We start from the raw sequence: 72089 nt of genomic DNA on the forward strand, positions 1-72089 counted from the left end.
AAGTACGGACTAAGTCCTAGACACGATCACACTATATCACTGCCCTGTGCAGAGGTTGTCTTCACATACTGCTGCATTCCCTGCAAGTTTCTATATTATTCTAAGACTGAAATTTTGTTTAATTACATTAACCCTGCTTTTATAGCTGTTTGCTTGTCTGATAACCCAAATACAGTCATTGGGACTGTACACTTAAGTGTTTTAATATAGTACTCTGTCTCTTGTATGCCTCCTGGAGGAATAGATATAGCCCAGCTAATGCTGTCTGGATAACAGGAGTCCAGGAGCCAAGGAGAATGTGGTACTTGAGCATGTTTTACACAACCCAGAGCCCTGGATTGCGTATTAACAGTATTGTGTATTAATAGTATTGTGTATATAACAATATCAAGCAAAATAATAAATACCTCATGCAGGTACTGCTTAATGAGAAAATACATATCTTCAAGATGTATATCCGACAGAGGTCTTTATTTTTGATAAAATCAGCAAACTCTCTTCTGATAAATCCTCTTGCAGCCTCAAGAGCTTAAGTCTGCTCATTCCAGCTGCAATGTCGTAGCTGTTTGCTTCTCACGCTATAATCCCCTCTTCTAAACAATCAATCAATGGCAATTCTTACACATCGCAAACTGATCCCAACCTCCTCATTTTAACGTCAGTAGTTAGCCCAGTCAAACAGCAAAACTGGGGGGTTCCCCTTGCCTTTCAAACGACTGATTTTCGTGGCCTCTGAGTTATTTTCCAGATTTCAAGAAAGCAGCATTGCAAAGCAGAGCTGCATTTGTATCGCAGCAACTACGGCCCAGCCATCTGCAAAGGACCGGCACATACGCACGCAGCAGCGATGGTAACAAACACCGCTCTTTGCAGCAGGAGGTGAACATTTCACCACCACACATTGCGGAGAATAACCTAAAAAAAGCAATAGCCCTCAGTCACAAGCCACCATAGGTCTCCTGCACGCTTAAAGCTACACGATACAGGAGCTCCTGCACAGAAACAGGCACCCTTTAACAAAAAACCACAAGTTTCCTAGAAAAAAGGTGATGGTTTTCTATAATCCTCTCCCACGGTCAGTTCCGCATCTTACATTCCTCCCTTCTCACTCCCCTGACTCATAGAAGTGGGCAAAGATGTGATGATGATAAAACACCCACTGTCTGCTTTGTCTTTGGATTGAGGTGATGGCATGGATCTCTGCAGAAAACAAAACCTCGCTGCCAATGAAGTAATTGTAAAACCATCTGCTGTAATTTACTGACTAATGAAGTGAAGGTTTGCTCTCCCCAGCCTCACTGCAACTTTGCCATTTTTTTGGTGCCCACAGAAAATGCCACTGGCCTCTTCTAGAAGTCTCTGTGACAGTCTCAAGGTGACTGTCCAAACACTCCTCAACCCCGGCAAATGTAAAATCCCCAAATTTAGTCTGACCCTCGCTACGTTACAATAGAGCCAGTTTTGCAATATTTTAATAGTAAATTCTCTCCCAGCAGCTGGTATGCTGGCAGTAAAGGACAAGATCACACAGAATATACCGCCAACCCGAGTGAAACTGGAGTTCGTGGTACAACTGACTGACGGAGGTTCCAATGCAACTCCAAAGGTAAAATCATGGGTTACTTCACCATCCCGTCTTTTATCTTATACAGCAAACCACCATCCTTGACTTTGAATTCCTTCCCTCTTCTCCTTTTTTAATGCCTGTTCATTTCTTTTGATGTCTGAAATAAAAATCAGTGTGCTGGAAATATTGCAGTTAATAGGTGGGAATCCAAGCATCACATTACTGGTGGGATCCCATCTGATTTCAGGTGCATCCCATTGACCTCAAACCCCATACCTTGGCAGTTAGCTCTTGGTTAGAAGCTGAAGAAAAAAATAAGATGAGAAAAGTTTATTTAAATTAAAAAAAAGGAATAGCCTGATCTTGGCAGAATTTCCCACTTATACTTTCAGGAGGTTTATGCCAGTAGTTGCAGCCTTCATTCTTTGCACATTTTTCTTCCTTTATGTCTGCAACTCCTTTCAATACTGGCAGGTATAATAATGTTGGGACTGTGAGCACCGAAGTACACAAGTATGCTGACATCAGGCATGAAGCATTGCAGCGGGAGACTGGAAAGGCAGTTTATAGCGTATCGTTTCAAGAGTGGAACGCCATATATTTTCTTTGCTTTTTTTTTTTTGTAGCTTTCTTTAAGAAGACTTCGTGGAGTGAGCTGCTGATTCAGCATTGCCTCCTGGTGAGCTAGGAGAGAGTGATGATGTGAAACTGAAACACTAGACCCCAGACTGGAACAGATCCTTAGATCAGCAAAGCCAATCTTCTGCTACGGCAGAAAGCACATCAGCCAGGCCTTTAGATTGCTGAGGTTTTCTAAGGTGGCAAGCAAAATACCGTTAATTTTTGCAGCCAGCGAATCAGCAGGAATAACCCAGGGCTGGCTGGCTGAGACCACCCAGGCAAGGATGGCCTGTCTCCCAAAATGCTGCTCCACGTTATTTACGACAGCCTCGGTGGCCACAGCGGCTCTCCTTCTCCAGCATCAGTTGCCAACTTTCCTTTTCTTGGCACTTAGTATGGAGAAAATTCTCCTTTTTTGCCAGGTGAAATGTATTCACTGAACTGTGGGTACTTGGTATTAAATTCTTGCTAGGGCTTTGTTTAATGTTACTTGGGTCTAATGCAGTTTGTCCATCTGCTCCCTCACTGTTATGTCCCTTATAGGTGCTGAGATGCTCGTTTTGTAGCTCCTGTTATTTCCTTCTCTCTCCTAAGGCATTCAGCTGAGCAGGTGCCTGACTGATTCGAGTATATGAGCGTGTTTTCAGAGGCAAGGACCTGAAAGACATTTCAATGCACCAAACGCCTGGGCATTTTCCAGCAGTTTTTCTGCAGCCTTTGTCATCTTCTTTGAACAAGCTTTTTGTGGTGCTTTGCACCTCTCCTTCGAGTCCATTGTCACAGGTTTAGTGGCACCAGTTCAGGACACGACCTGGTTAAGATTAAAGCCGTAGTTTTTCTGTAGCCTCTACAACTGAAATTTCAGCCTGTATATTTTTTTCCCTCAGCGCTCTGCCTGTAATTCGCATTGTCTCCGCAGCGATGGGGTTGTGTCATCATGTGCTTTTCACGGCTGCCAATTCCCTTTCTTCTCCTGCATAGCTCGGAGGAAAGCAGGGTAACCTGGCAGGCCCCAATCTGCCCAGCTGGGTGGCTTTCCCTTTCTTCTTTGCAAGCTCCTGCCTGTTTTTGTGTCCAGTATGACTTTAGATTTCATAGACTGCATCTCTGCGAGGTTCTGCAAGTCATTCCTGTCAGGAAGGTGCAAAAATATCACCCTGCAAATCACCACTGCATGGTGCAACTTTATTTTTATTCTTTTTTCTATTCTGCAAACTGTGACATAAGGACTTCCCTAGACACCAGTACTGCTTACATCTCTATTAGCCAAAGCAAATCCCATCATTGTTTTTCTTCACAGCCTTACACACTTCTCACTTTGGTTTCTGGATAACAGCAGAAACCGCCTCCAGAACAGAATAACTTATCGTAGCAGCATTTATAAATCAGGTCTTGCCTTTAACCTTAAGCCAGAACTCATAGTGTAAGATAAAGTGGTGCCAGACCACACAGCTCATCTCTGAGGCGGAGGTATAAGCCTTGGAGTCTGGCTTCATTCCCGGACAGATGCCAGCCATAGCCATATCCTCCTCGGAAGGGTTGGCCAGCTCCAGTTTCTCTTGTTTTGGCTGTTGTTCAGCACTAGATTCATAATAAAGCTCAGTGACAGATGCAATAAACCCTTCTCTCATCTACCTCCCATTGCTACCAATGCAGCATTATGATTTTTGTCAGATATTTCTTGACCCTTTCATCTCTTTCAGTGCTTAGTACAGCTTCTAGAGAAGCATTGCCTACCCTAATCCTATCCTAATCCTATTTTTTTGCCATCAAGGCAATAAATAAAAAAACTTAAATTAGGAATTCGGTTCATCTGAGTGCTCCTTCTCCCTTCATGTCTGCTCAGGTATATATAAAATTGACAGCTGAATATTTTTTTAATTAATTTACACATAGTGACAATTATTTAGCACTCCTCCACACTACTGAAAAGTCAACGCGAGCGAGTTAATAAACTGTATGTGCCATCTTTGCACTAGCGATGTGGCCTACATATAAATGATCTGAGAGCCAATGGAAGCTTTAATGACCCGACACTCTTCCAGAACTGTCAGTAAAAGGCATATCCAGCAGCCCAGTTCCAGCTAAGCCTTAATCAGAATCTAAAGCTCTACCGTTTAAATGCAATTTAAACTCCACCTGCTGGCTGAGCTCCTTAATGGCATCAAATCTTTACATCGAGACGGCAAAGGTGCTTAAGGATGCTCCCCTTTCAGTGGTAAGGGGCTTAAGAAACATCTCATGATACATCCCATTAAGAAAAATACTAAGCAAGACTTTCTGAAGTGCTTAATTATCTCTACAGCTCTGTTTAATAGACACATGCCTAACAGATCTCATTTGCAAAATCACTAATCACATTTGAAAATGTTGGCCACAACGGCCCAGAAATATCCTGAAATGTAAACGGGTCTAAGGAGAAGCAACAAATGTCCCCTTAGTGCAAAAAAAAAGGAATATATTTCATGAAGAAAGCTTGAGATAGTGGTTTGAGTGACCAGATGTTGCTTTGTTTGCCAAATCCGGTTTCCACAGATATATTTCAAGTAATTCTGTAAGAGTGGACTTCACTAATTGTACATACATATGCAGAACACGATGCAAACGCATAATAACGAGAGTAATGGGATTGGTGCAGAAAGATGACATTTCCTGCCGGTAGGATTTCTGCATGCCTATGTTTTTACAAAACCATATATTGAAAGAAAATTCAGATTTTGTTTTCTCTTCTCTATTTTAGTACCTAAAAAGCAACTTTAGTGGAAAAACAATTTATAGAGCAGTTTAAGAATATGAGGTGCATTCAGGAGAAATGCTGTGCACTAGTAAATGCTTCCATGTGTGATAAGGGTAATTTAGCATAAAGCTACACATCTCTTATTTTCTCAAAACTAGCCTGACGTTAGAAAAATGCTACGATATTAATGAGACAGAAACCTCTGAGAATTCAGTGCATAGCATATAGGGAAATCAAAAATGAATTTAAGAGGCATATTCCCAAGCTACGGGAGTTATTCACAATAACCAGTACACTCAGCAAGTCACCAAACACTAAATATTTTCTTCTCAAAATACTACATAGAAAGAGTTTGATTTTAATTTTGTTTCATATTCATATTTTGTATTCATTTATTATGCAATAAACGGTTTATGTGACTGTATTTCTATTGTATGGATTGTTTGGAAAGTATTCACCGCAACTATCACCCAGAGAACGCTTTACTTTCCACAGCTCAATTTGTGGGACAGGTCAACTGTCACCAGAGACTAATTCTGCTTTGCCTGGTTGATCCACAAGCTCCAGAATGACCCTCTAGGCACTTCCAAACAAATATCCTGGCATATTTCTCATTGATATTCACCTCAATGCTTTCCATAAGCCATTTTTTATGGACGAAAATGTCATCAGGTGAATTAGCAAGAAGCGAATAGAAGGGAATAACATATCCCAAAATGAATTGTAGGGTTTTACGTAAATTAAGCAACAAGGAATATTTTTCTGAAAAAAAGAGAAGTGTTTTTATGTTACAGGCACCTGCTTATTCTCATTGTGTCTAGTGACAGAATACGAAGACAGAAAAAAAGTCTGTCTCACATCTTTAGACTTTTGCTTGGGTTCAGCATAGTGACTTTTTCCTCTCTCTCTTTAATGGGTAAAACCACGTGGTTCCTTCTTCTTCCAGGGACTATGCGGAAGGGTCAGACTGTCAAAGCACAGAGGGTGGACCTGTTCACCTGGTGATATACAGTCAGTTGCACGCTGTTACCCCACTGAAAGCATCACACGTAAGAACAATCATATTGCAAAGCCTATTTGGGGAGGGAAAAAAAAAAAAAAAAAAAGCAAAACCCAGCAATAACTCTTGGGTTTCTCATTAACACGTGTAAAGTCTTTTAAAAGCACAACTTCTGAGTAGTTGTCAAGAAACGAAGGTTTTAGTTAGAAATAATTAGTTATGGTTCATACCTTCAGCATCTGTTCACTATCGGCCCACACAGCCTCTCTGGAATTAGAAGGAGCAGCTGACAAGGCTTGCCCCCTCCCCGACAAGGAGTCAGCCCTGCAGGAGATCTCAGCTGCCAAGGGCCTGGGGGTGCAATACAGGTGACTCCCGTAGAGGGAGATGTTGCTCTGTTTCCTCCTTATTTTAAAGTTTTACATCTGTCCGTGCCATGGGAAAAACTTCATGTGCTCCAGTCATTGTGCAGACCCTTCCCAACGTGTAGATTTTTAAGATGAGCAAAGCACGCACTAGAACTTGTCATTCACATCTATTACTCAATTAATTTTTTTTTCCATTGTCCTCATATGCAGCTTTTCTTCAGATTTCTACTCCACAAAGAGCTAAAGATTGACTGTTACAAGGTGACAGTAGCAACTTGGCAGACCTTGTTGATCCAGCAATACTAAACTTACAATTCATGACCGTTTTCTTACCCTATCCTTATAACACTTCCCCAAGAGAGATGGAAGCTGTCCTTGCGAAGCAACACAGCTACTGCATCCCCTGCGCTACCGAGCTCTTTGGGTCCTTCAGCAAAGCCCAGGGTGACCATGTCACCTGGCGCTACTTTTGACATGAACACGCAGGCACAATTCGTATTTCTGTGTCCATCACAAACACCCAGCACCGTCGTTTCTGCACCCTTCTCCCTGCACAAAGAACATACTTCTTATGAGGCGAGGCTGAGGGACTTGGGTCTTTTTAGTCTTGAGGAGACTGAGGGGGGATCTGATCAATGCTTATAAATACTTCAAGGGTGGGTGTCAAGAGGATGGGGCTGGTCTTTTTCCAGTGGTGGCCAGTGATAGGACAAGAGGACATGGGCACAAACTTGAATATAAGAAGTTCCACCTAAACATGAGGAGGAACTTCTTTACTTTGAGAGCGGCAGAGCCCTGGAAGAGGCTGCCCAGAGAGGTGGTGGAGTCTCCGCCTCTGGAGACATTCAAAACCCACCTGGACATATTCATGTGAAACCTGCTCTGGGTGGACCTGCTTTGGCAGGGGGTTGGACTAAATGATCTCCAGAGGTGCCTTCCAATCCCATATCATTCTGTGATTCTGTGAAAATACACAGAAGAAACAACGGTCTCTCTGATTTAAATGAATTTATGAAGTTCAGTTTAAACCGAGGACATTAGCCTCCAGTAAGATTTTGTTTGCTATGACAGTTGGTGATCTTCATATCTGCAAGAGAAGTTTTGTTTAACTTATAGAGTAAGGTTTGTCTCATGAGATGGATACGAAATCCCCTGATTTCATTGCTGCCTGGTATTATGGTGGACTCCCATTCTCTCGACTCCTTCATGAACTATATTCTATATAATGTCTGTTGTCCAGCACAGGAGTTTTTTGAATTCATATTCCTCTGAGAGGTGATCTGATTTTGCTTTTGCAGGCAAAGAAATGGGTCCACTTTAAAAATAACCTCTTATTTGAAATGATGTATCATAGCGCTCTCATGCAGAACAGCAGTTAGTAAAGTATTCCATAGCAACGGCCACATCTTAATAGAAGATCATCTCCTGGACATCTCCCTCTGCATTTCTGCAATTACCAGCTATGTCTCCTACCATCTGCAATTATATAAAGTCCCTCTGGCAACTATAGCTATTGCTTACATGGAAAATTAATGTTGGGGAAGCAATGGGATTTAATAACTAAAAATATGAAATATGAGTTATTACTGCATGACTCTCCACCAAGCTTTTCACCAGCTACCAGGAACCATTGAGCACATCATCATGGGATGTAATTTTGAATCCTCTGACTTAATAATATAAATCATAGCTCTTAGATTTAATACTTTCTTTGCACAATAACACAGAACTTTCCCCAGCCACTCGACATTAAAAATGCAGTCATGCAAGAGGCCGTTTTGAATACCAGAAGAGAATGAACTGCTCTGCTCAATGCCCAGCCTGGAATCACGTTATGCTGGGAGCAGAAGGCAGCCTCCACGAGAGCAGACAAGTGTTCCTTTTCTCTGCAGGCTCCCGGTGCTTCACTCTTATTTTAGAGCACGCGTCTGCCATATTCCTGGAAACAGGCATTTATGTTTCCTGATGTCACTGTGTCATACCGCTGTTGGGCTACCAATTTTATAGCTCAAACCAGCGTTCGGCTTTTATTTGGAAGAAGCAGGTTTTGAAATGCATTATATTGGAGGTTAATATTATCCCTAATACACAGATTAATTACCATTTTACAGATATTGGCTTTTTTTGAGTCACAGCATCCATTAGCTGTATGAATGACTTCATAACTTGTGTTAAAAAGTGCAATTATCATCGTGGCTCTCATTTTCCAGATTTAAAATGGAAAAAGGTTGCCTTCCTTTAAAAAAAAAGTGGCATTTTATTTAAAACATTTTCAATGCTATTAAGCATTTTTCTAATAGGGGACACAAGCATTGCTAAAAAATTTCCACAGTTGATATTTTTCTAGGAGAAAGCAATTACTAAACCAACGTGGATATTTGAAAAAGATGGTTGGCAGAAATTTCATTTTTGGAAAAAAATAGAAGGTAGCCTGCTTACAAAAATTTGGAACAAAAGAAGTAAATTATCTGTACTAACTTATCTCTGTCTCTGGGATTCTCTGATGAATCCCAGACATCCACTTCTTGTGCCCTGAAAGTATTGATCTCGTCATAACATATTAGCACCAGTTGGCACTTCTGCTATAGAACACCACGCCTGGCAATAATATAGAATCGACAGTGCCTTGAGAATGTCGAAGCAGGAACAAATAATTGTTTTCCATGTTCAGGAGAGTGGGAATATCCTCACAATTGTCATGGCTTGGATGTCAAAGTCAAGAGTGACTATCTGAAAATGGAATTAATTCCGTTCACCTGTGGTAGATAAAGGCTGAGTGTAAAACACAGCTCACTAACAAAGTCAGCTGTCAGTTTTTGAAGAGTGCTGGAAACCAAACTGCAGCTCTCTGTTTGTCTAGATAACGAAGATAAAAAGGGATCGTTAAGATCAATGGCTCTCACCCTGCACAAAACAGGTATCAAAACACACCGTGGTTCCACCATCAGTTTGTGGTTGATCTCACTTGCAGAAGTGAGACCTTCATGGGCTAATTTTGAATAACAGGGAAGCTCCACACTTTTATGGTGGCTGGAAACCAGAGTGAAGTGAGAGAAAGTCAACACCTGTCCCCCACACATCCAAGTGAGGACTTTCTCAACATGGTAACAACCTTGGTGGATTACAACAATCTGCAGGAAGGGCAGTGTCAGCCCTCGGGAAATCACAGTTAATACTCCGTGGGGACTAGGTCTGTGGGATGCATTAAGAGCATGACAAGCACTGCCTGGCTTTGGTACGAGGTCACTGTCCCCATCTGACAGCGAATGCAAGAATGTCAATAGTGTTAGGCACTCGACAGGTACCTATATGAGATTGGAACCTGACGGTAAGGAGTTAAGTGAAGCATGGATTAGTGGTGCAGTCTGCAAAAAGAGAGGAGACTAAGCAGCTGAAGGAGGTTCAGATAGCCCCTTCCGAGAAGTAGGTCATGCCCAAGGAATCTGTACTTTCTTTTGAGCACATGAAGATGGAAGGAAAACAGCAGGGACCTGCTGGCTGGGCACACCACATCCTGAAGAGCTCTTTCAGCAAACTGAAGTAACCTCAGACACACATTCTGAATATTCAATACAATAAACACAGAATGACAAATAAACACCGATGACAAATGAGGTGACGCATTCAGAATTAAGACAGCTATCCCAAAGAGAAAACGCTTATCTAAGTTTAAGAGGATTACCATCAGCCACAACTCTTCCCACACTGCTCTGCCCCCTCCCAAGTAATATTTCCTTCTCTGCCACCAATGCTGCTTAAACAAGTTATGTGTTTATATCCTCAGTCACTCAGAACTATCTTCTGCAAATAGTCCCTTGAGGTTGCTAAAGTTGATTACAGAGTCAGGGTGTCAAAATGAAGTAAGAATACAAGAATGTAAGAATATGAACTGTTTATATTAATCATAAAGACAGCGGAGCTCTGGAAAGGTGCTTTTTATCATTCTATATATAAATAAATACATCACTAAACTGGCAAAGGGGAAAAAAAATCTAAGCAAAGGTTTGTTTTAGTGAGGTAGTTTATGTAGTGTTGTTTCACAGAGTTTTGTAAGCAATGCTCCCTTGTAGACATTGGGGACACACTGTGTGCTTTCAAAATGGGTGTTCTTTGCAGACCCAGTAGATGTTCAGCATGATCAACCTGTACTTTGGTGGTGGGTGAGCCAGGCAATGTAAACATTAAAATGACCAGCAGCGGTCTCCATGCCAGCTTCCTATTCCATGGAGAAATCGTTCAGACCCTCTGCAAATTCGGGCAGCTCTCAGTCCAGAAATTCTCACCCATTGTGTTTTGAAGGCTTTCTTCAAAAGCACAAAATCCAGAAACTCCCCATAAAAAAAAAACAGACAAAATGAATGATGATAGTAGAAGAGCACAGAAAGTGACCTACACTGGTTTCCTGGATAACTCTCTGGCCTTGTAGGTGAGCTCCCTTCACCTTGTAGCTTGTAACAACCCCATCAACATTGTGGGTTCTTTAAATTCCACATGAGCCTCTGCAACTCATCACATCAACAGAGATATTTGGGAGTTGGTTTGTTTGTTGTTTTTTTTAAATAAAACTTGTGTGGGTGACAGCAAAAGGGAGTGGGAACAGCCAAGCACTGGAAGATAGGTTCTGTTGGGCACAGCACACGGGAAGGGTTCCTGCGTGGGTAGCACTACCCACAAGGAAAATGGGAGCAGAGCTCCCTTGTGATGTGAACGAGGAGGAGGAGGAGGCGGGAAGGAGATGGTGTGTGTGGATGGGAACACAAGGAAAGCAGAGCGTGTCCTCAGCAGTGTAAGAGGAGCACGGCAGATGGCCCAGTAAGTACTGTATCCATATCCTTGCGTTAAGGGCAATCAGGGACTATAGGGTACTTTACTCACCGGGGAGTCTTTGTTAGGCAAAACCGCGTGTCTGAAGAGCATTCAGGTGACAATTAGCACTCGGGAAGCACAGTCAGGCCAAGGTTGCATTTGACCCTGTGCTGCACAGAAGTAATGAGAAACGTCTTGGGAGACACAGAGTTTAGCTGCGTTAAAAAACAGATCAAGTCTGGCCATTTATACGGATGAGAACACCACAATTATAATGCCTGAGCTTGGCTCATGGAATTGCACAGGACATTGCTTTCGTAGGCCACGTGCATTGCACGCAGCCCTGTGTGTGCTACATCTTCTCACTCCTGGTTTCAGAAATACTTTTTGAAGGGATGTTTCTCAGACCAGCCCCATGTTTTATACAGGCTGTCCCCAGTTCCCTGTTTTTCATTCGTCTCTTAAACCTTTGTATTCCTTTCTGCTTTCTGATTTGTATGACAAAGGTCCTGTGAACATGTGGCAATACTGAGCAAAATAAGGAGTGCTGGAACTTAGGGTGGTTGATGAGAAGGGCAGGATTGAAACTCCTCGCCTCTACTTGCTGTTGGTAATTGTGATGATATTATGCCACTGTGCCACTGCCACCTGTCATAGCTCAAGCCATGGGGAAGAGACTATGGGCTGGCATCCCTCTTTGGACACCGAAGAAAGGGGATGGCTCCATTCAGGCAGGAGAGGCTGAAGAGTCTAGGAGTGTGAGCAAGCCAGGAGTCTTCCATGACATTCAGGACTCCAGCTGCCTCTAGTCCCGCTGTTGTAAACACAGAGGCAATCTGTTATGACTTGTCTATTGTGCAGCCAAGACCTGCTGTGGCAGCTACCCTCTTCTACTTGCCGTCGGCAGGCAAGGAAACTGGAAGACGACTGGAGAGGAGAGAGAGGGAGACCTCTCCATTTGTCACCCAGGTGTGTGGGCGGGGAGCAGCAGCAACCCGGCTTTCCACACCCAGCAAGGTGTGCTCAAGGACATCGGTGTCTCCCATGCAGAAACTTCTCCGAAAGCTCCATCTGGGGCCTTTCTAAAATGGCAACAAGCCATTTTTGTACTGCACGAGGCGAGCAGAGCCAGCCTGCAGGCCTCACGCCAGCCATAATGTCCCAGTCGCTCCTTCTTTTCCTTCCCTGAACCAGAAACTTCATTTCGGGAGGAACATGGCGTGAACACCCCCCTTGCTTTGTCCTCCCCGCTGAAGACTGCGGAGCCAGCCCGTTCGCACACAATGGCCTGGCCAGGCGCGGGGAGCGGCGGCCCCGGCAGCAGCTGTGGCGGACGCGGTGCCAAGGCCCAGCCCCAGACGGGGACGGGGCTTTTCAACAGCCAGGCCCGGGCCGCCCGCATGGCGGCCAGCTGCCGCGGGGACCGGAGGGGGAAACCCAGGGCCTGCACCGGCGGCTGGCGGGGCGAGTGGCCACCGGGTGGCCGCTGTGGCGAGTGAACCCCCCCCAACACCCCCGCGGTGAAGCGGGACGGGAGCGCCGACGGCTCCGTGAGGGAGCGCGAGGCGGCCGCCGTGAGGGGCGGGGCTAATCGGCGGTGGGGCGGGAGGGGGGGGGGGATGTGACGTGACGCGCGGGCGCGCCAGGCATTGTGGGAGTTCGCCGCCCGCCCGTCGAGCCGTTGCCGTTGGCCCCGCGGGCGGAGCGGAGGCAGCGGCAGCGGGAGCGGGGCCGCCGCCGGCCGACATATTGCCGACGGAGGCCGCGCCGTAAGTCACTGTCGCCGTGTGGGGAATGGGAAGGCGGGGGGGGGGGGGGGCTCTCTGAGGGGCTCCGGCGCGGCGCGGTGGCAGCCGGCCCGGGGTGGGCTGTGAGGGAAGCTGGGGGGTCCCAACACTCCCCCGCCGCCCTTCCCTGAGGTAAAACCGGGCCGCCCCGGGGCGGGTTGTGGGTTCTCTCTCGTTGTGGCTGGGGTGAAGGAGGGGGATGCACCCCGCTCCTAGCGAAATGGTGGTAGCGGGGTTTTATCTCTATTGAATCCTGCTGGAAGGAGCCCAGGGCACCCCGCAGGCCCGGCGGTCCCGGGGGAGGGGGGGGGTCGAGCCGCCGTTCCTCACCCCGGTCACCCGCACGGAGTCCCGCCCGTCTTCCCCACGGCGGGTCACCGGGCAGGAGGAGATGATGTAGAGACACCGCAAAAAAATCCCCCCAAAAAAGCAGCAGAACGTGTGTTTCGGTGTGTTTTGGCTTCGGGGTGAAGAAAGCGTGGCGTAAAAGTTACCTGCCACACGTGAATGACTTAGTTAAAAAAAAAAAGAGAGCCAAATGACATTTTTTTTAAAACCTGAAGCAAAGGCTCCCGAGAGTGGCATAAATCAGTGTTCCGCTGGAAACGGGGCCCCTCGTTCTTTTGGAACTGTCACTTGTGGTACAGCCTGCAATATGTCTGCCTGCAGGATGTGAGGCACCGATCCGGACTGGCTCTGGGTGGGGGTGTTTCTCGGGGGGGGGGGGGGGGGGGGGGAGCACTGCAAGTGCCGCAAGACGCAGGTGAATGCGGGTTCCTAAGGCTCGGCACAAGGTATATCACAGGAGCGCCCGGATTTAGGCAGAAGACTGACGTGATTGTGCGTGTAGGAGACGGTGCAGAGAGCAAAGAGGACAGTAAGGATATAGCATATATCTTGCTATAATCCTTTTCTTTCCCCTGCAATCTTTAAAAGTAAGTTGCAGGAGGCCCGTTAATTTGCATCTGAAGCCGGCACTTGGAACCAGCTCGCATGCAAGTGGGGTGCTGTAAAACTGAGGTTGCTTCATTTGTGTTGATGGAAGGAGACTGCTTGTTGAAATATACTTGGATGAGGCTTGTTATTTACCTCTTAACCATACAAACAAACGACCATTTTTTTTTCCCCAGGACTGTGTGTGGCTGTCACTTAGCAACAGGTCTGTAGGGAACTTTGCAGATCCACTGCCTCCCCCATTCCTAAGGGCAGAAGAAATAAATGAGTTTAAGGAGCAAATGAGCACTTAATAAAAACAGAACCCGGGTTCTTTGGCACAACCCAGAGTTAAAAGATTTGGGTGGGAACGACACAATTACAGTTGCTTTGAAAAATGTATTTTAATGCAATTGAGTGTGAGAGACTTTGTATCAAGAGTTCTTTGGAAAACTACCCAACATGTTTTGTTTGGGTGGGTTTTTTTAAGTGTTTGGAAAGAAAGGGATTACACTGTTGCTTACTTAGTAACGGATATGGGTTATTTTGTTGTGTTATGTATCATCAACTTTCACACTGAAAACTTCTAGGCCTTCTGGGTTCTTGAAGAGTAACTTTGTCTTGCTGTGTATAAAGCATACTCTTCTGGTTGCCGGTAAAGCCAAAGGTTGACAGTGTAGATTAAGGCATAACTGATCTAAAAACTAGTAGTAGGATTAGAATTTGGCTTGATGATAGTAATATAGGAAGGGTCCTTGAGCACTGGTTGTTTTATAGATCAGCGTAAGCAAAAAGAAAAATCCACCATTGCAAACTTAGTCTTAAAACAATTAGCATGCTTAAATTTGTCCTTAGCAGTTGCCTGGTTCTGCAGGTAAAATTCTAATACATCACAATAAACTTTGATAAGAAAGGTGATAACAGTCATATTCCTGAAGAATGATCAAAATCTTGTGCTCTCAAAGAAATTCAGAAGTATTTTTGTACAGCTCTCTCAACCAGAATCAAGGACTGTTGTCCATTCTACATAAAAGGAAGTCCTGCCCCAGCAAGGTTATAAAGTAGCGATAAAGAAGGAGGATTCTAGAACTGATGCCACGAGGAAAAAAGAGCCTCCAGGGAGACCCTCCCTGGGGAAAGGGAATATTGACCCAGTGCAGTGGTCTTTGTCAGCTCGGTGCTTCCTAGAGGTAGTATCTGAAAAGAAACATGCAGTGTTTGTGGAAAGAGTGCAGTGCGTTCTCACTTGTCAGGGAAGGAGGCTACAGGCATGTAAAGAGGTTAAGGTTCCTTACCCAGACCCATCCTAAAGAGAGGATGGGCAGGATTCGGTTCGTGGTCCTTTCTCCAAAAGCAGGGATGTTAGAATCACTCCATTCATTGCCTTTCCCATGGGTCAAGTTCTTGCACTCCCTTCCCCCAGCAGTATAGCATCTATCTTAAATTTTGTTCTACATCTGGATTTTGCCTTGGAATCATCCACGTGAATTCTTTATTGGTTTTTTTGCTTTCTTCCAAAAATGTCAAGGGGCAAAGAAGTTTTCAAAATGTTCTTTAAAACAGTTTTTCTGAACATTGAATTCGTAAATGGTCCAGTGATTTAAGATCCTGTATCGAATTTTCTGCTTCCAACCTAGTACAAAAAGCTATAATGCACAAATGGGCTTGATTTCATGCTAGTACTCCCAGCAGTGGTCAGTGAAGACAATTGTATTTACGTTTTCCTGACTATTGGTGGCAGGATGCCCAGCTAAAACTCTTGTCACTCGCACGGTCCTGTTCATAGGGGAGGTTTGCGCATTACGAGGATATTTATTTTGGGGTTTCAGACCCGTTGTGGGAGGGACTTTTGCCAGTTGAATACAATTGTGCCACAATATTTTGTTTTCCACACAGATACTGTGAAAATGTTATTCCTCTTTTTCCCATCCTTTACGTTATAACTATGGGAATTTTAGTCTTATTAATGTTCAACAGAAAGTGCACCTATGAGGCATTCCTAGATAAGGAACGTTCTCTCCGTTTTCCGAGTGAAAATAAGTGTGTGTATGGTGCTACTTTTTCAGATGAGAAATTCATGTAGTGTGGGAACAGCTGTTTCCCTACAGGTTCCACTCAGTCTGTTTCAGAGCACAGAGAGTTACTGCTTTAATAAAGCATTTAAGCTAAATTTTGAAATCTCATCAGATCAAACGATAAGTGTGATTAGCTCTTCTTTAATTACTGTCCTACCTAGAAACCACGGTCACGGGCTGAGACACTGTTGTTGTAGGCGAGCGTTATTAGAGACCATTTTATACCTACTTTATAAGCAATGCATTTTATAAATATGCCAGCCTAGTTTCTGATTAGCCAAGAACAGAGCAAGTTACTTGTCAAAGTAAATTCAAATGCACCTTTTCAAAAAGTCTTCAGTGAGTGGCTATTATTATGGTACATAAATAGATTTAAGAGAGAATGGCAGCACTTACATTGTTAATCTTTTGAAACAATGGAAAGAAAATAGCGTTGCAGTTAATTTCTTGTGATACAAAAATGAACTTTCCAGCTTACTCTTTGTACTGGAAAGAGGAGGAAAAATTATTACTAAATCTTAGTATTTATCCTATTGTAGTAATGATGTCCTGGATTCCACTACACTTACTGATGTGATCATGTAGATCTAAATTTAATCATCCGTTTCCTGAGTGCAGTTAATACACCAGCATAAGCCCATGATCAGAACAGTCCCTGCCTGACAGCGGTAGTATTCGTAGTAGTTTAAGTCATTAAAAACCAGTACCTGAAAACTATTGATAGCAGGGTTTTTTTTATTACTACTGTTTGATGAAAGTGTCAAATTGACTGAGCTAATCAAGTACTGGTGTTTGGAAATTAGGCATCACTTTGCCAGGAGGTGCAGGCTGTACTTTTGGAATTAAATGATGTTAAACCTTTGAGAAAAACAGATGCCTTTGCGCATTGTAGGAAGATGGTATTTGAAAGTGTGGTTTAGTGGAGTATCAGAAAAATATGGCAGACCAGAGTTCCTACAGCCAATTTCAAGCAGAAAAAATGTTAATTACGCTAATTTCATCGCTACACCTTAATATTGTTTTGTTTCTTAGAAAATACATTTCTGGCTTGCAAAGGTGTGACAGCAGAGGAGTTTAGTAGCTTGAATCTTTGCTGTGAGCCAAATTAATATACCATCAAATTCTTATTTCTGTTAATTTTGATGTCTTAGAAAGCAGTATGAATCTTGCTACAGTCTTTAAGGGGTTTTCAAAAGGCTGTGAATCGGGTGCTAAATTCTGCAACTAGGGCAATCTGTGTCCAAGGACAGCAGAGTCACCAAAGTATATAACATTAAATTTGATTTGAAGTCAAAGGTGGTCTTAGATAAACTGACTCCTCAGTGATATCCCCCGATTATCACAGTGATAATTTTGCGAGCTGTCACATTGAAATGACATCATTTTACTGTCAAATATTTGAAGACTTTGAAATGTATTTGGTAAAGTTTCTCAGTAATTCCATTGCAAAGGCAGGAAAGGAGAAAAGGACTGGTCCATTGACAGTCATTGACTGTGATTTTTTTTTTTTTTTTTTTAATTATCCTGCTCAAATCTTGTCTGAACTATGGCACATGTGATAAGGTTCCTTTGGTTGCCTCCCTCATCCGCTGGCTTTCAGTGACTCAGCAAACAGCTCTGGTTCATTAGCGCTGGCAGCATTCCAGACTTTCTGGTGTTACAAAGATAAAACCATTTGAGAACACGTAAGGCACACAATTTTTCCTCAGTTTTGATCTGTTGCCATGCTCTTCACATTTCACGTCAATACATTTTCTTTTTTTTTTTTCTTTTGATGTGGCCATTGCAAGTGAAATCTCTTCTCTTCCCTTCTCTTTCGCCATAGAGAGCTAAAACTGGAGAAGAGACTTCAAGAACCCGTTGGGCCATCACTCTTTTCAAAGGCAGGACAAACAGGTTCTGCAAAGCAATGATCCTGAATCCATAATTAAGCCCCAAAAAAAGGTCTTCCATGCCAGGCTCTCTTTCCCCGCTTCCATATTGCATGGTTGGCAAAAGTGGTACTTGAAACTTAATTGGAATTTCCCTCCCTGCTCCCCCAACATCTAACAATACAGTGATTCCCTGAATATTGTAGGAATGGGATCCTCGAGACGGGAAGCTCTGAAAGTCATCTTTATTGTTGTATTTCACCTTTAATGCTATAAGTTCCAGAAGTTCTTGCTTTTTTCAATATGCAAGCCCCCTCCTCACCCTTCTGGTTCAGGCAAAGTTTCTCCTCTCAAGTAGACTAACATCTAGAAAGCTCTTTAATGTATAGTATGAGAAGATCAGGTTAATTGTCAAGATAGGTCCAGGGTTATCCTAAATATTAATGAGAGAAATGTGACCAGGAGTATAAAATAAAGGGGAAGTTAACAGCTAGAGTTTGCAGAAGTGATAAAATTAGCTTATTGTGAAAGAAAAAAAAAATACACCATCTTATATATGGGTAGGTGTTAAATAGCTGCAGATAACAGGAGGCTTGGAGGTATTAAGTAGAAAATAGTATGTTAAAGGGAAGAATATCTTCTGAATGCCAGCTGAAAGAGGTTGGAAACTAACAGCAGCGTTTTGCTGAAGGGTCCTATAAGGAAGGTCAGTTTAGCATGAGAAGTGACACTATGTTAATAACAAACAGTGATATACAGTACCCATGTGTTTGGACCTATGAAGGAACCGCTTCCCCCATTTCTCTATAGTCGTTTTCTTGGAACTAAAAATGAAAAGGCAGTGCTCTTTCTCTCTCTGTTGCCAGCTCTAGCACCACCACCCATGTGTGTCTGCCATTTGGATTTTTTAGGTTGGGTGAGCTGTGTTTACTCCAGCTCCTTCAAAGCCTCTTTGGCAGTAATTCTCTGTTGCTACATACTTAACTCATACTTTGGTCTGAATGTTAGAGCAGCTGATGGCTAGATGACATTCTCCCAAAGAAAAAGCACCCCAACATCAGGAAATAAGGATTTCCATATTCTCTTCCGGCTTTTCTGACTATCCCATAAACTCATAAGCCAAATGATTAATAGACGTTTAATGCTGAAGGCTTGTGGGTTTTCCCTAGAAAAATTATGTTTTGCATCATTCACCCATCAGTTACGAAACAAAGGGATTATGGGGGGATCTAGAAGCAGGGGTATTTCTCGTGCCTGCTTTCCCAGGTGCTTGGTTCAGTGAATTTCTTAACGTTTGTGAGATCCAACATCTGTAGTATTTACGAAAATGGATTATGAATGATGAAAATAATTTCTGGCAGGAAGTCCATAACCAACTCAAAACCACACCCTGCCTTCCTGCTAACAAAGGCAGAGCTAACTAGATGACAAAATGGAATTAAATGGAAGGTTTTCGAAATCAGTTGTGAGCTCCATTTAGGCAGTTCCTCAAGGCAAGAAAATTGGCTTTTGTCCTCTTCTTTGCAGAATAATAGTTGTTACAGAGCTGAGTTCACAGCAGAGAAAAGGAGAAGGAGCCCTTTTGTTGGCTTCCCCTTTCCAAAGTTTCCTGTCTGTTTTTTTGACATCAGTTTCGTAAATGTAGTGTGACTTTCATCTGAGCTAATAAAATGGGATTACTTTGTTTACCTTTAACAAGCAATAAGCCCGTTGCATTTATTTTACTTAATGTGTTATGCAAGTATAGACTCTTTGATGAATGGAGTGTGAAAGTGGAAAGGAGAAGAAATGTTTAATACTTCATGTTTCTTTAGTTATGCTGAGTGGTCTTGCTTTGATAGTTATGTAGTCTGAATCTCAGTGACTCATTGAGATTTAAAAGGCTGCAGGACGTGTCAGCACAGAAGTTGCAAAATTTAGAAGTGAGGTTGGTGAACCTGTTCTGCCTAATTCTGAGCTCTCTTTCGATTGTTGTGGATTCGGATGTGTGGAAATGCAGTTAGGTTCATAAGGACAAGGAGAGAATTCAGAATAAAGGAGAGAAAAACAAGAAGGGAAGCAGAGAAATGGTGTGATGGGAAAGAGGTTTCATTGTGGAGTCTATAAACACACCAGTGAATTTGCATTTGTATTGGGTATGATTTGTGCAGCAAGGAAAGAGCTGGGATGCACAGAGGTGTATGTGTCGCTGATGCAGAGAGTTCAGACATCAGGAGGGAGGGAGGGGGACATGGGAACAGTCTCCTTTCCTTTGAGTTCATTTCAAAACCCAGTGTATTGCCTAAACCTTCAAAGGTACCTTGAGAGCCTGCAAACCCTCCACCTCTTTGGATTTGTCAGCTTCTATTTACAGCCTGAGCAGAAATCAAAGAGAGAAAAAAATATGTTTGACAGCTGTATCAGCAGTGGGTTTCTTCACCGACATAAACTGCGGTACAGTTGTCAGGTATCGGCTGGGTGTTCAGACCACTGTGACGTTAAGGAAAGGTGGCAGATTGAAGTTCATCAGGTTCCTAGAGGGCACATTGAAGGTGGTACAGTCTTTGATGTGGAGAGCGCTGGTTTGCGGTGGGTTCAATCTCAAGGGGTTCATTTCAGATGTTTCTAAAAATCGAACATTTAGTGGACAGGAGATGTAGTTTGCCATGCATAGGCCTCTGTTCTGTAAATTCCCACATGCTTGAAAAATCTATTTCTTTAAGCAAGGTGAATACACTTAATGACACCTTTAGTGGATGCAGTTTTCCCTAGTTAGGAACATAGTTACTAGTGAATGTAATGGTGCTATTACAGTTGTTCAAATCCCGAATCAAGAGTTGTTCCCAGGGAGCAGAGGGTTATGTCAGTCTCCTTATAGAAAGCATCCCCTGCTTTAATGCTCTACTTTACATTAGGTAGTTATCACACTTCGCTCCATTAATGGTACCTGCTTTAATCTGTTAGGAATTTCAGAAAAGTAATTCCAAAGCAGATTAAATCATTTCCCTGGCTTATTGTATAAAATTATGCCAAGACTACAACGGCAAGTAAACATTTTGCAAAATTATTTTAGGTTCTTGATGTGCGTACTCTAAAAAGGCAACTTATCTATATGTTTTAGGCACCCTAATTCATTGCCCAACCCAAAATACTGATCTGTCCTGAAATTCACTATATGGTATTACAGCATCATTCCTTATTGATAACTTGTTATCTTTTTTCTTCTTCCTAATATATAGAGTGCTGTTCCAGACCCGATACAGACAAAATGTCCAGCAGGGGTGGAAAGAAGAAGTCAACCAAGACTTCCCGCTCTGCAAAGGCTGGGGTCATATTCCCTGTTGGAAGAATGCTACGTTACATTAAGAAAGGCCACCCGAAGTACAGAATTGGTGTTGGTGCTCCAGTGTACATGGCTGCTGTACTGGAATATCTGACTGGTAGGTTTTGCTGAACAACGTGAAATAGCAGCAGTGAAAGTAATAATACAGGCTGAATTTGCACAGAAAAAGATCCTATGTTGTCTTGAAGACTAAAAAAGTTATAGCTGAGGTAAACGTTATGCTGATTACACATCTAAGCCAAAATCAAGGTACCCCACACCCTGCCTCAGAGCTTTGATGGCTTTTGTGCATTCCAGCACTAGATTTGCTTTGACCTCTTGTAAACACTCTTTTCCACATAAGCAATCAGGAGGATTCCTACAAACATCAACGTGTATGGACTGGGCCTTCAGGGTTGCAGTCCTGCCTGTTCCAGTTTTGTGCCTGATGGCTTTGTTTGGGTTATAATTGTCTGTTAAGAGTATACATTTCTTTTAAATAAAGAGCTTCTCAGTGTTTACACAGGGCTGAGATTGCTTACAGCACTGTTTAAACATTTTTTGTTCAATTTACAGATTATTTTTGAGACTACATATGCTGTTTGCAATTTGCTTGGTTGAGTCTGTGTACAAAAGCTCACTCTGTCCATCTGCCCCAGATCAACATAGCTTTTTTGCTTATATTTGTAGTCCTTTCTCTGTTCCTCTCATCATATCAGAATGAGAACACCTTAAGTAATTATTTCATCCTCACAGTACCTTTTTTTGGGATGCAAGTATGATTTTTCCTTTGTTCAGAAAGAAACTTCAGAGGAAGAAAATGCTTTGCCCAAAGACATACACAACTAGGCACACAAGTAGAGATCTTTACATAGTTATTATAAAAATAGTCTTCCAATGGAAAATTAACCCCAATGTATGGGCTTTTTGCAATATTTGTTTGCTTTAAAAAAAATGAATAAAAAAAAAAGATAAGAATAAACCACCAGTTTGGTGGGGACTAAAAGGCAGATACCTGTAGGCTAGGGATGTAGCAGAAAGCACAAGTAGTAGATGAATTAGCATTTGGAGATAGATTCTATCAGCATGACTAAGGAAAAGCTTGAATTGCATCTCATTTCTCATAGCAGTGTTTCTTTTTATGGTACATTTGCTTATGTCAGTGCTCTGGCTGCAGCAGATACAAGGGTTTTGAGGGACAGTAGTCTTTAAGCTATAGGGGTGCCCTGAGTCTCTGAGGAAGAGATGAGCTTCATTCTTTCTTTGACTTAAGCACAAAGTAGCAAAGTGCGTGGTTTAGCTTTGCTGAGAGTATTTAAAACCGAAGTGATCTGACCCTTAAGAAAATCTTAGATACACCTTATAATAGATATTGATACTGAAGAACAAAAATAGGCTGATTTTTTTTTTTCTGTAAAGTTTCTTCCTTCCTTAAAGATGAAGATTGATAACATTAAGAATAGTTAATAGAGTGCTTGTCTTCTGTAAGGAATTCATATTACATTATTGAATTTTCTCAGCCATCAAATATTTTTTTTTTTCACTTGTTCATGTTCATAGTTTTCTTTGTGTCTTCTTTAAAAGAATGCTTTTAAACTGCATAGATGGCCTTAAAAAAAATTAACATTTCCTTCAGCTAGGTTCCTGCTTACAGCAATAACAACTCAAATAAAATGCTTCTTAGGGTGAGGGGTGCTTTGAATGCTGCCCTTTTAAAGAAACAGAACAATACAGGTGAGCTTGAGGCACTGCTAATGAGCAGCACATGTTATTGGTTAACTGTTTGATTTAAAGTGTTTACTGAGGCAGTGCTGGTTTAGGCAGCTAAGAATAGGCTGGAGAAATAAAGGTGTTTCTTTAACTGCTGTGCATCCTGGGAAACTGTCTGAGGAGATTAAGATCAAAAAAAAAAGCCAAAAAAAGAAAGGGGGAAAGGAGAGCTAAGGGAAAAGCACCTTCTTTTTTTCTCCCTTTAAATATTTTTAAGCTGGTGTTTTGGGGTTTTTTCCCTCCTGCTAAGGCTAGGTAGATAGTACTGGTATCCTGTATCTCAGGGTTTTCTTTCATTCTTATAGACAGATGCATTTCAAAAGCACAGATACTCTTTTCTTTCCTTACTGAGGTAGTGATAGTTTTATGACTGTTTCAGTCTGGTGGGGGTTTTTTCCCCCCTTCTCTTTCGCTTTTCACACCCTATATAGTGTAATTTTTTAGCCTTTAATGCTCAGTATGTTTTCTGAACTTCAGGTCATTCATCTTTTTCAGTATAATTCAGAAACGCTCCCTTGAAATGGGATGCTTGGAGATTTTTGGTTTGTGTTCTTTTTACCTCTTAGCAGTTACTACTTCACAAAACCAGAGAAATCCTGACTTCTCTCCAGGAGAGTTTTTAAAGATGCTCGTGTCAGCACATGATCTGAGACTAAATCAAAGCATTTCAGCCATTTCAAAATAAAAGCAGGAACGTGACATAATAGGAAGGAGAACATGTGAAGGGGCATGCTAATAAATTGGCTAAATCAAAAAAGCAATCCCGTGCATCCAGGAAGGAGCAGAGAAACGTAAAATATCAAAAGCAGTTGTAGGAAAGAACTTCAGAAAAGGCTGGGAGGGGAAATGACAGAGACGTGACCTAATAGAAAGGAACCTACTAAGGTTTGAAAACTAGTTCATGTGTGTGCAGAATATGGCACTGCCTTTAATCCTTTAGAAGATGAGGTGCTAAATTTTGCTAGCCTTTGATGAAGTTTAACTCTGATGTAAATCTGAAATTAGCCCATAATGTGCTCAGATCTGGGATTTTTGCTTGGGTTCAGTTTGAGATTTGAACTTCCGTAATTCTTCCAGCTGTTCAGACGTGGAGTTCTGTTCTGGGTCTATCTGTAGTATATGACTTTATCCACTTTATACTCTGAAGGTGACTAACTGTTGCTATGTACGTACGGCTGCTCATCAGAAGGTAAAAATACACATTCTATAATTTCTTGTAGTGTATGGGTCCATTTGTAATCTAAGCCCTTCTTCAGTCTGTATCCGATGAAGTGCTTTTTCAAGCTACTTTTCTGTTGTTCTCATACTTTTGTATTAACATGTTTGTACCGGGTACAGCTCCACTAGCAGGGACATGCACTGGTTTAGCACCCAGGAGTTAGTCTGGCTGCTTCAGAACTACAAACTCTGCGTCTTTGCTGTGCTGCGTTTCAGTCTCTTGGCTTCTGACAGCTGCTTCTACAGGGGCTGGCTGGAGTACATCTTTCCTGTGTTTTCTGCTATAGTAACTTTAAAAATAATAATAATAAAATGACTACATTATCAGATGTAAAATTTGTCTTTGCTAATAAAGTGTTTTTCCTTATCTTACATTTCAATATACTTGACATATAAGCAGGTTGCACAGCGAATATTCTCCTTCTCTTATTTATTCAGTGAAAGTTGTTCTTACTTACAAGTAATATTACGAAATAATTCTCTCATCAGCACACCCAGTGTATACAGTCTTGTTTCTCTAAGCCTACCACCTGCTTATTCTTTCCTGCTTTTCATCTAAGGAAATAATGAGTAATGTCCACTATAAACAGGGTGCAAGTGTGTTCATGGGTGAATATGCAGAAAAAGTACCTTTGATTTTTATCAATATTGAAGCAAGTGGATATACTTCCTTCCTTTACTATGGAGGAATAGTGGGGACGCTGAAGAACTATAATGCACAGTTCTTATTTATTTTCCTTCTTTGCAGTAGCAGGTCATGCAGTGCTGCCTGTCTTGCAGGGAATAATCAGAATATTTGATTAATTCCTGCTTATGCTGCAGAACTAAATTTAAACATTATCAACCGCTTTAGGCAGGCAAAAAGTTCTGTGTTAGTAATTCTTTTTGTTGTCTTTCCTTATTGTGGCACTTGTTTTACAATGCTTCATTGCCTGTTTATCTTCCCTAACATATACATCAGAATCCAGTCCTTTTGTCTGCAGAGTAGTGCATCAGTATCAGTTTATGTCAAAAAAGCCACCAACTAGGTCAGTCGGGAGGTTGGCCACAGCCTTCGCTGGGGCGTTGCGGCCACTCAGATGAAGTTGTGTGGTGTGTATTTGTCAGAACTGGTCCAGCCATACACGTAATCAGGTGTGTTCCCTTCAGATGTACAGCTTGCACAAGTTAAAAAGTAGGCCAAACTTTCTTACTAGCTGGAAAAGATACTCCATTGCCCTTAAAAACTAGAAATCTCTTGAGCATATTTAAAGGCAGCAAGAACCAGGCCTGCAAGTGATTTCTGCTCCCCCCGCCCCCCATCGTCTTCCCAACACTGTAAATAATTTTCAATTGCCAAAATGTCATAGCAAATGAGGAGAAGGAGAAGTTTATAAAACAGCAGGAGAACAGGAATACAGAAGAAATAAGACTTTGATTTATATTTGTTCTGTACATACCAAAGTAAGGTAGGAGAAAATGTTAAATGTCTGTTTTCTCCATTAGATTTTTTTTCTCAACTGGATTTTTATTGCCCATTGTGTGCTGCTGATCGTGTATTTTGTCAAAATGTAAAATAAGCACCTTTTGAATCCCACGATTAGAATCGCATCTGAGGCACTCTGGTGCTTACCTGAGTCTTTGTTTTCAGGCTTTCTGATGTCACCAGAATCCCTTAATGGAGGTTCATGTGCTGGAGCTCAGTTCGTTGCATTTTCATCTTGATTAATTTTCGATGTGGAAAACTTTCTTAAGCCAGCGGCTGATTGGCTGCAAACTGAAAGTCCTTCCTGAATGCAGTAAGTTTAACTGCTCGCTTCGGATGCTCACTTTCCGATGTGCAAGCTGATCAACTTGAACTGCTGTTCACCTTTTGTGTTCCGCTTGCCACTGAAAATTTTTACAGGGGTCGCAGAGGAAAACTCTGATTTGCCCTGTTTGTCAAAGCAAATGTACTACTGAACTTCTGCTTGGAAGCGGAGGGGAGCTCAGAGGTCCACAGTAAAAAAGTGTTAGGTTAAAAGCAGATTCAAATTCCAGGCATTTTGAGACCACCATAAATAATGGTCCTTGGGTAGTAATGAAATTTAAGAAGAGAATTAATTGACAGTATCTTTTTGATACTGTTGAAATGTGCATTCACTACCAAGATACATTTCTTCTATTTAAACAGGCAGCTTTAGAAGCACTAATCCCTATTACAGTGTTGTGCCACAAACTGTGTCCCAAAAGAGGTTTAAAATAAATCTGAGGCTTGTAGGACCTGTGCCTTACTGGAGCAAGCACGAAACTACCTCTTCAGAACCAGTGTGGTTTTTGACATGGATTAATACTGGACCTAAAATACAGCAGGGCTGTTTATGGCAATAGCCTCACAAGCTGAGACCTTTCAAAAATATCAGCATAGCAAAGCTCCTTTATAACATTCTTCTTTTTTGCAAGACTTGTGTCATGCTCTTAAGAGAAGTGAGATTGTGACAATCTAAAATTGCTATACTTTTAAGAAGTGTCTCTTTAGCTATAAAACTTTTCATTGTTACCAACTGAATGATCAACTTTCTTTCTGAACTTATACAATGCACGAATCGGTCTGCTTCAAATGTATATAGATGAAGAGTTTTCTTTCACTGATAAGCCCTTTCTTGCCTCCAACCCGGTGAGCACATAGGTAGATACCTATCTTAACCTTGTAGTCCCATAAACTTCAGTGGATCTCCCAGTTACAAAAGCTAAGATGATACAAAATTACTTACCTGTATTCTCTAAGCTACACAGATCAGGTTTGGTGAGAAACAATAAAAGCCAAAGCATTTACTCACAATAAAAGGCCAGCAGTGCATACTGATATGTCAATGTAGACACTTATTTCACAGGAGTAAATATGCATCAGAATTTGCATTGTGACATGTCATATTGTGATAATATACAAAATGCTGGGCTGGGTTGGTTTGTTTTTTACATTGTGGTCACCAAATTAATTAAATAAGTAAAATTTTTCTTGTAAATAATAATAGTTGTATTTGTCTACAGATACTTGTATTTATCGTGGCTTCCATTGCTGTCTTGATACAAAAAGGCTTGATGTGGGGGAATGACTTTGAATCCTGCTTCCCTCACTGTCGGGGGCAGCATCTAATAAAACTATTATTGCCATCTGCCAGATCACGTTGCAATTAGTACGTTATACACACAGGAGCGCAGCTCGTATGGATTGTATCACCTTTGGCCATCGCTATGGTAAAGCCTTTGACATGACTCCTGTGTCTTGCTCCTCCCTGGGAGACACGGGGAACCCATTTCCTCTTTCAAGCCCAGGGCTGGGAGTCGCTTTAGTAAAATCCAAAATTACAATATGAAGTCCTCTCCTTTTCTTTTGTTAGCAATTAATGTTCACTGAGTTTCAGTAGTTGATTGGCAGCTGCTGCTCAATGTCTTTAATGTTTGGAAAAGCAGGTATTGAGTCCTGAGTGGTCTGTGAGAACCAGACCAAAGTGTATGCCCTGCACTTGGTCAAGTACCGTCTGGCAGCAGTTATAGTAATCATGTTCAAGTGCTTTTCTAAAACATATGTAAACCGTTAGTCCTAACAGCAAAGTGTAAACTGCTAGGTAGAGGAAGCTCCACTGAGAAAGGAGAAAAAAAAAAAAGTTATTTTGAGTTAGATCAGGATTCTTGAAGTAAGTGGAGAAGAAATAGGCGCTGTCTTTTAAAATTAGTACTCGAGGTGTGACTGTTGTAATAAATAACATTTGAGATGAAATTCACTTTCGGGTTTCCCTGAAAAGTGAACTCTCATACCTTTTACATATCAATAGTAAACCAAGAAATTAAATAAATTAGAAAGTTTAATACCGTTGGATCTCTTACTGAAAAAAAAAAAAGAAAAGGATGGTATTAAAGTGTAGAAAAGAGCTGAAGAGAAGTGTGAGTCAGATCAGAAGGCTCTAAGTGGAAGTGGCTTTTGTGGCCTTAACTTGAGTTTTATGTAAACAGCAGTCTGTCATCTGCCTCGCAGAGAAGCAAAACTTACAATAACTTGGCAAAGTTAACGGTTTCGCCTTTAAGGGGCCTAGTTTTGATACATCTCAGACACCAAAGACTGAAGGGTTTGAGGTTTTTTATCACATCCTAAGAGAATGATTGCCCTGTTGAGAGTTGAGGTTTCATCAAGGCTTGTTCAAAGCAGTGGAATTTCTTGAATTGATTTTCACTGCATCAAATTTCCATGACTTTGAACCAAGGCTGAGACCCATTTTATTGGAAAGTGTTGTTAAATGATTCTACCTTCACTCTCGCAACGGCAGATTCCAGGGGGATTGGGTGGAATACACAGAGAGAAGAATGCAGGAAACTCTTAACAGTCTGGGTTGATTGGGGTTGATTGGGTTAAAACCTTCCGGAATCATGTAAAATGATTCTGAAGTCAATAAAATGCTGATGGAAGGATGATTAATTTAAACTACAATAAACAGACTCCTTGTCATGTAGTTGGCTTTGTAGCAAATACGTATTTTCTCAGTGGAATTGTATCAACATTCATTTTTCTTTGATTTCTGGATCTTGTTCTCAATTTTCTTTTGAGGAGAGGCTTCAAAATTTTTTAGAAACCTCTGACTGGTTCCTGTTGGAACTTGCGTGTTCAGAAACTGGCCTTGTGTCAACACATCACCTGTTAGTTGTTAAGAGTTTAATTTTCAAAGCTATGATTTCATCTCCCTGCAGAGAAGGTGGACCAAGAGATTCAATGCAACAGCAGTGTTTTAGCTTGAGATGTAAACCAAAAAAAAAAAAAAAAAAAACCCCAAAAATTTTGGGAGAGAACTTAGACCTGATTGAATTCAGTATTTACATTTCGAAAGTATTACAGCCCGGAATGTGTGATAAGCCAAAGGCCTTGTCATTTAGGCTTTAAAGGAGTTTTATTCAGTACTGACTATTAATATTTTGTTTGAAAATTAGGCTAAATGAACCAGAGCGTTCTGCAGGAATGGGAGAAAAATGCATTTGTTTTTGTTTCCATCCAGGTCTGCAGTTGCTGCTTTGCCCCCTTTGTTTAGGTCTAATAGCAATTTGTTTCATTTTAACCTTGTGTGGACTTCTTGTTCCAAAATTTGCGAGTGTTGTGAAATACCAAAGTATTGAAGGCAAAGCGGTAGCACTGAGAAACGGGGAAATACAAATAATGACATTAGAAACTGAGCAGGACGTCCAAGAGGTGACCAGGGATCCGAGTCTCCCCAAGTAGAGGATGAGGAACTCAATCTGAAAACTTGTTTCAGGATGAGGTTTCTGTGGAGGCTTCTAACACTTTTGGGTTGTGTTTGAGTAGGAAATGCCTTGAGAACAGCTTTTCCTGTGGCCTTATCTCAGGCTTAAGTACAAAGATATACAACCTGTTTTCTTTTCCCTTTTAAAAATATTTAACTGAACTTTTAAAAACCTCAGCAGAAAAAAAAACACCCCAATTTTGGTTCAAGCGTTGAGAACAGGCTTAGACCAGTTTTCACTCCCCATATCCATCTGCCCAGTTCTAATCGTCGCAGAGGATTTTTCCATTTCATGTAAAAGAGACCTACATTTAAGCTAGTTTTTAAGAGAAAACTTCTTAACTTTTAGAAATTTCTTTTCCCACTTTAACCATTTACTTTAGAGATGACTGTAAAGAAGAAAAATATTGATCACAACTGTGTCTTTGAAATCACGTTGATGTGCTCGTATTATTGTCAGACTCCTAAGGCATCCGTCCCTTTTCTCGCTACGTAACAGCTGTCCATATATGAATATATCACATGCTGACATGGCATTCCTACTTAATTTTTTCTATCCTAATTATATACTTCTCACAGCTTTTTTTACTGGATTGTTTTATATCTGCAGTTAAAGCAATACATGTTGTTTTGCTTTTTTTGTTTGAAATTATTTAAAAGCACAGAAAAAGCCATTTGTGCAAATATAAAGAGTATCTCTTCATATTAACTGACGATTTCAATATGTAGTAGTTGAAGAACTATACCTTAGAAAGCTTACAATATTGAATAACTTAAAAAAAAATAGAGATTTTGGTGTTCAGTACTTCTGTAAACTCTGTCTCATAGCTGCCTTTTGCCTGAGTGGTAGTGGTGTAATTATTCTCTTGGGAGGAAATGCCTTGAGCGAATATATGAAAGGAATGGAATAGACATTATGCAACTTACATCCTTTTTGTGAGGCCTCATTTTTGTAAAACGTTCTTGTTTTGGTCTTCTGGCTGGATAAATACAAGCTGAGTGAATCCTGATGTCATGGAAGCTCTTAACACTTTCTTTTGCCTTAACCCGTGGAAGCAAAGCTTTCTCTCTTCACCCTGTTCAGTTGCAGGAGGTGATTTTTTCAATGTCTATTTTTTTCCCCACTGTTGGAAGATTACCTTTAATGAAACAGGATTCTTCAGTGGCTCAAACCTTTGAACCTGGTAGAATGGCGCTTCCAAAGACGGGTCCGACCTAAGAATTCAGGTCCAATCTCAATTTTAAACACCTTTTCCCACCTACTATGCTTTTCACCTCCACACCTAAATCCAGAATGATTACTCTGTAAATTTGGGTCAGCTCCCTTACAGAAGGAGATAAATTTTCATCTAATTTAAAATTGGCTTAAAATATGGATGAAACACCATTTAAATCTTTAGAATTACAGTAGCATAAAACAGATGTGAAAGTAAAGCTGGCTGCGAGCGAAATCCAGGCAAGTAGTCTGGATCATAGAACCATAGAATGGTTTGGGTTGGAAGGAACCTTAGAGACCATCCAGTTCCTACCCCCTGCCCTGGGCAGGGACACGTCCCACCAGACCAGGTTGCTCAAAGCCCTGTCCAGCCTGGCCTTGAACCCCTCCAGGGATGGGGCAGCCACAGCTTCTCTGGGCAGCCTGGGCCAGGGTCTCACCACCCTCACAGGAAGGGATTTCTTCCTCATCTCTAATCTAAATCTCCCCTTTTTCAGTTTAAAACCCTTCCCCCTCGTCCTATGGCTCCCCTCCCTGATCAAGAGTCCCTCCCCAGCTTTCCTGGAGCCCCTTTAGGGACTGGAGGGGGCTATAATGTCTCCTCAGAGCTTTCTCTTCTCCAGGCTGAACAACCCATACAGATCCAGAAACTCTTCATTTCTAGCATTTATAAGTGCTCTGATCTGTTGGGTTTGGATGTCTCTGTCAGTGCTAAATCTAAAAATTGTTGCCTATGTTGGCTTCAGCTCAAATGCCTCCTAATCTTCTGGTTTTCAATAGGGACGATGCCCCTTTGCCCAGCCTGGTGTTTTGCTCTGGGTCGAGCAATGCTGGATTATTACTGGAGAGCTGAGATGAAGGCCAGAATAGAAATTCCACCCTCCTCCTCTCTCCCTCTCCCCAAGCTCCTCTTTTGTGGTCCTCAACGCCAGTGCAAAGCGTTCTGTTCCTGAAAAGGAAGTGGGGTACCTCAACTTCCCTAAAGGACCATTAGAAAACTGTAATTTCAAAATGAGTTTCCTGTCCAAGGAAGAGGGCTTAGCACTTACAAGAACAGTTCTCCACTGTACCAGGCAGACATTTTAGTTTTTATGAGGAACAAATAAAACATTCCTCTGCGCTTTACAGGCATAACACTTTCTTAGACTCTTTAGTTACAAAATGACCTGTCTGCATAGTTCTGCTGCTCGGTTGTAGGGAATAACACGGCCCGAGTGTTCGCCGGTGCCTGGTGCAGGAAAGCAGCCGAGGTGGGGGAAGCAGAGGCAAACCGAAAAGTCGTCTGCTCTTTTGGGGCAAATCCTTCTTATGCTTTTCAGCCAGTAATAAAGTCTGAGATACAGAATCGCACTGAGGTCAGTGTAACCGACAGCAAGATTCTCCCTTGGAAAATGATACAGGTCCTGTGTCACCACCAGCGGCTCCGTGCGATGCTAAATCTCACATGTCTGAGCTGCGGCTTTTGCGAAGTGTGGGAAAAGGCTTATGCCAGCTTAATTGAGTTCTTTGGAGGTGTGGAAAGCACGGTCAGGTTGACCTTACCCTGCTAATCCTTCTTTAAAAATAAATTAAAGCAATTGTTGTCAGCGTGAAATGTTGAGTTACTTTGGGGGGCTTAGACTTAATATTCTATCTCGCCCTATAATAAAGTTAATTGTGCACTTTGAAGAACACAAAAGGCGCAAAAACCCACCGAAATCCTCGATGAAGCTTAGCTGTAGAACATCCAGAAGCAGCTGTAAGTTTTCCAGTAGGTGTCATAGCTAGGTTATTATGGGACTTATGATGAAAAATAACTGGAGAATCATGTTAAATTCAGCCTAATGAAAAGCCATAGTCTGTGCTGCGTAGTTTTACTTGAGATTTACTATGTGTTATGGTAAAGGCATGTGGTCATGTGAGCTTTGATTTTAGTCTTTTTCATTTCCAGATTAACATCTTAATTCAGTTGTGTTTGCCCCTAAAACAAGCCTATGGGAGAGCTTTCATGGTATAGTCCAGTTTTAAATGTCAACTCAATCTCATACCCTATTCTAATGTTGAATTTAAGTATATTAAATTGTAATAGATGTAAAAAATGGCATATTCGTTTTCTTTTTTTCTCCTCTTCTCCAAACGTTACCAGGTTTGCAAAAGGAAATATACCAAAAGCAATAGTGAAACGCAGTCTGTGCAGAGGGAGATGAAAGGTTATGTGTAGCGGAGACAGCAATAGCACATAATTGTGAAGTCAGATAAACATGTTATATCTTTTTTTTTTTTTTAATTGTTCCCTAGACTTTTGGGAAATTAATTTCATTTTTTGCCTAAGGCTTGTTGAGTGGAAGACAGATAAGTTCGCAGGTAACGCTTTAGCCTTTTATGTCATAGATCCTTGCAAAGGAGCAAGTTAATCTTGCCTAATTCCAATAAAAGCCATCGTATGCACAGCTGTTAAATGCATATTGTCAGGACTGGACATTTTTTCTAAGGAGGTAATTTACTAGGAGCAAACAAATATAATTCATTAACTACTTTTTCTGCACAGAAACTTTTCAAAGAGAAAAAAAGCCATTAAGTCAGTGCTAACAGCAGAGTTTGTGGTTTTGGTGTCCTAACTCGGATGTGTGCTTACCTGCTTCCATGATGTTAAAAAGGAGAAACTGAGAATAGCATCTTTTCCAGTAATAAAAGCAGAAGCGATGCGAGCCAGAACTCACATTTATGACAGGTTTGAGAAAAAAAACAAACTATAACATTTGTATACCTAGTACTTCATCACCTGGTAGGAGAGGGATCCTAGGAGATGAACATACAGTAGCCTTGAGAAGAACACGGAGTCAAAAATCATGGGGATCTGCTTTAGAAGGACAAAAAGGTAAATATATTTTAGGTCACAGGACTTCAAGTGTGCATTCGCCCTTGGGTGATTAGAAAATTAGAAAATGATGATTTTAGTGTTAGATGTCTATTGAAGGTACTCTACAGCAGTTAGGGAAAATGTGATATAATTCATGTATCTTTTTGCACAGATCCTAAATAACACATTGATTTTTCTTAATGATCACAATGTGATTAAAAGGGACTTACTTTTTCCCCAGCGGAAATTCTCGAATTGGCTGGAAATGCAGCAAGGGACAACAAGAAGGGTCGAGTCACTCCTAGACACATCCTGTTGGCTGTAGCAAATGACGAAGAATTAAATCAGGTAAGAAAAAAACTCCACCGTGTGAGGGCCAGGATTTCCTTTAGGGCTTTTTAAATTGTCTTTCCATACAGCTGAATTGTAACTCAAGACCTTTGCTTATTGAGTAGCCCACCAGGAAACAGCTCGTTCGCTCGCTAGCACGTTGCCCCTGTAACTTAACTACAGCACTCAGCTTAATTATCTATTTCAGGACTCTTAAAATGTGTGAAAATGCAATGGAGATGTAATATGACATTTGCTCGCACTGTTACAACCACCTCTGTTAGAGTGGGACATTGTCATAAACTCTACAGAGACACGAAAAGAAATCTTGTAAATGCTTCTTTTTGTTTGTTTTTGTTTCCCCCCTGAAGCAGCTTAGGACTCAGTGGGACCTATCCTGTTCCCATTGATGTCTGTCATTGTGACCACAGAATTAAGAGCTCTGGAACAAGTCTGTGTCCTTTGCAGATTTCAAGATGCCTTTAACTTAACCAAAAAATATTTGGATGTTATTATTACAGTCTTGCGGTGTCAGCCAGAGGCGCTGGCTAGGATTAATGTACCTTGGTGTGAGGTGCTGTAAAAACACATCTGAAAAGATACTTTTTCCAAACCTGTGTATCGTGATGGAGCAAGAAAAAAAAAATAATATCCCCAAACCAACCTCCTTCTGGCTGAAATTTGATAATACTTTCCATTCATCATCCCTTTGTAAGCTCAGAGCCTCAGCGAGTTGTGGTTGGGGAGCAGTAAACACGAATCAGAAGGTGGGAGTGCCTGAGGGACTTCAATGTCATCATTTGTATCCTCCCAAATAGACAATTAGTCCCAGATAGATGTATAAAAAATGGGTTAAAGTGGTTTTAAATACAGAACGTTATATATTTCACCTCTGCTTTTAAAGGCTTGAACCAACTGCACACTTTTGAATATTGATCTGCTTTTCTTCAACTACATAAAGATTTTTTTGAAGAAAGACTTCCAGGTATAGAGATTTGTATAAATGTTACCCTCTATTTGAAGTTTCTTTTTTTAAGGAAAAAAAAATAATTCCATTTTTAAAAAAATGTCCCGTCAAGAAAACTCAGCAATTGGGACATATATTGGGTTCTCCAGAGCGTGGTACCCATTGCAGTGCTGTACCGTGGACTTTGGGGTCCTATCCCTCACTCAGGCTGCCTGGCCAAGCCCTCGGGGCTGGGGTTGTCCTGTTTTCCGGTGGCTGGGTGACAGTCTTCATTGCGTGGCTTCACAGGAACAGGTCTTGGGTGAGCCCAAGAGATACTGGCAATAACAAGCATATGTGCAAGAATAATATTTATTCCCTTTATAGTTTAAATTTAGTACATGATCAACTCCATGTTGGAGTTGAACTCCAACTTCATACATTTCACATCTCTCTTCCTCAAGGATAATGTGTTGAGAAACATACAAAAACCAGTTAAAATTCAAGGCAATGTACAAAGTTTGCAGTAACTGCCATTTTCTGTTTATTGGTGAGTAAATGCTGAAATTTGTCACCTACAACCTTTCTCTTTTTATTAGCTATTGAAAGGGGTCACCATAGCCAGCGGTGGAGTGTTACCCAATATTCACCCCGAGCTGTTGGCAAAGAAGCGGGGATCAAAAGGAAAACTGGAAGCCATCATCACTCCACCTCCAGCAAAGAAGGCAAAGTCTCCGTCACAGAAAAAAACCGTATCAAAGAAAACAGGCGGCAAGAAAGGGGCAAGGAAATCCAAGGTACAGTAATGCGTTTATTTTAAAACCGACCAAGTTTCCTCATAATAGCTGTAGAGAGCATCATGTAGGGCGGATGCGGAGGTGCCTGCATTGGGCAAAGGCAGAGTAAACTGGCATGGACTTTGTTCAAGTATTGATACGTGTCTGCAAGAAACACGGAATCTGGGTATTTTTTTTAAAAGTGAAGTCTCACCAAAGCAGCATTTTGCAATTGTGAATATTGAAGAAAACCAACAGCTTAAGTCACTTGCATTGTAATAATGGCCTCAGCCTTTAGCATGTCAAAGTCCTTTTTTCAAGTGGTATTTTTCTGTTTGTTGGGTTTTTTTAATGGTTTTCTTTTGTTTTAGCTTAGTATAAGATTCCTCGTTCTTAGATGATTTATTGAAATCCAAAGAGGATGAAATACTCCTGAAGTAGGATGCAGTTCTGCTACAGCAGTAGCTGAGACTTGCAGCATCCAAGAAACTGTGTTGTGGCTACACAGAATTATCCCTCTCTATTTTTAATATGTTATAGAATAGAATCTTCCATGTTTAGGCTTGGGTTTTTTAAAAAAAATTCCTAGCAATCAATTAAACTCATTCAAACTGAAGTGTGGAGGTGAGAGAAAGAACAAGAGGACCAAAATGTGATTTTTCTTATGTTAGGAAACTAATAACATCTCTTTTTTTTTAAGCTAAGGAGAGCATTCCCTCATTCCTTTTTTTAGTTTCAGTTTGTAGGAGTAGGGAATCTTTCTAATGTGCGTGTGCGTGTGTAACCAAGGAGTTGGGTTTTTTGGCAAAACAACTACTGTCAAGCAATAGGTTATGAAAGTAGGAAGAAAAGTACCTGAATTTCACACAAAATGGACAGTGAATGTGAAAAGTTGCTTTCCCTGTCAAACAAAGCTGCTGTGTTCATCCCCTATGTCTCTGTTTACTTGGTCACTCCTCTGGTTGTTTCACTTTCTTGTTTTTTGAACTATTGAGTTTAGTTTTGGCTTTTAGAACACCTAGTAGCTGACATTTCAAGCGCAGTGCTTCTAATAATCATGCACTAATAATTTCCCTAAATCTGGATATATTTTTTTTCCCCTACTTGATTACAAAAGCAGGAAGTCTGTTGTGGGGTTCTGTTTTTCTTCCACACAATAAACTGTATTGTCTGCTTACTATATTGGTATTTGGCTAACAGTAAACTCCTGGGGGATTGAAATAGGACCCATGAAAATCTAATTTTCTAAACACTTGTGTAAAGCAAAGCATGGCTACAGTTTCTAGAAGCACCAATATGCCCTTGCATCAGTCATTGTAGTTGCTCAGCCACAGATTTAGTTTATATACTTTGGAAAGGAACAATGGGAGAACAGTGACTTGCTTTCATATTCCAGGTGTGCTTTTTAGCTTCAGCACAGGTAGTGCTGAGGCACCGAATATTTATATTAAATCAGAAGTAGTCATTTTATTGAAAATATGAAATTCTTTCGGAAACCAATTGAGTTTAGAACCGCAGCAGTCAATTCACTGTCTTCGTGAAACATTCTTTTCAAAATGTTTGTAGTTCTCATTTTTAGTCAGAAAATCAATTCATTCCTGAAACCTATCATTTTACATCAGTGATGGAGTTGAAAAACAGAAGGGTGGCTGAGAGGAAGTCCCTCTCCCCTGCAGCTTTCCTGGAGATGAAGGGGATCATGTCAAATGAGAGAGAAAATTGTTCAGCCCATTTCCTACTACTAGTCAGGTAGAAAGTAGATGTCTTCTCCTGACACTGGTTCTTAAGGAGGGCCAGATTTCAAAGGAATATTTCTAAAAATCAGTTTTGAAATCTGGGAGCCCCTCACTTCACAGAGGGATCAAATCGGCACTCTGACAAGTCAGATTTTACCTTACAATGAATGTCTGCCCACACATACAAATAGATACATTATCTTTTTCCACACAGGCCATTAAGAAAGCTGTTAAAAGTTTGGGGCTGTTTATATGTTTTCCTGCAGCGTTTAAGATAACTGTCATCTGAATTGAGCACTGTCAAGGCAAGGAAAGGCCTATGTAGATACACAGACGCTGAGGTCATTTTCCCTATTGATTCCTTCAGCTGTAATCAGTCACTTTAGTTAGACTTTAAGGATAAAATCCAGTGTTTGTGCTGGCGTTTTATTGCCTGGTGAGCATTTATGACCTGTCATATATCTTAATGGTTATTAAACTCTTTTTCTCTCGGCCTCGAGTTAACTAATTAACTGCATTTTTGGAAGAAGAAGCAGGGAGAAGTGAGCAAATCGGCCAGTGCTGACAGTACGACGGAGGGAACTCCTGCAGACGGTTTCACAGTCCTGTCCACCAAAAGCCTGTTTCTTGGCCAGAAGGTATGATCCTGCCTTTTTATACATGAATACCTATTTTTTCAGTGCTGCTTAGGGAATACCCCCTCCCGCCACCCCCCTTTCCCCAAAACTTCTAGGTACAATGGACATTTCCCCACTGAGCACTTGAGGAGGTGTATGATATTAGTTTTTGAACAAAAAAATTCTCTGAAACAACTTTCAGAACGTTTTAAAAATACGTTAATGAGTCTTCATCTGGCTACACATTTAAATACTGAAATAGAAGGAAAGCCTGAGTGCTTGTAATCTGTCTCGCCTTATTCATAAACAACGTAATTGTTACAGCAAAGCTTCTACCAGAGATGAGATTATTCTAAGAATAAAATGTCTTTTTCCAACGGGCAGCCCACTTCACTGCTGATGGAAATGATTTACAGGTTTTTTTTCAAAACCTATTTTAGACATTTGTTCATAATAGTGATTTTGTGGTTTGTTCTGCTTTGTCATTTACAAAAGTTAATGCTGTGTAATAATGAATGATGCTTTTATGAAAAGCTACAAGTCAACGAGTGAATATACTCTGGGACATGGGGTGGTTTAATACAAATACAGATCTGCTTAAAGAGAGGATCCATTTAAAGACACGATTCATTAAATTAATTTGGTCTTTTATCTTGAAACCTGCCTTTAGTTCGTGATACAAAATTTTTTTTTTAAGTAAAACTGCATCTTTCTTCTATCATTCAGTAATCAGGTCATTGTGTTGTAAGTCATGAAAGATGAGCCATTGTCCATTGTGGAATGTATCTCCTCTGACTCATTTTTATTTCATGCTGAGGTTGTTCTCCATTTATCCCTCCCCAGTTTGTTTGCTGAGTTTAACGTGCATGAGAGTAACCTTATGTTTTGCAAGACTTTTGATTTCCCACATTTAATTTTACAGTGAGAGCTAGATTGCTGGGTTGGTAGGTTTTTGGGTTATTTCACTACTCCTGGGGGGGTGGGTTTGAACATATTTTTTAAAACATTTTGATGACTAAATTAGAACCCAAAATTTATAAACTTGTTTCAAGAAAACAAGTAATGTCAGAGTTTTGGACCTGACTTTGAACTCCTTTTAGTTAGCGTAGGAAACCTGTAATAAGACTAGCACCAGGTTCCAGGGAATCCATGGGGCTTTGCTGCTGGGCTCAGTGGGAGGCAACAGTGAACTCCAGGAGTGCTTTAAGCTGGGATGAGCAAAGCCAGGGTCTGGCGTAGAGCTTCCCAGTGAGTTCCTTGTACTGGGAGATGGACTTTCTGGCTTTCTCACTCTCCTGGAGTGCAGCCCCCCCCAAAAATTACTGGTATGACATGTCCATCCCCGTACAGGTTGGTTGTCAGCCCTGCACTCAAGAGGGGCCAGGTGCGTCAGCCTTTATTTGTAACACACTAAACATAATTAAAAGAAAAATGAAAAGAAAAATGAAAAGAAAAATGAAACCCCCTTTGTCTCCTGTGAAGGAACCCTCCAAAGGGAACGAATTAGTTTCTGGGGGACAGAGAATGCAGAAGTGCTGTTGACGTGTGTCAGGCACAGATTATATTTTACTTTTGATTCTCTGTGAGAAACTGTCTTCAGTGGCAGTAAATGGTTAGTGTAAAAGTCTAAGAAAAGTAGGGTATGTCTAACAAATATAATAATTTTCTGCATCCTATTATATATGAGTTAAAAATTAAATTCTTGCTTTATTTGAGCTGATAAATAATAATGTCTTTGTTCTGATTTACCCCCAAAATAGCACATTTAGACCAATGAAAATTATTTTAAGCATTCACGTTAAGACAGAAAATGTGAAAAGCTTAAAATGAAAAAAACCTTTGCGCTGTAGTGATCAAAGAGATTTCATTTAGCATAAAAAGAACAAAAAAAACCACCATATTATGCTGGTTTATTCCTAGAAATATTTTCAGACCATTCCCCAGAAGTTATTTTCAAAACATGCATTTTTGAAGTTACCAAATAATTTTGATTTTCTTGTGATAAAAAAGATAAAGATAAAACTTTCCCTTATGGAATCAGTTGAATGTGTCCTCTCTCCTGAACTGGAAGGGTGTTTTGCCTGGGCCGGGAGGTTCCTGGAGGTCACAGGACGCTGCTGCTACCTGCAGGTTTAGCAGACTGTGACCTCTTTGGTGGCAGTTGTTAATTATTTAAGTGACACATGGAAGTCTCAATTAATTGCTATTGTTTTGGAAATTTACAGATTAAATGTAAAAATTATCTATAAAAACTTTAGTGACTTTCAATTGGTTAAATGCTTCTGCTTAGCCATTTCTACATGCAATTGCTGTTTAAAAAGATAATACTGATTTTTAAAATACTGTCCTAAGTTTAAGTCTGATGCTTAACAGGAAAAAAAAAAACTGCTTTGTAAGAGTTGACTTAATTAGTGCCACATGGTATTGATAAACTTAATGAGCTAAGAATCTTCTTCAGTAGCGATTGTGGACAATCACATCGCAGTTCCATTCCTTAGACTTGTGCATGTGGCTGTTTTTCAAAGCCCATGAGGGCAGGAGTTGTTTGCCTCTTTGGAGAAGCCCTTTATTCTGTTCAGCGTACCCTCATGCTCCTTAAACTGCATTTTTAGGGAAGGAAAAAGCTGCCGATCTCTTGGGCAGGGAGGGCAGTGGGTTTAGGTGGTTGAGCTGGATGCCTGGGAACCAGAAGTCCTACCTTCTGGGTTTGGTTGCTTCAGAGATATTGTAATTCATCTCTTAGTTCTCTGTCGCCTTCCCCATCTCTGCAATGGAAATACAGTTACGCTCTTCACATGGATGGTAGGAAAGCTTAAAATGTTAAAACATTTTGAGCTTTTCCATTTGAAAAGCAAAAATATTCATATTAATCACCGTTATTTGATTTTTCTTGAGTTTGTACATACAGATTTTCCGTATATTTTCATGCTCTGTGTGCTCTTAATAAACTACAGTGCAAACACAGAAACCTGAAAGCAAAAACCCAAATAATCAATATCTTTCAAACCTTCTGTGACATCCCTGAACACCTTTAGAGCCTGTCTCTTTGGTCTGCAAAACCACTCTCTGCTAGATCAGGAAATAATTCAGTAGACGCAGAGAAGGGAGAAAATAATCCTGGTTTTAATATCACGGCATTCATAAGTGTTTAATGGGAAAAAATCTTTTCCTTGGCTCCATGTTTGCAGAAGTGAAAGGGAAGGTTTTTATTTTTAAGAATGGCTCTTCAGCCTTCTAATATCCCCAGATTGAATTACTGAAAACACAAATAAGAATGTTGCAATCCCGAGTATTGTTCAGTTTTTAAATAGTGCTGTCACTGCGTTAAATCTTTAGGTAACTGCTGACATTCAGCTAGAAATTCTTAGAGGTCAGGAAGTGGCAAAGAACCCTGCAGTTATACCTGTAGAAGTGTATTAGTGCTACACTAAGTAAGTATTAAAATCTAGTTAATATGTAAATGATTGGCCATCCTACCAGTGACATCCCAATGGAAATGTGGTATTCTGCACGTTAACTAATTAGTTTTTCCTAAGACAATTAGGGAGTTGTAAGGTTTGGACTTTCAGAGAGACCTCGGCTTGTTGCATCCAACAAGCATCTTCCATTCTCTGTATGAAATTCATACCAGAAAAAGTTCCAAGACTTTAAAGGTAATTTTGTCTGAAATAAGGAATGCAAGGCTTGGCTCAGAAAATACTCATGGATGTGCTAAATGCCATCTGCATTTTATCTAACTTTTATTCAATTTAAATGTTTCCTAAAGTTATGTCTATTCTCTGTTGCACGTGTATATGCCAGTTGTGCCCATTTTTTGTTTTTTAAAGTGGCCCTTTAGGGAATCACTTCTGTCGAATACATGCTTCATATTACTGGGTAGTAAAATTGAGCAATTACTTATCGGAAGATTTAATTCTATGGGAAAACTTCTGATTTTTTGTTTTAATTGTTTTTGCCAGTTGTGTCACTATAACAGCGCGTTGAACAGTAAATGCAAAATTTAGCAAAATAATACTTAACTGCCAACACGTGCTATCAGTGATGGGCAGCTTTTAAAGCATTTTGTTGGTGCTGTTAAACTGAAAATTTAATTACCAGCTAATTGCTATTTAAATCCCGTATGTGAGTAGGCGCAGAGTAAGATTAAAGGTCTGAAACCAACGTGATCTGCAGCCAATAGATGTGGGGCAAAAATCTTGTAGAACCCAGAATTAGGGATCAGAGAGAGTCACCCGTAAAATGAACGCGATACGTTTAGGAACACGCTAAAGTCTCCACAAAACAGTCTTTTGGTGTGTGCATGTGTTTTGTTGTTGGTTTTTTTAATTTCAAAATTCATACAGTTTCTTTAACGTTTCGGTTTGATTTGATTTGACTTTTTTTTTTTTTTTTTTTAAACAGCAGTTGCTTGTAGTCAAACTCAAGACTCAAACTCAAGTATGAATAACTCGCCACGTGTGAAGTATTAAAGGATTCTAAGCTATTTGGAAAGGAAGCTTTCTTAGATTTTATTGCAAATTCCCGAACAGACCCGTACTTAAAACAGGACTGAATTACACTCATTTTTCGCCAAAATCACCTTATTTTGAGGGAATGTAGTTTACTCAAGCAACATATGCAAATTTTATGAAATTGCAGGCTTTTTAAGAGAGAAAGAAGGTCAATTCATATAATCCCATAAATTAAATGGAAATAATTTTTTCATAAAACTTAAATATATGGATGTTGGCCTCCTTAAATGACCCGTTCACTTGTATCAGTTACGTGGATTGCCTCATGTTCCCTATTAATACACTCACATACACAAGGACAAGATTTGAAGAGTTAAACTTACTGAATGTGGATTACAAACCAAGAGATAAAATCCAGTTATTGATGAGATTAATTGCCACGCCTGAACGTATACATTATGCTTCCTGGGTTGAACCCAGCGGGTTTTGGCTTAACTGCAGGATAAATGAATGAGAACTTTCTCTTTCGTAGTCACTTTCCATATTGCCTAATCAGCTACTCAAACGACCGTTGTAAATGTGTGGGTTGGATATAAGCAGAATTTATGATGTATTTCCCCATCACGGTGCAGATGTGAGGTTAATCTCTAGATGTCTGTGATAACATCCTCACCTTATTGTGTGCCCACAAGAAATCCTCCTGATGTTGCAATGAGTCAGACAGCAATCCTTTAAAGCATCCTTTAAATAGACGGGTGTGTTAATGAGAGGAGTTAATGGGAGGTAGTGGATGGGGTTAAACTCTCTATTTTCATAAATGCCAGAAGGAAATAAAGCAGATAAAATAAAAACTAGAAGGAATAGCACAGGGTAGTGTCCGCTTACAGCACTTCACCAGCCGTGCACAAGGGCAACAGAACCGTGCAGATGGAAACCAAAGCGCCTGCGAGACAGAATGTGGTGACCACAAATAAGGAAAGAGAAGGAAACGTGTCCCCTTGCTAGGAGGGAGGAACCACTGGAGACCAGCGTGTGCTTTCTCAAGGATATTCTTGTGTTTGTTGACTTGAAGCAGGAGGAGCAGCATCTTTTACCCAGTTTCAGTGCTGGACAGTCATGGCACATTCTGCTAATTGAGGCTTAAGAAATGATTAGGGTGTCCTTTATCTCTACTTTAAAGAGAAACAAATAACCTCTTATAATGCCCTAATAAGAATCCCAAATAGTGACCAGCATAAAACCAAAATAGAACTTGTAGGTACATTCACACCCTCCCAGTGTGAACAATGTTTGAGTCTTGTGTTTGAAATTATTTTTTTTGGATGATAACCCTCCTTTATGACCTGCCTTTTGTTTTGCATATTTGTTTGCAGTGATGCTATCTCCATCTGTGTTGCAAAGCTCACTTTTCTGCAGCTTCTCTGTGATTTCCCAGCTGTCCTGTTATTTCCCACCTCATGCTTTTCTTTTCAGCTGAACCTTATTCACAGTGAAATCAGTAATTTAGCCGGCTTCGAGGTGGAGGCCATTATCAATCCTACCAATGCTGACATTGACCTTAAAGATGACCTAGGTAAATGGGGCATGGGTTGACACAACTAACGGTCACATGGAAATTATGGAACCCAGAATTTACTCCCTAGGGCTTTCATGCATTTAATAAGAGCAGAAAATCAAATTTTGCAGGTTCTGTTTTGTTGAAGAACTATATTCAAAAGTCTTTTTTTTTTTTTTTTCCACCAAATCTGAATACTTGCAGCCATTGCTAGTCTTCATGTTGATTTCAGTTGAAACAAAGCATTTAAATTCTTTTCCATAATGATCGTATGTGACTGTTAGCTATTTTGGGGGGTTTCTTATTTGGATACTTTGAGGACTAAATACTTTTTTGTCAGGTTGTTTTCAAAATAAGCAGTTTCTCCATTCTAACTGCAATTCGTGGGGTTTTTTTCTGATACTCAGAGTAGGCATAAAAATTTTAAAGAGGAATGATTAAATAATTAACTATGCCCCAATCTTTTCTACCTTGATTTCATGTTTAATTCAGTCAAGTAATTTGTTTCCATTATGCTTCAGTTGCTCCCTGTCACTTTCACATTCAGCTGAAAACAAATACTGATGTTATACCAACAACGAACTCGTAGATACTGTCATAGATGGTGCATTGCTTTTAAAGCTTCTATCTTGTCCCAGATTGAAAAAAAAAATAAAATTAAAAACTCCTTCTTCAACAGAAATCTGCAAAAGTAAAAGAAAAATTAACTTTCCTGCATCATGTACCACATTCCCCTCTTTGTTGATTATTCCTGCTGTTGCCTTTTTTTGAACTTCCTTAATGGAATACAACCCATAATTCTTCTTCTACTTTCCTATGGGAATGTACACATGTAATTTAACAAGAAAAACACTAAAAAAGGCTAATTTTTAAATCAGCCTTTCTCAGAAATACGTATAATTTTACAAGTGTGTCAGCCATTCCAGCGCATAATAAGAAAATATGCCTTACCTTTAAAATATAAGAATGATCATTTATATTTTTTAAAGCAAATTCAGCAGAAGCCTGTGTGCAAATACATGGTTTCCTACGTATGAATGAGACTGTCATTTTTAGACACAAAGTGATGAATTCTTACATGTATGAAGATTAGCGCCTGTCAGCTTATTGACGCTGACAAAATGGAGAAACTAGTTATTTTGTTTGGCTTGATGATCCTGAATTTCTTTTTTTTTAAACAGATTCCGTATTTTAGTTTCATGCTCTGTGGGGAACTGGTTGTTCTAGGATTTCTGCAAAGTGAAATGGGGTATTAGCTGATTTTTAAACCTTTGGAAATGATCTCGTGTGATTGCTCTGACTTGTCATTTTAACATTTATTTGATCATGTCATGCTCAAGATTCCTCCTCCTGTTCCCTACACCCCTCTCTCTACACACACCTGCACACACACCTCAGCATACTCCTTTGGCGCCAGGTTTGGAGATGTAAAGGTAGGAAAATATGGACGTTGGTACATGTGTAAATGTAGAGCCTGTGCTGGGTCTCCGTCCAACGTGGTTGATATACATCTGTTTACCTGTTGTAGTTGCAAGTTGTACAGGCTGACATTGCCACGATCGACAGTGATGCTGTCGTTCACCCGACAAACTCTGACTTCTACACCGGTGGTGAAGTAGGTAATGGCAAGTTCAGTGCTGCGGAGTTCGTATGTGTGTGCATGGTCAATCAGCAGCCACAAGCTTGGTGTAGCTAATGCAGATTTGCATTCATTTCTCACTTCCAGCAGTCCTGACTGATAAGAAAAAGAAACGAATCATTGCCAACTCGCTAGGCCTTGATTTTTTGATTTTTATCACCAAATCAGACTTTCAGAAGTTAACAATAGAATGCACTGCCAAAATGTGAAGGGCAGGAACGGTACGTTCAATGCAGGCGTGTGACCAAGGAAAATGAATCGCCGCATTGTTTGACATGTTAAATGCCTGGTTTGAATAGGGTTTGAGCCTCGATCTTCAGGTTTCTAGCCAGTTCCAGTACACCCTCTCCACGCCAAGTTTCAGATGTTCACATCTGACGTGCTGGATCTCGCCCATCTGTATTTTCTGAACTCTTTTAAGATTGGTTAGTTTATTGGTATTTTACCTTACGGACCGATTGTCTTCATAACCCAGCTCCACGGTCCTCACCACAGTCACCCTATGCCGGTTTTTCAGGCAGGCAGTCAGTCATCCAAGGTACACGGATGAGAGAAGGCACAATGGCAAACATGACAGCTTAATTCGGGATGTTTAGCATCCCCCAAGTAACTCTTACCTTAGTAACACCCCACTCTGCGCACAGTGCTCTGAAGGGTTTCACGAAAGGGTAGCAGGACTTTAATTGAACTGCCTCGGTAATTAGAGAAGGCAAATCAGCATTTGGGCTGACTACAGAATTTGCTGGTAAGGGGGGGTGGCACAACACACTTAAAAAAAATGTCACCTGATGCCAGCCTTTGTTCTACATCTCATTTAAACCTCATCACGATGCGAGTGGCCACCCTCCACGCCTGCTGTTTCCAAAGGGACTACTGTCCGAGGGACACACAGCCTGATGGAGTTCTGGGTGGCATCTTGGGCAGGAACAGCTGGGACTTGGCTAAACATGCTGCAGAGACATTAAAATAAGAGAGTCGTAGTACCCTGTATCTAAAGAATATGCTTCTAAAGTCTGTCAGGCCCATTGAGCTACTGTGCTCGTCTCCTACCCTTTGACAAAGAAATGCTGTGCCCCCCCTACACAAAAAATTGTCTCTCATAGCTGTGCTGCTCCCTCCTTAGCGTAGGTTCCTGGTGCCTCTGACTGCTGTAAGAAAGAATAGAAGTGCACAAATGCTTAGCTTCCAATGATTAACTTTCACCCATCTAAATTTATTTAATTTTTTTTTTTAATTTTTGTTGGTTTTTTTTTTTTTTCCCTAACAATTTAAATGTACTGGGGGCTTATCCCGAGAATTTTAGAGCCTAGATTTCTGCTAACGCTGTTTTCAACACTGATAGCGATGCCTGCTTGGAAAGCATGCGATAATGATCTTGTTCTCATGGGAGTGACACATATTTATGCCTGTGAGCAAATGAGCCACTAACCTTGACGCGGCGAAGCAAGACTTCCATCGAGAAACTTGCTAATGTAGTGGAAAATGGTTAAATACAGTATGTCCTTTCCCAGATGAAGCTAATTTACAACATAGTGCTGGACTGTAATTTCCATACAAACCCTCACTGTTAATCAGAAGAAGAGCGTAATTGAGGAGTAAATGCAGAAAACCTCACCGATTCGTACCAAATAAGACTTTTGCTCTTCTTTGTACCAGATCTGCAAAAAGAGACCTCGGTGAAATAAACTGACAGGGTTGTTCATTGCTTTTAATTATAAATTAATTCCCAGTAGAAGGGAAGAAGCTGATCCTTCTGGATTGAATTAAACCAAACTGGGCTAAATTCCATTAAATGTACAACAGCTTTGCAATGGCAAAGAAATGACCTACTTAATAGATCTTTTCTGTTCCTGGGTTCTGCACGAGGCTTAATTATGTTTCCCCTTGAAACAAGAGAAATTCAGGATTATGAACGTCATGGGGTTTAGGATCTAAGTTCATGGCCTCGAGGGGGATATAACTGGAATATATACAAATATGACTGATATGGAAATACAGAGAAGGAGAATATGTCCAGAATGGTTGAGCGTTTCTTTCCCTCCCCATCCCTTCTCTGTCAAAGGGATTTGATGAGCCCCTGGTGTCACCCACCTCTGCTGGAGGGTGCAGCAAAGGCCACCCTGGGTCCTGCCTTTCCAGGCCCCTCCATTCTGGGGTGCATCTCCTTCCCCAGCCCACTCTCCCGAGACACTTTGCTGCCATAAATAACGCCACTACCATCTTTTCCAAGAGATCTATAAAATGATGCCTTCCCCTGGGTTGCACAGGGACAGGTAACTTTGAGCTTCAGAAAATTCTTAGCAAGGAGTTTGTCTAAATAAACTTAGACCAAAGTATTTGTATATTAAAAAAAAAAGCTTAAATGAGCACAAAAAGCAAATTACACTCAGACCTACACGGTCTGACCTTGCAATCCAGCTTTTGGCAAACCCCCGCTGTGAATTGGGTATGAAAAAAGCCAAAAGAAAAGACATCCAGTTTTGAATTGTCCTCAGCTTTTGTACCCCAAAAGCAATAAACTGCCAATGGCAAAATAGAGGCAGGGTCAGAGAGTCGGTTTTTGAATGAACAAACAAATGCATTGTTTTCAACTTTTAATCTTCGTTTTTGGAAGAAATTTAGCAATGGTGTCAGAACAAAAACGTCTCGCATTCTCTTTGAGCTGGAACCCTGTTTAGTACACGGAGTCTTGGAGAAGGGGCTCTGCTCCCTCCAGCATACAGTATGTGCACTTCCATCAGAAAATGCGGGGTTTCTTTCTTCGTCAGCGAAAGAAAGGGGTTTCATCAAATAAATGTCTAGATCTTTAGAGATCCTAGTTCTGAATTTTTTTGGCAATCAGTTTTCAAAGTAATATCTCAAATCAGAGCCTTTATGATATCACTGCTTTTTTTACTTATCTACCTTTATAATTAATATGCACAGTGCAAAATGATATGGGATGCTTATGTAGTTAGGAAAATGCTTTCTTGGGCTGTTTGGTTTTTTTTAAAATAATATTAATATTTAAAACTAGAGCTGCAAAATAAGATCTAAACCATTTAGTGATGGACTGCCTTTGTAAACGGCGTACCTTTTGGTTGCCCTGACCCACCACACAGCTCTTCTCCTCCCAGAATGACGTTGTCCGGCTCCGTAGCTGTTAGTTAGAGAAGTTCATTGGAGGAATATGTTCCTTAGAGATTCTCCTTATTTCTGAGGCTCTTCCTCTTGGTTAAAGGTGGCTCAACAAGCTGGGCAGTTACCAAGTAAAGCAGCCCGCTGCACTCACGAGACTGTTTCATTCCTGGTGCCACCTGTTGGGGTCAGGGACCAAGATCAGGTGAGTTTCAAATTCTTATTGTGGCAAATGGCTCTTTAAAACAATTTGTAAAGCGAGAGGGGAAGTGAATCTCAGGGGAAGGAAGGAAGGAAGGAAGGAAGGAAGGAAGGAAGGAAGGAAGGAAGGATGGATGAACCTTCAACCACTCTCGAGGTAGCGCATCCTTCCGGAGCATTTCACGCTAACAGATAGATGCTCATGGTAAGGAAGGAGCTAGGGATGTCACGGCAGATGTTTTGGCTTTAAAATCAGCGCCTGAGAATGTTAGCAAGGGAGACCGAGGTGAGGTTTTTTTGGGTTGTTAGGGTTGTCTTTTTTAGTTTTTTCTTTTTGTTGTTGTTGTTGTTGTTTTTTAATGACTAGCTAATTCTGAAGTCCCAAAAGGTTTAGATCTTACTTTGCAGTCCCCAAAAAATATTTGGGCAGAAAAACTCTAGAATGATGTCATGAAAAAATAAATAATGATGAGTCATGTATCTGCTGTGGAAATCTGGGATCAGAGGAGTAAACTAACCATTCTCTGTTCAGGAAGCACTTTGGAAAAGAAAGGCGGCAAGGAGTTTGTGGAAGCTGTCATTGAGCTTCGCAAAAAGAACGGGCCGTTGGACATAGCGGGAGGTGAGGTTCTGCGCTTCGGAAACTGCCGACAAAACACCGCGGGCCCCCGTCACCCTTCCTTCCGAGCTCCTTCTAGTGCAAGGCTTGGGTTCATCCTTTCTGCAGCCAATTTTTACGGTTTACGTGATATTTGTATTTTCCAAGGTTAAAAAACACATGTTGCATCTTGAGTAACCTTTACCAAAGCATCTGGGAAATGCTGTAGTGATTCAATATTACACCTAAAAGCAGGTACACACAGACACAATGGATGTCGATTATTAAGGGCGCAGCTCAGAAAAGCAATTAATTAATTGCTTATTTTTCAGAACACTTGAGTCCCGCTCCGTTAAACATCTGTTTTGCTGAAGTGCCGCTGCCTTTCACTGAACTTAAGCACGTGCTTAAAGTTAAGCATCTGCTTGGGTACTTTGTTTAATCAGTGCCAAAGTCATCACTATAAAAGCTTACAGCTTCGTGATGCCTAGTTATCAAAATTTATGTAATATCTGAGAAAAATCTACTATGCGAGTAATAAAGTTTGGTAATGACGATATATAATTTTACACCATCTGTGAAATTGCTGATACATATTGTTCATATAGAAAGCCCATTCTGCCATCTGTGTTTACGCTATAAAAATAAATACAGTGTGCGCAGTTTTGTAAACGAATTTGGAATAAAGCTGAAGGGGAGATGCAAGACTTCGGCTCTGACAGGAAAAATCACAACTGTTTACTTCTGGTGCTTAATACATTGGGTTTTTTTCCTTTTTAACAAGTTTTTCTTGGAATTCTTGTTTTGCAAAAATGTGTAGAATGAATTACTCTTTTTTTTTTTTTTTTTTCTTTTTTTTTTCTTTTTTTGGCTTACTCCTCTATAGTATTCTTTATCAGCCAATACCAAACTCCTTACAAATAGATTTTTTTTTTTCTCGGCCCTCAGTGCATTCCTCAGATCTTGGTGGTCTCACCCTCTGGGGAGCTCTAAGCTACACTGGGAGGAACTGGTTGTTCGGGACTCGTTGGAGGACTCTAGAGAAGAATTGATACACGTCAATTTCTCAATCATCCGCATTGAGAGAGTTCCAGATTTCTCAATTATATGGGTATCCCTTTAATCTACCAATAACCAGGAACTTTATCTGGAATATAATTATAACTAGTCCAGAATGTGTCCATGATTCTCTCTGTTTCTACAGCAAAAGCATAGCTGACTTCCCCTTTACAGAGCATTTGCATTTGAAGTAAGGGACAACTGCTCTTGGTAATTAACAGTTGTCCTCAACAGAATCCTAATGAGTTAATTAATGACTACCCTAGCAAACACTCCCTGAGAAATATTAAAGTTGGTGATGCGTATCAATACAGTATTTCATTCTTTCTGGATGAAGATATTACCCATATTTCACATCTGACTAGAGAGATGTCAGCTGCTTTTAATAGATTTTTCCTGGATTTATGGTGTATTCTGAATCGGCCAACATTTTAGTTGCACATTATGACAAATTAACGTTGCCTTAACACTGAGGCTATTCAACATGTTGGGAATCTGCAAACCCATAGGAACAGAAATGCTTGTGCTTCCATTGTCCTTCAGAATGTTTCCTTCTGACTGACCTCTGGACAAAGTCTTTTCTCTCTCCTGCAGCACCTACAGGATAGTATCCATATGTGATGGTTGTGCTCCAGCAGTTATTTATACTATACTTAAATAACAAAATGCCTCAGAAACATTCCAGAAGGGAGTAGAGGATTTCTGGCTTCTAAGCACCTTTGCAAACCTGATTTTTTTATTAATTTTTTTTAATTATTGAAATTTTTAGTACTGGTTTTGAAGACGTAAGCTGCTGTTTTGTACCTACATTTTTGTGGCCGCGTATGATTATGTCCCAAAGCACGAGTGTTTGGGGGCTGATCCTTTGTTGAAAGTTCAGTGTTCGCTCTTGTGAGATTTTGGCTAGATGGGGTTTTTTTCCCCTCAGCTTGTGATTAGGGTGTTTCTCTTTGCTTTTTTTTTTTTTTTTTTTAAACAAAGCAAAGTTACAAGTTTTTAATTGCACCCACAGACCTGTGGGTTCAGAAATGGCAGTTTATCCTGTTTCCTGGCAGGCAGAGCCCAGTCTGTCCCTACTCTGTGCTGGGAAGCGGTGACCCTTTCTTCCCATTTCTTTATCAGGAGATGTAGTGATAGGACAAGGGGGAACGGTTTTAAATTGAAAGAGGGGAGATTTAGATTAGATACTAGAAAGAAATTCTTTGCTGTGAAGGTGGTGAGAGCCTGGCCCAGGTTGCCCAGAGAAGCTGTGGCTGCCCCATCCCAGGGGGGTTCAAGACCAGGTTGGGGGGGGCTTGGAGCAACCTGGTCTGGTGGGAGGTTGTATCGTGGTGATAACATACGATTAGCATGGTAAAAAATTCTTTTTCCTTTCTTTGTACATACAAGGTCTTGCCTGTTGGTGTGAAACAAACATTGTAAATCTAGAAACGTGTCCTCTCCAACCATCTGTCAAGAACGTGATGAAAGAGATGAACTAAACCCAGCATTGTTTGAGTGGTCTCGGATGACCCGTACACAAAAAAAGTTCCATTAAGACCAGGCCCAAAGTCTTGAAATCACAAAAAATGTCATTTTTTTACAGCTGGAAATCAAGCAAAAATCATAATTCACCTCATTTCCAGCCTTCTTTACCTGTTTGCAGAGCGTGAATAGCTCTGAACTGATCCCGTTTGGGCTGCAGCGAGATCAGATGCTGGCGAAACAAACCCTGTGTTTAGCGGGAGTAGCTGAAGGTCACACAAGTGGTAACTGTGCGAGGGTCCAACATCCTGATACTCACACTGTAGCTCTGCCATAAACTGAACCGACATCCTGATACTCACTGTAGCTCTGCCATAAACTGAACCGAAGCGAGACCATCCCTTGAGCGCGATTACGTTCTAACAGATTCCTGCCTTTTTCCTTACATGTTACAAAAGTTTGCACGATCCCCAATATAAATGTGTTTTCTTTGATGTCAGCCATGAATTCTTGCTCTCCCTAAAATAAGCTCGATTATAGCTATGATTTAGAAATTACCACTGCAAAGTGCAGCTGGAAAAGAAAAATACAAAGTCTCCGTAATCATGTTGTTATATTTTAAGGCCGTGTGATTTGTAATCGAAAACACTCCCGGGGGCTGAAGGAATGTCTGTCAATTGTTTGCTATTTTAATCACATATGCACTCTTTTAATCCTAAAGAGAGAAAAAACAATTATGTTTCATTTTCGGTTCTTCCTAGCTGTTGTCAGTGCCGGCCATGGATTGCCTGCAAAATTTGTGATCCACTGTAACAGCCCGGGCTGGGGCTCAGACAAATGCGAGGAGCTGCTGGAAAAGACGGTGAAGAACTGCTTGGCTCTGGCTGACGAAAAGAAGCTGAAATCAATTGCGTTTCCTTCCATTGGCAGCGGCAGGTAAGGCTGTTCCACACACCCGGCACTCGGTGCCAAATAGGTCACGTTTTCTAAATGCCATCTCAGATGTTCCATTCCCTTCTCGTGTACAAACCCTGTTGCTACCAAAGATTTGGGGACGTGGAGGAGAACGTGAAGAAAAGGGGCCTATTTTACCTAGTTTTAGTGCATAATTAAACTTACTGCGATATATATCTTAGGATGGCCAGAAGACACATCTTAGTGTTCGTTTAAGCAAACCTGAAGTGATTCTCTGGATTTGCAGAGTAATTTCAACCTTTCACCCAGAATTTGTGAGCTGAATTCCATCATGGGACTTTTTTAGGAAAAAAAAAAGGTCTTAAAAGCCTTTGCCGAGGTTTTTGAAAGCCAAAGTCAAAAGTGAAGGTCCCCTGGCTTTGTACAGGATACCCAGGGCCTTTGAAAGTAGGATCATGTTCTTAAGAGTCTGAATAAGGACTTCACTTTTAACCTGAGGCTCTCGGGTTTGGGGTGGGGAGGGAGGTTTGGAACATTTGGGCCAAAATGATGGCTCAGTGTGAGAACCAAGGACTGAATCTAGGCTGAAATACACAGTTGTGTGCTTCAATTGGCCGTGAAAGAAGTTGGCTGAGGTACAGCCAGAATATTCTTCCCATTGTGCCGTGTCGCAACACCAGATTAGTTCTGTGGGGTAGGGCAGGAAGCGCTATTTGAGCTTGTGGGTGAATGACAATAAAGGAGGATAATAAATTTAAGTGGCTTGCATCAGACAAAGCTCCAAATAAGGTTAATTTCCCTGGGTGTCATTAAGGAGGTGACATGAGCCGCCTTTGTAGAATGGTAGAGAAATACAGTTGAGGGTTCATACTGACCCGTTGAATCAGCTGTCAGGGTCCCAGGCAAAGAGAAGCTCTCCATTGCTCTTTGGGAGAAACTCTCTTCCTCCCCGGGCTGTGGAGTGACCATGGAATTGGTTTCGTAGGTGCCTAAAGCGAGACCGTATCTTCCACGGAGCCCTTTCTCTTCTGGAGAGCTCCCAGCAAAGAACCAGTCCCAACCTTTGTTGTGAAGTAGTCGATTGGTGTTGGAAGATGATGAAACCCTGAATAATCCTGAGATTCACATTCTGTTGTGAAATCTGGTTACTGGCAGGCCAGGGCTGTGGCTGTGCTCTCAGCTTGGCATTTGCGCATCGTTCTCACTCAGGCCAGTCAAAATGGTGTTTTTAAAAGCCAGAAAGGGATCGATAGCCCTTGGGAAATAGATGAGGTTGTGTATTTTCCCCTTTTTTTTTCCCCTTAATTAGAGGTATTCAAGCATAAATTAATTTTGGAGAGAGCAGAATATATTCTGACAAAACCCTATACTTGTTTTTATGAAGTCAGAAGCATTAAAAAAAATAAAAGTAAAGCTTTTAAAGACAGCAAATGCCAAAGACAGCAAATGTATGCAGCTGCTCTAGTACAGACATCTGTCAGGCAGACATCACCCAATAAACCCACATAAACAGTTTCATTCTCTTTTATAGTTGAGGAATGGGATTACATGAGGGCAGTTCAAATAAATCACGGGGGGAAATAAAATAGCATATTTGTAGCGTTCAGTGGGCCAGATGCTCAGCTACAGCCAACTTGTGGGAAGCACAAGTAGGGTGTCGTACAAAGGTAGCCTGGAGTTCAGTCCGGTAGGGCCAGTGGGAGACCGGCGAAAGGAGAGTTAGGGATTGAACGGAAAATCATCCTCGGAGGAGGGATTTCTTTCCGAGGCTCTGACTTTGATCTGAATTGACGTTACCTTGGCTAAAGTCTCCCACTGCCTTTTCGCAAGAGTTTAACTCAGAGCAGTAGGTCGGCACAAGAGGTTTCTATTTCTTCTTGCAGCCCACACATGGCCATTGGATTTTTCTACTCTCTCTCCTCTCTTTTGGGACAGTGATCCTGAACAATTCCCTTTAATCGGCTTCCCTGGGTGCGTCTCCCTTTGACCAGGCTCCGCTTCCGTTTGCTCTGTTGTGACCACCTTACTGGAGCTACTGACGTGGAAGCTGTAGGACTTCAGGAGTCCCCTGTGAGCAGTTCCAGAATGGCATAGACTCTGATTTTGATGACAATTCCCGCTCAGGAGCAAAATTCCTCAAAGATCTGTTCAATATATACCAGGATGCAGTGTTCATAAGTAATTAGCAAGTGATGGGACGTGGCGACGTGCTGAGTCTGTGCCCTTTTCTCTCTGGAAGCCGACAGTAGGAAGTAGCTCCTATGTCAAAACTGTGCTTTCAGTTGATTAACTTGTCACCCGGCTGATTCTCCCTGACCAGCTCCTTTGCCTTTGGAAGAGTACAAGGGCTTTTCATAACACTTTTTCATTTTCTTCAATAAAAGAAAAAAATTGGGCATTTTTAGAAAAGAAAGAAACAGCACGAACTATTTCATGTCCTCATTTTTGAAATATCACAAGCGTTCTCTCCAGGCAGCGTGTATAATGTCACATTCCAGGCAGCGCTGGCACAGAATTGCTCTTGGAGTCTATTTGATGGTAAGGACACGTGCAGGGAGCGGGGCCGTGACACAGGCAGTTGCCTTTCTCATTTTGTGTCTTGCGTCGTGTAATGAGAGGGAGGATCTAACAGCGTTTTATTATCGCGTTGGTGCTTCGGTGAGCAAACGCCGAGCGATGTTTCACCTGCCAGTGCCAGAGGTGAATTTAGCCCAGCGTCTTCGAATTGCTGAGGAAACCCCGAGAAACTCAGCCATGTGTGTAATCTGTGAATTATTAGTAGTATTAATCGTACACGCTTTATAACGGGGAGATTCACCGTTGTCTGTATGTAAGTGCATCTCAGGCAACCGTGTGGTGGTCGATGGGCTTTTATAAATCCTGTTTGGGCCCTACCCGTAACAGAGTGATCGTGTCCCACCACCTCCGGCCTGGTTTCTGTGGCAAAGCTTGGGCCACATTCAAAGGAGTGACCAGGTGTAATTCCAGGAGTGTGCTTGACCTGTTTTAAGATCAGATGAAACTTTCAGACAAGGGCTGCTGGATAAAAATGTGAAAGAGCTTGTAAGAAGGGTTCCCCGGGCTTAGACGCTGAGCTTTGAAATTCGGTTGTGCAGTTTTGTCATCTGAGAAAGCAGCAGGTTGGTTCTGTTTGTGGCTTCTCCAGAAGAAGGAGGCAGGACCCCCATCTCCAGTCATTGCTAGAGGAAAGACCTCTGGTTTTTAGATCTCTCTGGTTGATACCAAGCAGATGTCCTTCAACGTATTTTTCTCGGGTCTGTAGTTAGATTGAGTCACCCTGTAATTAAAGAGGATGGAAGGAGCGTTGGAAGCGGTGCTGAGGTTGGCTTAGAAAAGCCAGCAAGTCCCTGAAGCCTGTCTCAGCCCTGACACGGCTGCGTCGGCTTCCCAAGCCCAGTAAGGTTGGACTGGCCCCAGCTGGCCGAGGCCCATGGTGACCCAGCAGAGCAGACTTGCTCACCTCCACTCAACCTTCTTCATGTTTGCTACCACCTTTGACATGGTGAGGGTGTTGCCAGTGGTGTTTCTCGTTACCAAACTTCTAGAACTCATTCTCTTCCTTTTCAGTCTGAATCAAGGCTGGACAAGTAACTTCTTTAATTTTGTGCTATATTATTAACCATTAATAGTGGTAAAAACATTAGGTAAAACCATTAGACTTTGTGTCTTTTCATGCTTCATTTTCCATATCGAGTTCTCCATCCTTCTTTTTTATTTTTCTTTAATGGTTGGTTTGCTTTCAGGACGGGTTTGACTCTGCAACAGTAACGTATCTGCTGCAGGAACACTTAAATAAGAATAATTGACCCCTCGGATACTGTAAGGTTCAACCCATTAATGCGTGCGGACTCCGTATTTATATTTTAGGAATGTTTTTCTTCTGTTCTTGCCTAAACAAGTTTGTAGCTTCTAATTCGTACAGTAAACACTGGGTTTCGTGAATTTATTTATGCTGCTGCGGTAGGGATGAGGCTGAGCGTTCCCTGCGAGGTTACACCCTCAAACCCTTGTTCAGTAAATCTGCATTTTCTTTCTTTTGTTGTCTCTCTCCTTCTAGAAACGGTTTCCCCAAGCAAACGGCCGCTCAGCTGATCCTGAAAGCCATCTCCAGCTATTTCGTGTCCACAATGTCCTCTTCGATCAAGACGGTGTACTTCGTGCTCTTCGACAGCGAGAGTATAGGGATATACGTGCAGGAAATGGCCAAACTAGATGCCAACTAAGCCTAGGAAGCGACAGCACCAGCCCCTTCTTCTGCCCATCGTCCTCCCCGAATCCTTAACTCCTTGTGAAGCCGAGCATCCCTTATTTTAAATTTTGCTCATCCAGGGGATTAAAGGTGGGGGTTTTGTTGGGTTTTTTGTTTGTTTTGTTTTGGGGGGTTATTTTTGTTTGTTTTGTTTTTACTTTCTACGATGTTTTCTGTTGGCACTGATAGTTGGCATTACTGCTGTTAATGCACTGTATACCGGGCATCGTCTGAACTTAGTGTAATCTAGGAGATTTTATAGTTTTATTTTAATGAAGTATGGATCGAAGCAGAAAGCCGTTAGGAGTACGTAGTCTTTTACTTGTGAAAGAAACGGGCCGACCCTATTTTGTAACTGTGTTGTGGTGCTTTATCAATACATCGAGTGGCGTCCCTTTCATTTTTTAAAAGAACAGATGCTATAAACCTAATTTGTGTTTGTTTATTGTCTTAATGATAAATCTGGAAGAAAAAAAAAAAATACAGAAACCCTGTTGTCCTTAATTATATTTACAATTTTGAAATCGTGTGAATTGATTTAGTAAAATGTTTGAAACGTTGCTGGTGGTGTACTTGAATTAATTTTTCCATTAAGGCTTTGGTTTCTAAATCCTGGAAAGGGAGCTGTGAGGGGGGTGATAAGACACCGGCTCTGAACCGGTGGCCTGGAAACGGTTTGGAGACGCTGGGCCTCGCACCGATGCTGGGCTGGATGGGTGCCTGCCCAGTTCAGGCTTTCCAGTTGGTGCTTCAGATCCCCCCGTTCCGAATCTGACTTAATTGGCTCTTTAGTTTGGGACGTCGAAGCCTTTTAGATCAAGCAAGGCCTGGGACTTTTTTTTGAACCAGTTCCAGTCATTTAATATTGGCCTGTTTGAAGCCATTTTGTGGGTGGTTTTTTTTTTTTTCCCAAATATTTATGAGCCCGGTTTGTACTGGTTGCCGTATCCTTTGCACAGCTGAAATCCATACCGGCATAAACCTTTACGGAAGCCACTTTGAGAAAGAAGAGGTTACACGTTCAAAAGCTAATCGCATGTGAACGCTCCCTCGGAAAAGAGGAAGCTCTTCCTTTGAAGTCTTTAGTCTACTTTCTAGAGAGTAGGCAGCCGGTTCCCATCTCTGCCGAAAACTTCATTTACCGATGAAAGAGAATTTCACATCCAGGGCAGCGAGTGAACCGAAGCGGACTGACTTCTCAGTAAGCTCAGGAAGAGCAAATATTAAAAATATGTAATTTAAGCTCCTGCAAGAGTGGGGTTTTTGTGTCAAAGTCCAGATTTTTGCAGCTTTCTAGTGGCCTCTGTAGAGGAGCAACAGCAGAAGACAAAATTAAAAATAAGTGTTATTCTAAACACCTACACAAAAGGAGGAAAGAGTAAATTAAATTTGTGCCTCAAATATACAAGGTGTTTGACCGTACTACGGGCTCAAACTTTAAATTTTTAAAATGGCCAAAATCTGGTACAATTCTTCAAAGACAGCGGTTCAAGTGACAATAAACGGAATAAGGTGCAGCGCTTTAGGATTTAATTGCGATGTGTGTGTTACTGCAGTTGCCTGGATTCTTAAAGGAAACAGGAGCTGCACTTTCCACGGATTTCACTAGGTGTCACTGAAAGAATTGAAAACCAGAAAGCGGCGGGGCCGAGCAGGTACCCGAGGGGACACTCCGTGTGAGAAGAGCCCTAATTTTTTCAGCACAGAAAGGGATTTTTTAAATGTAGAAAGAATGTTCACATCAAACTGAGTGCAGGTTGCAGCTTCAGGGTCTCCTTGCACTGTAGAATTTACTATTCTGTATAAAGTCTCACTTTGTTCAAGTCTCAAATTTTTAATGTCACCAACAGAAAAAACAAAAAGTAGCACCCACGGGTATTTTCAAAGATTAGATTTCAAACCAGATTTAATAAATCTGGTTTTTACGCCATGCTGGGAGGGCCAACTTTTGTCTTTCAGCTAGAAAATCCCAAAGCGAACTGCATTTTGGTTCAAATCACAGGGATTTGCTCTTTCCGGCCTCACGTCCCACCTTGTGTTCAGCTGCTGGACCCGTGGGCAGCTCCGTGATTTCATGGGGAATGATCCTGTTGTGCCCTTTGCTTTGTTCAGCTTCAGGTCCTTTTGCCAAAAAAAAGGGTCACAGACAAGCTCCCACCTGCTGAGAATCTAGGGACCACATCCCAGTGTCACCAGTTATCGGGGACTTTTTACCTTGCCTTGATGGAGGAGGACGCCGCGGTTCCGGTGGCGGGGTCGCAGCCCGAGAGCTTTCAGGAAGTCTCTTCTCATTCTACCTCATATCCACGGAGCAGAGATCCCAGGACAAGCTGGAACTCAGACGCTCGAGGCAGCGCGAGGAGATCACGGCAGATAGTCAAGAACCTAAGAAGTACTGCATCAGGTTACATGGATAACGGGAAAACCGGGAGAGGAAATTCCTGCGAACACGTGCGCAGCAGCCAGGAGAGCGCTACTTTGGGAGTCTCCCCAGCACTTCGCCTGTTAGAGCAAAACGGGCAAGCTCCGTTTGCAAAAAAATTAAAAAAATGAATTAATCACACTTTGGGAAGGCCACGTGTGGAAAAAGCTCATGGAAAGTGCCTTTGCGACTTGGTCTCTTATTGCTAAGTCCATTATGGATCTTATCCGAAAACACTGGTTAAAATAGACTTTCTCTGTTCAACTCTTTCAGTACTTTCAAAGGTTAAAAGCGTTTTGTGGTATTTTCAAGTCACTGTTCCAAATCCTGCTCTCCACTACTGTTCCCTTCTGGTCGACTGATGTTTTCCACAGTAGAAAATTCCTTGTAACCCTGTCCTTAGGGTGCATCGAATTCTGTAACTTCAGAAGTTTCCTCTGATTCTCCAGCCGATCCTCCTCCCGAAGCTTCCCTCATCCGAGTTGTCAGCCCGGTTGATTTGTTGAGCTGGGACAATTATCCCGCCGTGTTCCTGGCTGCGGTTCCGGGCTGGGTTAGAGCCCCGATTACCTGCAGACAGAAGCCTTGCTCTGCCCCAGAAAGGAAGAAAGCAAAAATGCAACTTTGGGGGCATTTTTTTCCCCCTGAAGAAGAAGAGTTCACAACCACGCTGTAGCTCGTGTGCCTTTTTGAATCCTTGCTTCCTGAAATCCGTTTTTTTTTAATCCTGAAAAACGGGAGCAATGAACAACATAACCTTTACTTTTCTAAAACAATTTGGGAAGTGCCGGTTATTTGCGGATGCGTCTTCTGGCTGGTTTGTGCGCTGATGGACAGGTTCGACTTTCAGTCTCACATTACATTCCGCTGAAATCAGCCCTCCGTAATTCACAACAAATTTAAGATGCCGGAACAAATCCCGCTGCATCTCTTTCAGCTCCTTTCTGGATGTCAACTTTTTGGAAGTTTGGATTTAGTGTACTAAAACCAGTCCCTCCCCATTAGCGGACTCATTGCCTTATGGACAGCACTGGTTGTTGGTGGGTTCTGCCTTCAAACCATCACCTCCACCTGAGGAGCCTGAGACCCTCACTGGACCCTCCAAGACCCACGTCCCTGCCTGGAGGTGGTGTCCATCCTCACGCTGCACCTTGTGGTGGTGTCCATCCTCACACCGCACCAGTACAACCCTGCTCCAAAACTCAGCCTCCGGGTGAATCAAGCCCTGCTGGGAAGGGTGCCCTGGAAGAGGTTCCATTTTCTGGCCATTAGGACGTGCCAACATTTACAGAACATTACAAGGAGAAATCTGACGCCTGGTGAGAACGGTGGGTTTCCTCTCAATGCTCCATTTAGCAGGTTATTTCCAGATGACGTTGGATTTCCATTTGCTACGTGTACGTTTTCAAAGCCCTGCCTGCAGGTAGCGTCGTTAAGTGACTTTATAACCTCAAACCTCAGCTACAAGACACACAGGGTGTTACCCACCAAGCCCACATCCGGTTCCTCCTGCGCTGGTTTTCCCCAGGTATGGATCATTCTTCCCACAGAGTAGATTAATTAGCACTCCGATCATCTACTGAATGATATTTCTCCTCTCTACAAATCGAGAGGGCATCGCACAGGCTCCCCCTCTCAACTCTCACGCTGCGGATGTCCACCGTGCAGCCTGGGAAGGAATGTGCTGATGGGACAGCATCAGAACATCCATTCTCCAGAGATTTGTCCCAAAAAAATGCTTCCATTGGCAAAATTTCATCATCATTATAAAGTGTCATCATTAGGAGCAGCATCAAGGTCATTATGAGCATCATATGAAAATATGAAAAGGTGGGTATTAATAGGTAGTTAAGAGAGTTTGTGATCTTCCAGTCTCCAAATGGATAAAGAGAGAGTCAGTAAAACGGCTGTGGTTTTGTACAAGTGTGAGAAAGACTGGAATCTGACTCATTAGGTGTCACCAAAGCATAGAATGATAGAATGGTCTGAGTTGGAAGGGACCTTAAAGACCATCCAGTTCCAGCCCCCTGCCCTGGGCAGGGACACCTCCCACCAGACCAGGTTGCTCCAAGCCCCATCCAACCTGGCCTTGAACCCCTCCAGGGATGGGGCAGCCACAGCTTCTCTGGGCAACCCGTTAAACACTTTTAGAAATGCTTTTTTCGATAAAAAGGGGAATCAGTAACCTTTCTATTTGTAAACTCTCTAAAAAAAAAAGCCAGAGTAATAAGCCAATAACCTGAGAGGTTAAGAATCCAGGGTACCCCAACGTGGAAAATAACACACACCAAACCCACAGGTGCCCAACACAGCCTGAAACAGCATTGGCCAAACAGGCAAAAGTTTGCAGGAAAAAAAAAAAGGCTCTGATTTTCCAGCACTCATTAACTTGAGTTTTTGCGAGTTCCCCTCCCCTTGATCCCAGCTAAAATTGGGGTTTCCAGCCTGAAAAACCGCCCTGAGTGGGGCTGCGGGTGCCCGGGTGGGTGAAGATCAGGGCTGCAGCCGGCGGTAACCAGTCACACGCTCCTCTCACCCATGGCCTGCCAGAGGACGGTAATACCTAAATTTGTCACAGCGACTCGGAGGGAGCAACATAATTGATAGGCCCAAAGAGCGCAGGTAAGTAGAAGGATTGTATTTATATCCCTGGTGCGAAACCCGATGGGAACAAGGCTATCGCTCGCTGGCTGAAGCGCTTGAAAATTGCCACCGATGCCTTTTTGTGTCGAGTTCTTCCGAGATTTAGTTGGTTCCTCCATAGAATCCCACTTAATGCCTCCACAACTCATGTTTAACCATTATCACTCGCGACCCGCTCGTAAATGCTTCTTCCCTGTCAGATTCCACAGACAGGAATCAAGGGGAGATGATGCTGCTCTTTCCTAATACAAAGGAAGGGGCGACGACGTTTCACAGCGCAGCCTGCGAAATCCCAACTCTTCCACACTTTTTTTTCCCCCCCCCCCACCAGCCCCAGTTAAGGGAAGAAATTTGATATTTTTGTACCTTGAAATGACGAGCCTTCTTAGGCTTAGGAGAATAAATTAAAGTGGAGCCAAAGTATGCCTCAGCTGCAGCGATGGGCAGATTGATTTGCTTTCCATCTGGGAGATTAAATTCCACCACCAAAAAAAAAAAATAAAAAAAATGGCACCGGCATAATTAGCTGTCAGTCAAGCTGCAAAGAGACAGAGCATGTGGGATAATTGAAAGCCCTGCAGCTTCTCATTACATACTACAGTAGCCCTATTTGCAAATTTCCACCTTGAGGAGGTTTCTCGGAACACGGTGAGGATTGTACTTATTCCTCCTGGCACATTCTTCTGAAGTGAAATGGGAGCGTCGTGCAGGGGATGGATTAATTTTAAGTAACTTTCGCTTAACCTAAGTTGGTTATAATATATTTGTCAACAGCCCCTGACAGCTCCACTAGGCTTTAATTGCAAGCAAATCCAAACGGCGAGAACCAAATGGTAGGTCTTCAACTCCGGTTATGCCCAGGAGACACCTTTACAGGCAGAAAAAACCCCCTCCCTCCTTTTCTCTTTTTTTTTTTCCTCTCCGTGCACGATCCCTCCCTCGTGAATTCTTTTATTCAGCAAATTGTAATTCATAATGAACCTATCAGTATGCGATATTACAAACACGTATGTTTCATAAAATAATCAACTCTCTCTTTTTTCCTTTCCTCCCCCGTTTCACGAGGCTTGAGCTCACTTTGGCGATTGCTGAGTGTAGAGGAAAGTTTAGGAGCGAGAAGCAGCTGCGACGACGGGCCCGAGCCTCGCTGAAGGCTCTGGGGTCACCTTGGCAACAGGGCAAGAGGCAAAAAGGGCCCAAAGAGTAGAATACATTACAGTTTTTATCCTAAAACCACAGGGAATACGTAAAACAGATTTTTCTTCTAGTTTAATGGGAGCCAGCACTGACTGCAGTCGTCTTTTAGGGAGAGATGTACTTTCTGTCGCTCTTCCCCAGTAACTCCCTTACAGACCAATACAACACAGAGAATTAGGCCCATCGGACTCACCAATTCCCCAGTTTTTAACAAAATTCCTGCCAGCTCTGGCAGAAGACCTCAGCCGCCCTTCGCTCCCCAGGGGAAGAGGCAGCTCTGCCCCTTGCCCTAGAGCTGGGCCTTATCTCATCACCTCTGCGCTAATTGTGTTCTTATGTCTCCCAGGTGGGAGGGGACAGGGGAGACTTTGTGGCCTTTGCCTGCTTTTGGCAGCTCCAAAGTTCTCCAAATCGGAAAAGTTACTGCTTCCCACAGAAGAGGGAGCCAGCGTCCCACCTCCCACACGGCTCCGAAGCCTCTGGGCTAATAAAGCCCAGCCTAATGCACTAATAACTCTTCTTAAACCAGAGCTTTCATTAGAAAGTGTAATTTATGTTCACCTTTAAGAGCACCACAAACCTGAGCCCTCTTACAGGCACAGATTTGCCTCTTGCCTCCCTGCAGCACTTCCTCGAAGCTGGGAGTCTCTCCAGCCCTGAAGGGACTCACTGGTGTGAACTGGGAGCCAAACTGGGAACAGAACAGGTGGTTCATAAAACAACTAAAGCCGAAGTAACCAGCTCGCTGCTGCCGTGTGGGAGAAGAAGGGGCTTGGCACAAAAGAACAAGCCAGAAAGTGCAGAAAATGGTGTGAAACCATTCTATGATTCTATTTCTGATTATTCGGGCTCCAACAGGCTGATCTACTCCTGGTTCTGGAGAGAGCAAGGCTGGATTTAGTGCACAGCCAGGTCTCATGCTGGCTTATCCTCACGGATGTCAGGGAAGGGAAAAATTACCCCTCTTGTCTCCGAGCACAATGCCCCTTTATGATTTATTAGACAGTCCTCCTTTTTTGCCTCAATTACTCACTTCAAAAGGGGGTGGAAATGGGACATTCCTAGCCCTAATACTAAATGCATGTAGTCAATAAAAAAGAAAAAACGCTGAAAAATGTTTAAAGGGAGGGTGCTTAAGTTATTGCAGCCCTTGGGAGCATTAATGTATGTGCCAACAAGTTACTGTATGTGGCTTTAACATGCTTATTTATTCTGCTGCGCAATAAAACTCTGTCTTAAATAGTGCCAAAACCTGTTTGCCATGGCAACCCCTCATCACACATGTGTTCCAGTAGTACTTACAAGCACCTTCTTAAAGAGAAATACACAGCAGGCTGAATGGCTTGTGACCTTCAGGGCATTTTACAAAGTTTTAAGCACCCAAGTAAATATTACTTTGGACTGAAATATTTCTTCCAGGTATTTTTTTTTTTTCTTTTTCCTTTTTGAGTAACTCTTTAAGCAGTGAAGCAAAGCTTGTTCCTCACTCACTTCTCTCCAAGTGGAACTCTAATGATTTGGACAAAGCACAGAGCCCGGTTTTTACCTGGCAGGTCTCAGGTGCTGCCACGAAGCTGGTAGGAATCAGCTGGTCTTCTAGAGTTTCAAGTGCACCGCAGCTGTTCCTGCTGTAACTAGTCATCCTTTGTTACAGCACAAGAGAATAGATGTTTTCCCTCCTTCCACCCACACTGTTTGCTCAGTCTAGCCACTGGCCTTTAAATCCACATGTGCATGTGGCCATAATAAAGCCACATAATGCTAATGTTACAATTCCCAGTTCTGCCAGTGCCCAGCCCGTGGAAGGGTTTGATTCTGGCTTCTTTTTTCGCTGCTCAATTTACTGCTGCGATTTAACATAAGTGGAGACTCAAGCTCATTTCCCCCAGCACAGAGAGAGATGCACCCGTGGATCCCAGCAGGTAATTGCATGAAGCAGAGCAGGCAGCAGTTCTCCTGCTAAACCATCCTCCAGCTACAGGGCTCTGCAGTGCAGGGATCCCTGCGGGAACCCGGGTTCCTTGGACTGCTCCCCCCTTACTGTCTGATCACACCGTCTCAGACACGGCACGAAACGGAGGAGCAGTTCCACAGCCTTCCCAGATACAAATTCCCACTGGCTCAACAAGCAAAGCCTGATTGATAGTGGCCGTATTTTCAATTATTACCATTGGCTGCTTGCTCCGCTGGGCACAAGCGGCAGCAGTGGAAGGAGCAGCCAGGCAGGTCCTGCCCAGGGAGCGGAGTTGCTTCCAGGAAGGCTTAATTGCCAGGAGTTACCCCATCTGCCCTCCCCTCCTGCCTTCCTCCTCACCTACTTCCTTTTGTGGGGTTCACAATCCTTCCCTTCCCTTTTCATTTCAAACAGCGTTATTTTTTATTTCCCAAACTCATCACAGGTCTGTCCCTGCACCTTTATTCCCCCAGGGCTGGGTCTGCAGCCCAGTGCTCCACAAGCCACCATCAGATATTGCTGGAGGAGCTTCTCAAGCAGCTGCTCATCATCAGCCACAGGGACCCCACACCAGCACAGCCTGAAAAGCCCTCTCAGTCCCTAAGGAGGACTCCCAGGAGACCCCCACCACTGCCTAAGTGGAATCCCATGCTTGGGACATTGCTGAAGACATGCCCACCTCACTGGACTCTGTTAATAAGACTGCTGGGGGGAAATGTAAGGTAATTTAGTCCTCTGGCATCACATCATTAATTTCTCCACAAGAAAAATCAATTCAATCCTTAGGGAAAGAAATCTCTGAATATTTTCAGCCTCTCCTGGGCCACGTGCTTTCTGTAGAGCTACCAAACTCCCCTCCCTCCACCTCAATCCCTGTCCCAGACCCTGCTGGGGCTATGGTGGGAGGGAGAGGACTGATCCCAGCAAGGCATAGAGGACATTACCAGGAATGGTTGTAGAACATCTCCTCTTCTAGCCAGATCCAGGGAAAAGATCACACCAGCGCTCGGGAGAGAAATCCTAGAAAGCACCAAAACCCAGTTGTTTTAAAAATAAATAGATGTATATAAAGCAAGAAAAGAAAACAGTGTATTCTTAATGCTCCATTATTAACGGTGCTCAGTAAGGGATTTTCTGCTTTGCTGGAGCATGTAACAGGCTTAAATTAGAATCCCTATCAGAATATAACTTAGTAATTATGCAGATGTCCTTACGAGAACAAAATGTTAACATTAATGCTCACATACTACATTGGTTACACATTTGTATAAATAACAGAGGTGTCTCTCAGCTTGCACTTCAATAAAGACCACAAGCACATCACCTTGACAAACTACCAACCATTTAAGACTCCAGGCATTTAACAGTGTTGTCCCGTTGTTTTTAGTGAGGCTTTCAGCTACTGGTTCCTGGCACAATTCCTGAAGAGGCTGTGCCAGGGATGAAGGCTGATTTCCTCGCCCCATGCTATTAATTAACCATTTCCCACCTGCATCCTTAGCAAATCTCAGCACTACCTCAGGTGCATCTTTTGGCTGCTCAGTGAACCTGCAGAAAGAGAAGTGTCCCAGGGACTGTTTTCAAACACTTCAGTTTTGATGTCCCAAAACACCACCACTATTCCTGACAAAAAAAAAAATGCAGATGAAATATCCTGCTTTTTTCTCTCCTTTCTCAGTGACTGCTCATGTTTGTGATCTCAGTGACCAACACTGAATATAAACACAGCACTTAAATGCCCGCAAATGTAAGCCAGAAGACGTAGCTCAGAATTTCCAAATGTGCAGAAATAAAATGTAACAGCTCTATACAGTAAATGATTCCTTCTGGTAAAAGCAACCTGCTCCTGAGCTATTGCAGCAAATGTGTGTTTTACTGCTCTGGCAGCAGGATCGATCCCTTCCACAGCAAGTCTTGTAAACAGACACATTCCTTGCTGAAGAGCTGATTTTTGATCAACTCCGTGCAAGTTAAAATTTGTGCTGAAATGTCCTCTTATGAACACTTCTGTCATGTCTTCCTAAACCCCAACTGGAAAGCATCTTGGTATTATACTGGTGTTATCAGTTTAGAAGAACACATAAAGCAAAGTATTGAGCTGCAATTTTGCAGTGCATTTGCAAAAAAAAAAATTTCAGAAAATGTTAATGTGTTATTTCTCCTAAAAGCAAGCACCGACAATACACACTGATCTACTCCTGCACGTGTTTACAATTATTTCTGTAAATTACTGTGTCCAAATAGCTGTTAGAAAAATTTCCAAGCTAGTGTGTATATGTTTAGTTTTACTCAAATTCCCATAAATACATAAGAAATCTCTACTGCCTGGAGACTTTTGAAAACGTAGATTTAACTGGAATCAAATATCATGAGTGATACTCATCCTACCCGCCTGTTCCATTATAACTTGGAGGCATCGCAATATTTTGTGTCATTACATAGTGCCGGAGGCATGAAAACTCTGCTGGCTGATCTGCATCTTAAAATTTCCTCACACTAAAGCACCTAATCCATCAGAAAGGACTGTTGGGTCTCGGCTGATCATTCATTTGTCTCATTGAAACCCTATGACTCCATTTTAAGAGCTTTTTTATAGACTCGTATAAAGGAGAAAGTGAACTTTTTAACATGTTTGCACTTCACTAAGTCAATACACATAAAAAGAAGTACAACTGGGGTTCCTACATGAATGTATGGCCCAGAAGTGCTAAGCTGGTAAAGAGATACAGCTACTAGTTAGGCAAGAGATTAACTTTTTGATTTCTTTTTCCTCACTTTGCTAACTTCTTCCTAGAAGCAAAGGCCATCCAGGAATGTGACAGAGGGATGAGCCGGATCCCAGACTCTCCATACAGATGTTTTACCTACTAAATTCAGACGTGCAATTTTTTTTTCCCCAAAATTATTCTCTGGTTGTCTTTTTGCTGTTGCTTATTTGTCCTTTGAATATATCAATCCAAACCCAACAGCATTTAGCAGGATTCCCACAGCCCTGTCATTACTGTATCTATAGGACCTTATTGTTCAAGGAAATACCCAAATTAAGAATTGCAAGTCACTTCTGTCCCATCAAATCTATACTGGAGTACTTTGCTCAGGTACCTGGTAGGTTGGTCACAGAGCAGGGGTATGGATTAAGGGTATATTTCACCTCCATGAAGCCCTGGTGCGCTTGGCCATCCTGCTGCCTAGGTATCTCATGATAATTTGGCAAAGCACAGTGGAACATTTGACCATCCCATTTATTGTGTGTATTACAGAGCATCTTCTTCTCCCCAGCATCTCTGGTTCTTGTCCAGATCCTTCCCGCATCAACCCAAAGAGCTGAGTCATGTGAGAGAGAATAAAATCAAGTTCTCTCCGTTGGTGGTGTTGAAGGCACTTGGCCTCCCCTTCTGATGCCTGTGAGATGGTAAGAGAAATTCAGAGGAAGCAAGACAAAGAATCTCAGCCACTGCGAGATGCAGCCAATGAAAGGAACGTGTTTTTAAATAGAAACCATCAGTACCAATACAGCTGTCAACTACGCTTTGCCCAAAAAGTGACTTTTTATTAAGCTCTGTAAAATCTTCTAAATCTGGAACTTTAAAAGCATTTTTCTGTTTAAATGAAAGTTTAAAATGGCAGAGCTTTATTGAAAGCTAATGTTAAAGCAAGAGTTTTGCCAAGAGAATCACCGAGATGAATACTGTTATTAATTATAATTTAAACATCTACATCTCCAGCAGTCTTTCAAAAACTGTCTGAAGTAGTACAACCAGGATGTCCCAGCCAGATGGCTAATGAAATAGCATCAGCCAGCCTTTCCCGCAGACCATTACCTCCTTCATAGTCTGCAACTTCCAAAACATCCACATCACTGACAAAGTTTAAGAAAAAAGGTTTAATCCAAAGTTAATGACATCAGTATAGTACCATCGATTGCTCAGTTTGCAGGAACCTGAGTGGCATTTGTGAATTAATGAAAGAAATAAGGAAAAGCTCAGAGGACAGCCTGAGGCCATTATCTCAGGTCATATAAATCAATACTGCTCTTCACTCTCCTTAGGTCTGAAGAACACTTTGTTTCCTGAAAATCCAGAGCTGAGCTACGCAGCCAGGAAGTGTGGGCTGAGGGGAGGTGACAGAGCAGTCAAGCGATGGATTTGTCAAGAAGCATAAATTGGGCAGAAAAGGCGAAGAGGAAGTCTCAGGACTTTAGTCATCCTTCACAACAGTTAATGCCATATTGCTATGAGTAACTCCTGGTGGTTCTTGTCATCCACTGAAACCACAGGGCCAGGCTTTGTGGGGCGTCCGGCAGGCAGGACAGAAGGGATGGCAGAGGACCTGGCACAAGGAGGAAGCCTCCTCCGTTTCCAGCTTTCTCAGCACAACAGTGACCTCATGCACAAGACAGTGGGAATCAGCCAAAACCATTGAGATACTCCTTGGTAAGGACCTCTCTGGTACCATCTTCATAGGCCCAGTCCCATCTCCACCCCCAGCTATGTTTTAAGAAAATTCAAGTAATAAGATACAGGCCTTGACACGGTGCAAGTTCAAAGAAGTACAGACTCATCTTCTATTCCTAGAAGATTTGAGACACTGCTGGGTTTTCTGCATGGTTTCTTCCAGCTCTTGCTTGCACCTCATCATCCTCCCTTGGCTGTTGATAGTTCAGGCTCTTTTCTGTGGGGCTAAAGCAGGGATCCCGGGACTGTCACAGCACATTCCAAGCTTTCCTGCCACCGTCTCTTCTCCAGCCTTTCTATAATGTTGTTCCTTTCAATCTAGGCACATTTGGGATCAGATATGATCCCAAAATTAGATCAAGAGCATAATTTGGCCTTGAAAGGAGCTGACTTTTGCCACGACTGGTTGGAACAGTTGGAACTGGTTGGAACAAAAAGACAAAGTCATTTTGAACTGCAGAAGAACTGGGAAGGGAAGCGGCAAAGTAGGAAAAAATAGTGGGAGGAACACACAGAGAAATAAAAGAATGAACAAGCAACAAGGAGGAAGAAAAAAACAGAAAGGAAAGCATGAAAAAAGAATGAAAAGAAAAACTAGGGGGAGATGTACAGTCCAGTTATATTCATTAAAAAAAAAAACACACAAGAAAAAACCTTCACGTCAGCTAACACAATAAAAGGAAAAGTTGTGAGTTGTCTTGGACGTTATTTCAGCTAAAACCTTCCCAAGTTGTTAATTTGTTTTCTTGAAAAGTATACACATTAGTCCAAACCCTCTGAAGGGCAGTGAAAACCACAGAATCCCCAGCCATCGCCAAGCATCATCTTTTCCTAAAAGAATACTGTTCTATGATGTTATTTATTTGACCAAAATGTTGAGAACGTTTAAACCAGAGGGAACCACACACTAGAGAAAAGGCTTATTAAAAACAGCCTCAAATTATATGTGTAGTTTGAAACTGTATTTTTAAAGTTGTATAACAATAATTCAGCTCTTTCAATAAAATCAGGTTGTGCTGCCTGGCAGAACACCCTGCACAAAGACAGTGTTTCCACAGGGGAGATTTTCTTGATCTTCCTCTTGTCAGACTCTAACATCATACTATATGCTTTTTTTTTTTTTGCATCACCCTACACCTTCCTTATCCCAGAATACAGCAAGAATCATTACATCCCATCTACACACCTGCAAGAAAATAAGGAGACATCCCAAGAAAGGATGGGGTTTACTCTCCAAGCAATAGTTTGTGCCCACCCATTGACTGCTTGAAGAGGTCTGTGCCCAGGGGCTTATTTGAAAGGCTTTGCTTTCAAAATATAGTTGCAAAAAAACACCAGCCATGATGATCTTCCTGGAAATGAGGGCAGAAGTTTATGTTGTCCTCTAGTTCCTGACACTGCAGTGAGAAATACCCTAGAAACTCCTAATTACCATGAAATGAGAGTTCAAGGGAGGAGGTGTATCACAGAGTCACACGGGGTTGGAAGGGACCTCCGAAGATCGTCTAGTCCAACCCCCCTGCCAAAGCAGGTCCACCCAGAGCAGGTTGCACAGGAACGTGTCCAGGCAGGGTTTGAACATCTCCAGAGAAAGAGACTCCACCACCTATCAAGGCAAGCAGGCTTGCAGCTACTGGATCATGATAAACATGTACAAAGCAAGAGAAAAAAAAAATGTGTATTGCTAAGCCTAAAATTTGAGGGAACCCAACCGCATGGCCCTGCTCCACAGGTTTTATCCAAGTAACTTATTATCATATCCATAACTGTATTAAGAGCATAACTGCTGATTAAAATAACCCAGAGAATTAGGTACTTACAGTTTGATAAACTTGGACATTAACTTCTTGGTGGTAACATTTCCATGTTGTAAAATAGGGGTATAAACACAACTCTTGCCTCACAGGAAAAAAAAAAACAGCCAAACAACACATTACTTATTCCCCTCTGACTGGAGGGAAGACCTGGGAGCTGCCAAACACATTGTTGAGCTACACCAACCAACAGAGAAGATTTGCAGACACGGACAAATTTGCTGTGGAAGATTGGAGGTGACAGTGCCCAGCTTTAGAAATTGGATGACAGTCACTGAGACAGCAACAGTAACGCACACTCCCAGTGCCTACTGTATCATGTTCGAACACATTGAAATCAGCTGTCAGATCTAAAAAGGGTTGGAGAGCACTGGCACGCAGAGCATGTTCTCCTAATCCATACCAAGCTAAAGTTTTGCAGGGAAATCTTGATTTATGTACCCATATAGCGCTGAATTGGCCTCATCACCCAGGGATTAAGGGCATCTCAAAATAATTGCAAGTTCTTATATAACTGGGGATTTATTTTATTCCCCCCTTCCGTATAAAAAAAAATAAAGGTTTTGGAAGTTCCTG

General features: G+C 41.9%; 1 protein-coding gene across 7 annotated transcripts; it reads left to right on the top strand.

Moving 5' to 3' along the window:
- Positions 1-12802: 12802 nt before the first annotated feature.
- MACROH2A1 (macroH2A.1 histone) lies at positions 12803-57589 on the top strand. Of its 7 annotated transcripts, XM_074156545.1 has the most exons (10): positions 12803-12868; positions 20984-21184; positions 33597-33703; positions 35231-35428; positions 37671-37781; positions 42162-42197; positions 43685-43784; positions 49256-49345; positions 52606-52780; positions 56838-57589. In XM_074156545.1, exons 2-10 carry the CDS (start codon positions 21013-21015, stop codon positions 57001-57003), a joined length of 1155 nt encoding a protein of 384 aa, XP_074012646.1. In that variant the 5' UTR covers positions 12803-12868; positions 20984-21012; the 3' UTR covers positions 57004-57589. The 7 variants fall into 7 exon arrangements, 6 of the variants coding, with proteins under 6 accessions (XP_074012646.1, XP_074012647.1, XP_074012649.1 ...); XM_074156546.1 differs by lacking the exon at positions 42162-42197; XM_074156548.1 differs by lacking the exons at positions 42162-42197; positions 43685-43784 and adding an exon at positions 45295-45385.
- Positions 57590-72089: the final 14500 nt, after the last annotated feature.

The sequence above is a fragment of the Numenius arquata genome, chromosome 11 (assembly GCF_964106895.1).
Source record: "Numenius arquata chromosome 11, bNumArq3.hap1.1, whole genome shotgun sequence".
NCBI classification, from domain to species: Eukaryota; Metazoa; Chordata; class Aves; order Charadriiformes; family Scolopacidae; genus Numenius; species Numenius arquata.

What these genes read in the sequence shown, in the direction of transcription:
- MACROH2A1 (XM_074156545.1), top strand. Translation starts at nt 21,013, where the DNA reads ATGTCCAGCAGGGGTGGAAAGAAGAAGTCAACCAAGACTTCCCGCTCT. An exon ending in TGTACTGGAATATCTGACTG is followed by an intron (nt 21,185 to 33,596) that starts GTAGGTTTTGCT and finishes CTTTTTCCCCAG; the next exon opens with CGGAAATTCTCGAATTGGCT. An exon ending in AAGGGGCAAGGAAATCCAAG is followed by an intron (nt 35,429 to 37,670) that starts GTACAGTAATGC and finishes CATTTTTGGAAG; the next exon opens with AAGAAGCAGGGAGAAGTGAG.